This window comes from Puma concolor, chromosome D3 (genome assembly GCF_028749965.1).
Source record: "Puma concolor isolate L17-30 chromosome D3, mPumCon1.1.hap2, whole genome shotgun sequence".
NCBI lineage: Eukaryota > Metazoa > Chordata > Mammalia > Carnivora > Felidae > Puma > Puma concolor.
In genome coordinates, this window is record NC_141678.1 from 21,113,255 (window position 1) to 21,185,343 (window position 72,089).

Consider the following 72,089-nt stretch of genomic DNA (forward strand, 5'->3'; position numbering starts at 1 on the left):
TTTTTGCTTTTGGTCTCCTTTTCCAAAGTCACCTTTCCCAACCCATTTTTGTAGATGCTGCTCTTTCTGGGGTCATTTTAGCTCAAACCCTGTAAGTACCAGTCACAATTTTCTGTGCTGAAGCAGCTCTGATAGTAGACAAGGAAGCTTTAGGACTCTGTTCACCGGACGTACCACTTAGACCTGCAGGCCTTGTTTGAGATGGGACCTTGATACTGGAGTTTAGATTATTAATCCTTCCTCCTTTGACCCTAAACTCAGATTGCAGAAAGGGGTCCAGTCAGGAAACAGAAGGAAATCTCACCGTGAAAAGCTAAGTAAACTTTTTTAAAAACAGCTTTACTGAGGTATTTTTAGAAGTGTACAATTTGATAAGCTTTGACATATATATAACATGTTCTTTTAAACCTGTGGAGCTTAGACCACCTGGGTGGTTCAGTTGGTTAAGCATCCAGCTCTTGATTTCAGCTCAGGTCATGATCTCATGGTTGGTGAAATTGAGCCTTAGGTCAGGCTCTGCCCAGGGAGAGAAGAACCTGCTTAGGATTCTTCTCTCTCTCTCTGCCCTTCTCCCAATCACATGTGGGTGCTCTCTTTCTCCCTCTCCCCCCCCCCAAAATAAATAAGCAAAACTGATGGGCCTACCTCTAGGATTGTGGTCTAGTGAGGCTGAAGCCCAAACTCATGACTGTTGCCAAGTCCACAAGTGGATCCATGATTGGCAGGCCTGTTGCCAGGGGAACAGTCACATGTGCTCCCATAAGGTCACTGGACTGGTCCCTAGCTGAGCAGAACTACCTCTAGACCACAGTAGAGCAAGACTAGAGTGGGGTCATGAGACTACTTCAGAAAGTCCAGCTTGATGAGCCTGTTACCAGGAGTGCCTATGTGTGTGGCTTCTGCCAAGTCCCTTGGGTCAGTCCATGGGTGGACAAAACTGCCTCAGACCACAAGAGTAGGACTGATCCAGGTGCTGGGACTGCTTCAGGGACTGCAGTCAGGTCCAACCTCAGTAGGCCTGTTCCTAGGAGCACCTATAGTCAAGGTTCTTCCTTGGTGGAAGGGGCTGGTGACAAGACTACAGACAAGTGGAGGTGGAGCTAAGTCCCCACGGGGATGGGGCTGCTTCTGGTTTTTAGCTGGACCATAATCAGCAGTCCTGCCACTGCTATGTGGATCTTCCATCTCAAATTGGCCTTCCTTGGTCAGGGCCCACCAGGTTTTGCAACCTCCCACCTGGATCCCACAGCTCCCCAAAGGCAGTTTTGTCTCTGAATGGCTGCCAAACATTTGTTCCTGTGGGGTGACATGGGATAGAGACCAACCATTCTTCCATGTTGCTGATGTCACTCTCTTTTTTTTTTCCAAAATGTAGAATAGAAAATTCTGGAATACTGAGATAATGTCCACCAAGAAAATTTAAAGTAACTACCACATCTTTTCAAAAATCCATACCCAGTTTAAAAGAAGAAAGAAAGAAAGAAAGAAAGAAAGAAAGAAAGAAAGACAGACAAATGAAACCACACAAAACCTACACTCCCAGTAAAACAATAAGACAAAAAATGTCCAAACTTCAAATAACATGTGAGTGAAAATAAATAAACAAGCACACAAATTACCAAATCCCAGCAGGCTCTCTCTCATGCTTCCATCAACAGCCAAAGTTTAAGCAGAAAACAAGGTCAGTCAAGACAGCTTTGTGAATGACAGAAAAGGAAAGCTAGCAGTGGATCTGATATGAATCTAAAACCACTGGTAGAAATAGAAAACCCTACAAGTATAAAGATACCAAGAAAGACTGCAGGGAGGCCAAAGCCCTGGTTCTGGTAAAGGGACATTTTAAAAAGGACTTCTAAGAATGATAATGTTTTGGGGAAAAAGATAATTAAAAAGAAAGCTGAGGAGTTCCGTGGGAACCATCCTGTGAAGGAAAAAACAAGCAAGGGGGAGAACTTTAAAGTTCTGCCTTGTATAAGAAAATTAAAAAGATAAGCAAGAGACAATCCATTTCTTTATCACCATGAAAGCAACAGATAATGTGGCAGAGAATTTTAAAAAGTCAACCTAATTAGCACATCAAAATCTTTTTCTAATGACAAAAGAGGAAAACCACTTACCAACTTATTCAATGAAAATGGATAATGCCAAATTGACAAATATGTAGAAATTATTGAAAAATGAAAAACAAATTGCTAAAAGAAAACCTCTACTTAAAAAAAACTGAAAGAAATACATACTTTCCTTGGAAAATACAAAGTTGGTCCCATTAAAGATAGAACATTTAAACAGAGCAATTTCCTTAGGAAAAAAATAGAGAATGTTATCATGACAATGCTCCACAGAAAGGCATTAGGTCCAGATAGTTTAACAGGAAACTTCTAACAAATCTTCAAAGAATGGAAGATGATTCCAATTTGTTTGCTTCATAATTTTTTCCAAAGCTTGAGAAAGAGAAAATTTCCCTGTTCTCATAGAAAGCAGTTATAACTCTGACAGTTAAACCTGACAAATACACAAAAATGACTATTACAGACCAAATCATTGAATATTGATTTAACAAAATTTCTAAATAGAATATTAACAAACAATTCAATACTAGATTAATAAATTAATCTACTATTACCAAGTGGGATTTATTTCAGAAACAAAATTTGGATCAATATTAAGAAATCTTTTGGGGAGCCTGGGTGGCTCAGTCGGTTAAGCATCGGACTTCAGCTCAGGTCATGACCTCACAGTCTGTGAGTTGGAGCCCCGTGTAAGGCTCTGTGTTGACAGCTCAGAGTTTGGAGCCTGCTTCAGATTCGGTGTCTCCCTCTCTCTCTCTCAGCCCATCCCCCACTCATGCTCTGCTCTCTCTCAAAAATAAAAAAAATTAAATAAATAAATAAATAAATAAATAAATAAATAAATAGAAAAATTAAAACATAAACTAAAATAAAAACAAAAAAAGAAAACTTTTAATATAATATGCCATGTTAATAAGCCAAAAGATAAGATCATATTGTCTCAATAGATTGAGTCTTTCACCAAATTTAATAACTATTCCTAATTTAAAAAAAAAGGTAAGAAAATAAAAACAGACAGATACATTTATAATGTGAAATACCTTCTCTCACAAACACATATAATTTAGTCCCAAAGTTAGCATCTTACTTAATGGAGGCATCTCCACAAAAATCAGGAAAAAAGAGGGTTGCTCATTACCGCCATTATTATTCAACATTGTTCTATAACTATTAGACAACGCAATTTTTAAAAGTGAAATCAATGGTTAGGTCTAAGCCTTGACAGAACCACATGAGTAGATATTGCTAAAGACCTAAATGTCTTAGATCTTCCTGTGCTGGTGGCAGAAATGACAGCAGAAACATCCCCAGTGAGCTAGTGTTAGTCACAGGTTGTGATAGGGGAGTAAATGGGTAGGCAAAGGAGGCTGAGAGGATGCCTTGGCCCCTTCTGTAGGGCCAAGAACACAGTACAATCTCTGAAGAGGCTATAATTCCAGGTCTGCCCCTCAGGCTACAGTCAGGGAACAACAATCATCACATTTATAGTGCTTCAAGTTGACAGCTATTGATGCAAGATTGCATTAAAATTACCCACTTTTAAGGCTTCCACTGAAGAAGTTGGAAACCTTCCATCCAAGTGACCAATACACTGAGACAGAGGGTTGTGAGTCTAGTATCACAGCACACCTGATTCTTGGAGGCCAGAGGAAAAAAAGCAGATCCTGTGTGACCTTAAAGAACCCTTCACCTAAACCTCTGGCAAATTCTCCATTTACAAAAGACTGAGGAGAAAAAGCTCCAGGGCATGCTGGAGATGCCTCAGAGCTCTGTCTTCTGAAACTCCACTGTGGGGATAATGCCAACAAACTGTCATAGCCCCTAGCCAGACTCTCACAAGAGCAGACTTACTCTGTCCCCATATATTCTGGGTCTTTATTGTCTATCAGCCCTTTCTAGACAGATTTGAATGAAGACTTTGCAAAAGAAAAGGATACGACCCAAATCTGAACCAGAAGGAAAGCCAGACCCAGAAGCTCATGGGATGATGGGGGAATTGGCATCACAGGTGGAAGAAAGTCACACATCAGTGAGGACACAGTTTGTCCAAATTCCCTAGAGCCGGCTGAGCGGTTTACCAGCTATCTGGCATATTTTAGGACGTCACACAGCACCCCCAGCTGGCCACAGTGCCCACATTCTCCAGTCACTGTGGTAACACTGTGGTAAGCACAAGGGACAGTGTCTTTGCACTGTATTTTTTCCTGGTGTCACTACCCAAGACAACAGAATGAGAAGAGACCTCAGTATGTCCACCATTGGAATAGTGATACTCTAACACCTAGATTTTTACCTTGATGGAAAACTATCATTTTTTTTCAAACTGTCAGTCTCTGAAACTGTATCCCTATAGCTCCAATTCTGCCTGCTCTTTCCAGACACACTGCATATGGTATGTGAAAAGACAGTCTAATTAAGGGTGCAACAGAAACACAAATATGGGGACATTTCTCTTTGTGCATATTGATAGGTACAGAAAGTTGAGTCAAATAATCTCAAAAAGAGGGGAGGCTGGTTGTTGGTGACCCTGTAGAAAGGCCACTTGAGGTTGCAGAGTTGAACAATCTGAGCATGTGAATCCAGCACCTCCAAGTGGAATAGAAAAGAAAAACCTGGAAAAAAAATATTCCATTAGTTTAAATCTTGTATTCCTTTTTATCAATTTTAAATACATGTGAATGTACATACCTTTAAATTGCCATAAATATATTCACAATGATATTTCCTATATATATTTGCCAAATGTGTAGGTCCAGTCATTTTAACTCATTATTTTTTTTTTTTAATTTTTTTTTTCAACGTTTATTTATTTTTGGGACAGAGAGAGACAGAGCATGAACGGGGGAGGGGCAGAGAGAGAGGGAGACACAGAATCGGAAACAGGCTCCAGGCTCTGAGCCATCAGCCCAGAGCCCGACGCGGGGCTCGAACTCACGGACCGCGAGATCGTGACCTGGCTGAAGTCGGACGCTTAACCGACTGCGCCACCCAGGCGCCCCATTAACTCATTATTTTTTAAAGTACTTTGTGGTGGTAAGATCTTGCTTTTTAAGTTTATTTATTTATTTTTGAGAGAAAAAGCACCAGCTGGGGGGGAGGAGAAAGAAAGAGGGAGACACAGGATCCAAAGCAGGCTCCAGGCTCCAAGCTGTTAGCACAGAGCCTGATGCAGGGCTCAAACTCACAAACCAGGAGATCATGACCTGAGCTGAAGTCAGACACTCAGCTGACTAAGCCACCCAGGTGTCCCTCATATTATTTTTAATACTTTTGAATAGTACACTCTGCTGTCACTTGGAACTCAGCCTTATCTTTTCGTGGGTCCAAGCTCAAATGGTGCTCTGTGAGTTCCCAATGCACTGGGTGAGGTCAAGAGAGCTCAGGTTTTGTGTCTCACTTCCCCACTGGCCTGAATCACTGTGTAAGTGCTGAAGCTGCTGTCCCCATGCTGAGCAGTAATAATCAGCCTCATCATTAGGCTGGAGCCCAGCATGGTCAGGGAAGCCATGCTGCCTGAACTGGAGCAAGAGAATCAGCTTGATATATGATACAATTATGATATGATATGATATGATATGATATGATATGATATGATATGATATATGATATGATATGATATATGATATGTTATGATATGATAATAATATTATCATGATGCATTTGGGGAATCAAAGAAAGAAAATTCTGAACCACAGAACCAAACTGCTTATTTTAGAACTGAAGACTTAGGAAAAACCTAGTAAGGCTACCAAACTTCTGCTGGAATTATTCATGCTTCTGCTGAATAATTCATAGATATCTCCTATGACTCTATCAATGCCCTTCCTCAGGGTAATGACAGCTGTGAAGTCACCAACAGTAAGAAGTCTCCACCTTTAACATTGGGGTTCATCCAGCTGGCAAGCGCTAAAAGCAGACTATCCATGATTAGTCCCACAGCACCCCCAGCTAGTCCAAGCCAAACCCCCTCTCCTCCAAGACCTGATAGTCCTGGAGCTTTCCTTGTTTTAACTGGTTTCCTAGAGTTTGCAATGCACATTTTTTACATGACTCCAGTGTGCCAGGCACTATCCTAGGCCTTAATATTAGAACAACTAACATAGTCCCTTACTGTGTGACTCTTTATATTTGGGTCTCCCAGAGGAGTTGGAACATGTTCTAGTTCCAAAGAGCTAGCAGAAAGGACATTGTAAGAAATGGAAATAGAAGGCCTACAACCCCTGCAGCATTCAAGATCTGGGACATCCAGGAGGTGTCAGGAATCTGCCTGTGGGTGTCAACTGGAGATAGTGGTGAGGTGGAGAAGGGCTAAGCAGATAAAGAAACAAGATAGACTTGTGATGAGGGAAGCCAGAAAAGTGCTTTATATGCCATCTTTGGGACTTAGGGCTTCAATTACTTGAAAGGACACTGAAAAGTTTAAACACTGCAGTGACATTTTCAGGTTTCCATATATGAAACTTTTAAAAACATAGCATAAAATAGAGAAACACAGCAAGAAGAGAGTATGGCTGTGTGATAGTGTCCCTGGCATGGAAATCAAGAAGAGATGAGTTTGGAATGTGGTTAGGAGTAGAATCTACCCAGCTGGTGACTACATGGATCTGGTGGGTGAGAAAAAGCTAATTAAGTTTGAAGTTAACTAAGGTGGTGGGTTTGAATGACTGTGTCAATGACTCTAAACCAGAGGTGATTTTGTCCCCCAGGGCACTTTTGACAATAATCATAGACATTTTTGGCTGTCATGCTTGGGGGTAGGAGGAGGGGTTGCTAATGGCATCCAGTGGGTAGTAGCTGGGAATGCTGTTAACATCCCACAATGCACAGGGAATCCTCCCACAACAAAAAATTATCCAGCCCAAAATATCAATAGTGGTGAGGTTGTGAGGTCATGACTGATATGGGAAACATTTGGGAAACAGTAAAATTGAGAAAGTCAGTGATGAGTCTGGTTTTGTACTTGTTGATTAATGGAACCTGGTAGCATTCAGTGGAAATATGGGGGTAAAACTCAGGGAAAGATCAGGGCTGCAGGGACTCTATTTTCTCCTCCTATGGGAAAGGTGTGAAAATAGCCCACTTTCCAGGGTTCTTAGCATTCATTAATTCAGTAAGTAATTGTTTAAGGAATGTCTAGTATATACCAATGATAGGACAGGTGACAGACAGAAGGCCACTGTAGCTGTAGCAGGGAGATGAGGACACAGGAGGTGGATGGAACCATCCCAAAATGCTAACCCAGACTCACACATATGCAAAAATAGTTTTCAAACCAACTCTTCCATATAGATCTCCCAAGGAAAGCAGAAGAATTTGCTTTTCTTTTGGATGGCCCAAAGATTACTTTATTAATTTTTCAGTCTGGTCAACAGGAACTATAGACCCAAAGGTCTCTGTGATCTCTTCATATCAGATTCTCTCTTCCTCCTTCTTCCCTCTGGCCTTGGGCCTGAGATGAGAGTATATAAGTATGTGAATGCACAGTGGTCGGAACGAGGGAGGCTGAAGCCACATGGTCTGGAGTAGCAAAGGCTTCAAAAGGCAGGGAAGCTACACCTTCAGACTCCACTCTTCCCCCAGGATAAAGTGGGGGCCCAAATGATCAAAACTCCAGGCCTTTAGGTGGAAGGCGATGTGTACCCAACAGAAACTTCTTACTCAGACAGAAAAAATGATCTAAAGGAAACCATTGCTTTCTTTCAACAAAGTTAATTTAATGGGTTAACTTGATGGGTAAATGGAAGTTATGAATATGCATCAATTTATGAGAGCTTACCACATCTTTTACTTCTTGTGGATTTTCTCACCTCACATGAAGGTTTCAGACCCTGGGCTTTTAGGGTCTCTAAAAAGTGACATATTCTTGCCTTATTCTGAAGCCAAGCTTATTTTTTTTTCTAGTGAAACAGAATTGGGCAGGAGCTTCTTCTGTGTTAAAATAAGGGTTAGGTAATTTAGCTCTACTCTTATTCTCCTGAATCAGGATCTATTAGATTTTCCACTCGGCTCTTATTGAGGCTTACATTTCATCAGTCTTACACCTTATCCTGCATTTAAATGGTCAGAAATGGATCTAGGGAGGAGTTAAGATGGGGAATAGTAAGAGGACCCTGGGTTTTCTTGTCCCTCAAACACAGCTAGATCAACATCAAAACATTTTGAACACCTAGGAAATTGATCTGAAGATTAACAGAAAAATCTGCATAATTTGAGAGAGAGAATGTGGCAGGTATGGGGTGCAGAGAGGTGAAACGGGAGAGAGGAGCCCTCGTGCCACGGAGTTGGGGGAGCCCTTTTCACGGAAAGGAGAAAGAGGGAGGGGGAGATTGAGCAGGTCATCCAGTCCATGCAAGAAAAAGACTCCCCCTGAAAGTAGTTAGAAAGAGTGAAAACAAGTGCAGGGATGCACAAGAAAACTTTTCCCCCAAACCACTGGCAGAGAGAAAGGAAAAGGTTTCAATACTTCCAGTTTTTTGGCAAACTGAAGTTTTGGAGTGCAGAGTCTGAAGTTTTGGAGGTCAGCACCTGGCAGTGCTACAGTGACAGAATGGGGAGCATGGTCTGAAGATCCCCCTAGGTCACCCAGGGAGAAGTGGTTCCTCCACTTAGAGTGCATTTGGTAGGGATGATATGGTCTCCCCACAGGCAAAAGAATAGTGAGCACCATAGAGCTGCCCCATTTATCCATATAGGAACAAAAATGCAGCTCAGGACAGCAAACCCTGGCACCAGCTGTCTGTTTTGATTTGCCAAAGTGTGGGGTTTTGAAACACAGCTACGCCTGAGATAAAACTCTGGAGGGAGGCACCACCTGGCAGGTGGACAGCTCAGACACTGACAAAGGGAAGGTGGGGAGCTGATGGAAGCCAGGGACACAGGAAGGGTGATGGATCACAGGTCTGTATGAACTTCCCACTCTAGAGACTAGAGAGTGGGACAAAGCCATTTTCACCCCTAACCCAACAGCACTGATCCACCCCAGTGAGTTAAGCAGTGCTACCAAATGGAAGAGGAGATGTTACACCAAGCCATACCTCGCTGAGCCCTCTAGGTACCTCTCCATTAAGGCAAGTCCCCCTGAGAATCAGAGCAGCAGACTCCTTCCCCCAGAACCAGCACAAACCCCTTCCATGCACTAAGCTTACTGATCATCGAGTGCTGCAAAGTTTCAGCTCTAGGGGAAACTGGATCTAGGTTTATTTGGGACTGTTTGTTTGTTTGTCTGGGGTTTTTTGTTTGTTTTGTTTTGTTTTATTTTTTCTTCTGTTTTTTTTTTTTCTGTTGTGTTTTGTGGTTTTTCTTCTTTGATACAGAAAAAGCAAATTTTTTTAATTTAATTTAATGTTACTTTTATTTATTTTATTTCTTTTGCTCTTTTCTCTTTTTCCTATCAAGCTTCTCTTAACAAACAGACCAAAACACATCTAATATCTAGTTTCCTTTATGTGTTTTTTTAAATTTTTATTTCATTTTATTACTTTTTTCTCCCTTCTTCCAAAATAACAAGATGAAGAAATTCACCTCAAAAGAAAGAAAAGGAAGAAATGATGGCCAGGGTTTTAATCAAGACAGTTAAAGGTAAGATGTCTGAACTAGAATTTAAAACAATTATAAGAATTCTAGGTGGGCTTGGAAAAAGCATAGAACACAGTACAGAATCCCTTACTGCAGAGATGAAAACTAAAATCTAGTCAGGCCAAAATTCTATAACCAAGATGCAAATGGGAATGGATGCCATGACAGTGAGGATGGGCAAAGGATAGGAGTGAATTAGTGATATAAGAGATAAAATAATGGAAAATAATGAAGCTGAAAAGAAGAAGGAAAAAAAGGTAATGGATCCCAAAGATAGACTTAGGGAACTCAGTGACTTATTAAAATGAAAAAAACATTCATATCATAGGTGTCCCAGAAGATGAAGAGAGAGAAAAGAGGGCAGAAGGTTTGTGTGAGAAAATTATAGCTGAAAACATCCCTAATCTATGGAAGGGCACAGACATCAAAATCCAGGAAGCATAGAGAACTCCCATTAAATTCAACAAAAGGCAGCCGTCACCAAGACATATCATAGTCAAATTCACAAAATACAAAGATTAGGAAAGGATCCTGAAAGTAGCAAGGGAAAAGAGTCTTTAACCTACAAGGGAAGACATCAGTTTCACAGCAGATTTGTCCACAGAAACTTGGCAGGCCAGAAGGGAGTGGCAGGATATACTCAATATGCTGAATTGGAAAAATATGCAGCTCAGAATTCTTTATCCAGCAGGCTATCATTCAGAATAGAGGAGAGATAAAGAGTTTCCCAGACAAACAAAAAACTAAAAGAGTTTATGATCACTAAACCAGCCCTGTAAGAAATATTAAAGGGGAACCCTTTGACTGGGAGGGGAAAAAAAGACCAAAAGGAACAGAGAACATCACCAGAAACACCAAATTTATAGGTAATGCTATGGCACTAATCACCCTGAATGTAAATGGACTAAATGCTTGAATCAAAAGGCATAGGGTATCAGAATGGATTGAAAAAACAAGACCATATATATGCTGCCTGCAAGAGACTCATTTTAGACATAAGCACATTGGCAGGTTGAAAGGGAGGAGATGGAGAACCACCTATCATGCTAATGGACAGCAAAAGAAAGCCAGAGGAACCATACTTGTATCAGACAAACTAGATTGTAAACCCAAGACTATAACAAGACAAAGAAGGGCATTATATCATAATTGTAAATATTTATTCCCCATCTTGGGCCACCCAAATATATAAATCAATTAATAACAAACATAAATAAACCCATGACAGTAATACAATAATAGTAGGGGACTTTTTTTAACGTTTATTTATTTTGAGAGACAGAGTATGCACGGAGGAGGGGCAGAGAGACAAGGAGACCCAGAATCCAAAGCAGGCTCTAGGCTCTTAGCTGTCAGCACAGGGCCAAACAGGAGGCTCAAACCCATGAACCATGAGATCATGACCTTAGCCGAAGTTGGACGCTTAATCGACTGAGCCGCCCAAGTACCCCAATATTAGGGGACTTTAACACCCCACTAACAGCAATGGACAGATCATCTAAGCAGAAAATCAACAAGGAAACAATGGCTTTGAATGACACACTGGACCAGATGGACTTAACAGATATATTCAGAACATTAATCTTAAAGCAGCAGAATACACATTATTCTCAAGTGCATATGGAACATTCTCCAGAATAGATCACATGCTGGCTCACAAATCAGCCCTCAACAGATACAAAAATATTGAAATCATACCATGCATAATTTCAGAATACAACACTATGAAACTTGAAGTCAACCACAAGAAAAAAATTGGAAAGCCCTCAAATACATGGAAGTTAAAGAACATCATACTAAAGAATAAATGGGTTAAACAAAAAATTAAAGAAGAAATAAAAAATACAGAGAAGCCTATGAAAATAAAAATATGACAGTCCAAACCCTTTGGAATACAGCAAAGGCAGTCCAAAGAGGAAAGTATATTGCAATTTAGGCCCATCTCAAGAAGCAAGAAAGGTCCGCAAAACACAACTTAACCTTAAACCTAAAGGAGTTAGAAAAGGAACAGCAAATAAACCCAAAAGCCAGCAGAAGAAGAGAAATAATAAAGATTAGAGCAGAAATAAACAATAGACGGAGAAACAACAAAAACAAACAAACAAAAACCAGTAGAACAGATCAACGAAACTAGGAGCTGGTTTTTTGAAAGAATAAACAAAATTTATAAACTCCAAGCCAGACTTATCAAAAAGAGAAAATAACCCAAATAGATAAAATCATGAATGAATGAAAGAGGAGAGATCACAACCAACACCACAGTATAAAAATATTTGTAAGAGAATACTATGAAAATAACATGCAAACAAACTGGGCAATCTGGATGAACTGGACAAATTCCTAGAAACTCACACACTACCAAAACTGAAACCGGCAGAAATAGAAAATTTGAACAGATCCATAATCAGCAAAGAAATTGGAACACTGAGCAAGAATCTCCCAACAGTTAAGAGTCCTGGGCCAGATGGCTTCCCAGGGGATTTCTACCAGACATTTAAAGAGTCAATACCTATTCTTCTCAACGGTTCCAAAAAAAATACAAATAGAATGAAACTTTCTAACTCATTCTACACAGCCAGCATCACCTTGATTCCAAAACCAGACAAAGACCCCACAAAAAAGGAGAATTACAAGGCAATATCCCTAATGAACATGGTTGCAAAAATTCTCAACAAAATACTAGAAAATGGAATTCAACAGTACTTTAAAAGAGTTATTCACCACGATCAAGTGGGATTTACTCCTGGGCTTCAGGGGTGGTTCAATATTTGCAAATAAATCAATGTGATACACCACATTAATAAAAGAAAGGATAAGAACCATATGATCCTCTCAATAGATGCAGAAAAAGCATTTGACAAAATACAGCAACCACTCTTGATAAAAACCCTCAAGAAAGTAGGGATAGAAAGACCCCCCCTAAGTTCAGGAGCATGACAGGGATATCCACTCTCACCACTGTTGTTCAACATAGTACTGGAAGTCCTAGCCTCAGCAATCAGACAACAAAAAGAAATAAACGGCATCCAAATTGGTAAGGAAGAAGTCAAATTTTCACTCTTCCCAGACAAACAATACTCTATGTGGAAAACTCAAATGACTCCACCAAAAAACTGCCAGAGCTGATACATAAATTCCACAAAGTCTCAGGATATAAAATCAACATATAGAAATCAGTTGTATTTCTATACATCAATAATGAAGCAGCAGAAAGAGATATCAAGGAATTAAACTCATTTATAATTGTACCAAAAACCATAAGATACTTAGGAGTAAACTTAACAAAAGCGGTAAAAGATCTGTATACTGAAAACTATAGAAAGCTTATAAAGAAATTGAAGAAGACACAAAATATGGAAAAATCCATGCTCATGGATCTGAAGAAGAAATATTATTAAAATGTCTATGGGCACCTGGGTGGCTCAGTTGGTTGAGCGTCCAACTTCGGCTCAGGTCATGATCTCACAGCTCGTGCGTTCAAGCCCCGTGTCAGGCTCTGTGCTGACAGCTTGGAGCCAGGAACCTGCTTCGGATTATGCGTGTGTGTGTCTCTCTCTCTGCCCTTAACCACTCACATTCTGTCTGTGTCTCTCTCACAAATAAATAAGAATTAAAAAATTTTTTAATAAAATAAAAAAATAAAATAAAATAAAATGTCATATTACCCAAAGGAAGCTACGTATTCAATACAATACATATGAAAATAATACCAGCATTCTTCACAGAACTAGAACAATTCTAAAATTTGATGAAACCAGAAAAGACTCCAAATAACCAAAGTAATGTTAAAAAAGAAAACCAAAGCTGGAGGCATCACAGTTCCAGACTTCAAACTGTATTACAAAGCTGTAGTCATGAAGACAGTATGATACTGGCACAAAAATGACACATAGATCGGGGCGCCTGGGTGGCGCAGTCGGTTGGGCGTCCGACTTCAGCCAGGTCACGATCTCGCGGTCCATGAGTTCGAGCCCCGCATCAGGCTCTGGGCTGATGGCTCGGAGCCTGGAGCCTGTTTCCGATTCTGTGTCTCCCTTTCTCTCTGCTCCTCCCCCGTTCATGCTCTGTCTCTCTCTGTCCCAAAAATAAATAAACGTTGAAAAAAAAAATTAAAAAAAAAAATGACACATAGATCAATGGAACAGAACATAAAACCCAGAAATGGACCCAAAAATGTATGGCCAACTAATATTCAGCAAAGCAGGAAAGAATATCCAATGGAAAAAAATACAGTCTCTTCAGCAAATGATGCTGGGAAAACTGGACAGTGACATGCAGAAGAATGATACTGGACCACATTCTTATACCATACAAAAAATAAATTCAAAATGGATTAAAGACTTAAATGTAAGACAAAAAAAATCATCAAAATCCTACAGGAGAAAACAGGCAGCAACCTTTTAGACCTCAGCCACAGCAATTTCTTACTAGACATATCATTGGAGGCAAGAGAAACAAAAGCAAAAATGAACTATTGGGATCTCATCAAGATAAAAACCTCTTCAGGGTGAAGAAAACAATCAACAAAACTAAAAGGCAGCCAATGGAATAGGAGAAGATATTTGCAAATAACATATCAGATAAAGGGTTGGTATCCACAATCTATAGAGAACTGAGAAAACTCAACACCCAAAAACAAAAAATCCAGTGAAGAAATGGGCAGAAGACATGAATAGACACTTTTCCAAAGAAGACACCCAGAGGGCTAGCAGACACATGAAAAGATGCTCAACATCACTCATTATCAGAGAATACTAATCAAAAGCACAATGAGATATCACCTCACACCTGTTAGAATGGCTAAAATTAACAACTCAGGAAACAACAGATGTTGGCAAGGATGTGGAGAAAGAGGAACATTTTTGCACTGTTAGTGGGAATGCAAACTGTTGTAGCCACTCTGAAGAACAGTATGAAGGTTCCTCAAAAAATTTTAAATAGAACTACCCTATGACTCAGCAATTGCACTACTAAGTATTTCTCCAAAGAATACAAAAATGTTGATTCGAAGGGGCACATGCACCCCAATGTTTACAGCAGCACTATCAACAATAGTCAAATTATGGAAAGAGCCCAAATGTCCATTGACTGATGAATAGGTAAAGAAGATGTGGTATATATATACAATGGAATATTGCTCAGCAATCAAAAAGAATGAAATCTTACCATTTGCAACAACATGGATGCAACTAGAGTATATTAGGCTGAGTGAAATAAGTCAGTCAGAGAAAAACAAATATAGTATGATTTCATTCATATGTGGAATTTAAGAAACAAAACAGATGAATATAGGAGAAGTGAAGGAAAATTAAGATAAAAACAGAGAGAGGCAGACCATAAGAGATTCTTAAATACAGAGAACAAACTGAGGGTTCATGGAGAGGAGGTGGGTGGGAGGAGGGGCTAAATGGGTGATGTCATTAAGTAGGGCACTTGGGATGAGCACTTGGTGTTATATGTAAGTGATGAATCACTATGTTCTACTCCTGAAACCAATACTACACTGTATGTTTACTAGAATTTAATTTTTTTAGTTTATTTATTTTTGACAGAGACAGAGTATGAGCATGAGCTGGGGGAGGGACAGAGAGAGAGAGAGGGAGACACAGAGTCAGAAGCAGGCTCCAGGCTCCAAGCTCCAAGCTGTCAGCACAGAGCCTGATGTGGGGCTCGAACTCACAAACTGTGAGATCATGACCTGGGCTGAAGTCAGATGCTTAACTGACTGAGCCACCCAGATGCCCCTAAAAGAAAGAGGAAACAAACCATGAAAGATTCTTAAAAATAGAGAACTGGGGAACCTGGGTAGCTCGGTCTGTTAAGGCTCTGACTCTTGATTTCAGCTCAGGTCATGATTTCATGGTTTGGTTCGTGGATTTGAGCCCCACATGGAGCTCCACGCTGGTGGTGCAAAGCCTGCTTGGGATTCTGTCTCTCCTTCTCTCTCTGCCTCTCTCAAAATAAATAAATAAACTTTAAAAGGGAGGCCTTGGAGGTTTCACACTTGGTGATTTCAAAACGTACTACAAACCCACCTACAGTAATCAAAACAATGTGGTACTGGCTTAAGAACAAACATACAGGGGCGCCTGGGTGGCGCAGTCGGTTAAGCGTCCGACTTCAGCCAGGTCACGATCTCGCGGTCCGGGAGTTCGAGCCCCGCGTCAGGCTCTGGGCTGATGGCTCAGAGCCTGGAGCCTGTTTCCGATTCTGTGTCTCCCTCTCTCTCTGTCCCTCCCCCGTTCATGCTCTGTCTCTCTCTGTCCCAAAAATAAATAAACGTTGAAAAAAAAAAAAAAAAGAACAAACATACAGAACAATAGAAAAGAAAAAGATCCCAGGGGAAAAAAGAAAAAAAAAAAACCTTGTTTGTGGCACTAAATTATTTTTTATAAGGGTAAAAAGATCACTCAACAGGGGAAAAAAAAAAGTCTTCAATAAATAATGCTCAAAAACTGGATATGCACATGAAATTGGACCCTTGCCTTACATCATGTTCAAAAATTAGATCATATTCTAGATCTAAGAACTAGAACTATAATACATAGGGTAAAATCTTTGTCATTGGATTTGGTGATGATTTCTTGAATATGACACTAATAGCACAAGCAAAAAAAGAAAAAATAAGAAAAACTGAACTTCACTATAATTAAAAATTTTGTGCAAAAGACACTATCATAGGAAATAAAATACAATCCATGGAATGGGAAAAAAAACTGCTTTCAAACTCTCTGATGAAAGATTAACATCCAGAATATCTAAAGAACTCCTACATTTTCAACAACAAAAACAAAAACAAACAATCCAATTCTAAAATTGTCCAATTCTAAAAGCAGAAGACTTGAATAAACATTTCTTCAAAAATATATACAAATAGCCAATAAGCACATGAAAAGAAGTTCAACATCATTATTGTCGCACTAAAAGTAGAAATCAAAACCACAATGAGATACCACTACACACCTACAAGGATGGCTATAATTTTAAAAACTGAAAATAACACATGTTGGTGAGTTTATGGAGAAATTGGAGATCTTGTGCATTGCTGCTGGGAAAGTTAAATGATGTGTAAAAAAAAAGCATGGTGGTTCCTTAAAATGTTAAATATAGAATTATCATAAAACCCGGTGATTCTAGGGGCGCCTGGGTGGCTCAGTTGGTTGGGCAGCCGACTTCGGCTCAGGTCACGATCTCGCGCTCCGTGAGTTCGAGCCCCGTGTCGGCTCTGTGCCGACAGCTCGGAGCCTGGCGCCTGTTTCGGATTCTGTGTCTCCCTCTCTCTGACCCTCCCCCGTTCATACTCTGTCTCTCTCTGTCTCAAAAATAAATAAACGTTAAAAAATTAAAAAAAAAAAAAAACCAGTGATTCTAATTCTAGGTGTGTACTCAAAAAATGGATGTAGGCACTCAAACAGATACTTGTACACCAAGTTCATAGCAGTAGTATTCACAATATCTAAAAGGTACAAATAACACAAATTTTCCTTAACAGATAAATAGGTAAACAAAATGTGATATATCCATGCAATGGGATATTATTCAGCTTTGCAAAGGAATCCAGTGCTGATACATGCTACAGCATGGATGAATCTTGAAGACATAATGCTAAGCAAAATAAATCCAACACATAAAGGCAAATATTATAAGATTCCACTTATTTGAGGTACCTAGAACAGGCTAATCTACAGAAGGTAGAACAGAGGTTACCAGAGGCTGGGAATAGGGAGGAATGAGTTTTATTTATTAGGTGCTGAACTTCTGTTAGGGATGATTACAAGTTCTGAAAATGATAGTGGTGATGGTTGCACAACATTGAGAATGTACTTAACACCACTGACTTATACACTTAAAATATGACAACAATGGGGACCCGTGGATGGCTCAGTCAGTGGAGCATGCAACTCTTGATCTCGGTGTTGTGAGTTCAAGCCCCACATTGGGCATGGAGCTTGCTTTTAAAAAATGGCAACAACAGCAAATTTTATATTATCCATATCTTACCACATTATTTTACCAAAAAATATGGAGGGAAAAAAATAAAATAATTTACTTTTAACTTTAGGCAGTCAGTAGGGTCCTGGGTCCCCAGATAAACAAAATATGGTATATACATCCAATGGAATATTATTCAACCTTGAGAAGGAATTCATTAGAAATACAAGTCACTATCACATGCTTTTAGGTTGATTCACTCATTGTCAAAACCAGCCCCGTCCCACAACAGCCCTGCTTGTAGAGCCACTTCCCTTTCCTACATGGGCCACCATGATCCTAATGTGTCATATAAAGCCCATTTAGATTACCTGTTCAAAGAAATATAGGCTTTGAAACCCATGAAATGCACAATTAACTTCATTTTCAAGGGATATAATTCCTTGGTCAGGAATCGTCTGTTCCATGAAAGACTCTCACCCCATCCTTCTTGGCTCTTTTCTTGACCTTTCACTCTGTCCTTCTTCTTTCCTTGTCCCTTTCATCTCTCCTTAATCCCCACTCAACCTGGTCAAATCTTAAAAACCCATCTTTCTTTTCAGTGAACTCCCCACTCTTGACCTGCAATTCTTATCCCATTTCTTATCTTTCACTGCTCATTCCCACTTTCCATAAGACTTAGGTCAATATTGACTGCTGGAAGACCAGGGTCTCAGAGTTTCAAAGAAGAGGTTTAAAGGTCTCCCATGCCCAGGAGTTTGTTCTGATAGTGTGCCCCACCTGCTCAAGGCTGATTATTAACCCAGAGCTTATATAAAGAAAGGGCCATCCCTGGGATGGGAAAGTACCATGGCCATGGCCAGCACGTTAAGCCCCAGTACCATGACTGGGACCCTGGGTCCTCCTGAGATGTCAGAGCGCATCCAAAATGCTGCTGACATCTCTGTCATTGTCATCTATTTCATGGTGGTGATGGCTGTCGGGCTGTGGGTATGTAGGAATCCAATGGGGTGGGTGTTCTGGGTGGGCACCAAGTTTGGGGTTAAAATGTCTGAGGGAGGGAAGGGTGTGGTATAACAATGTGACAATGCTGAGAAAACACTAACAGCTGTCAGATTTCATTATCCTTTTCTCAGAACCATTGTCTCATGTGTGACGTAAATAATATTTACTCAGTTAATTTATTCTCCTACCAACACCATCATTTGAACAGAGCCAGCAGTGAGAACTTCAGACATATTCTGTTTGGTGTGTCCAGTACCTGGCATAATGAATAAGGATGTTATTTTCATTATCTCACATCTTTTATTTTCCTTTGTTTTTTGCTCACTTTCTTTTTTCAAATTTTTATTTAAACTCTAGTTAGTTAACATCTAGTGTAACATTGATTTCAGGAGTAGAATTTTGCTCACTTTCTAAATGATTCAGCTGGATGCCTAATTCATTTACACTCATTCTTTCTATTTAGTAATGAGTGTAAGGCTGCAAAATTACTTCCAAGCACAGATTTACTGATACCTTGCATTGTTTTTATAAATGAAAATAAACAGAGCAATTAGGACAGATGTTGAGGAATATGATTTCTTAAAGTCCCTCCATTTCTATGAAACTATGATTTTCTTAAAATTTTTTTTTTTTCAACGTTTATTTATTTTTGGGACAGAGAGAGACAGAGCATGAACGGGCGAGGGGCAGAGAGAGAGGGAGACACAGAATCGGAAACAGGCTCCAGGCTCTGAGCCATCAGCCCAGGGCCCGACGCGGGGCTCGAACTCACGGACCGCGAGATCGTGACCTGGCTGAAGTCGGACGCTCAACCGACTGCGCCACCCAGGCGCCCCGAAACTATGATTTTCAAGTCCTTTTAAAATTGATGCTATATCACAGTTTCTAAGAAAATGTTTCTCTTTAAGAGTGTTGAAAAAGTGACCACTATGAACATTCTGACCAGAGCATCTGTAACATCCTGGGTGAATTTGCGGTGTTTGACCCTCACATGTCTTCCTTTCTGCTTAGGCAATGCTGAAGACCAACCGGGGCACTGTTGGAGGCTTCTTCTTGGCTGGTCGAGATATGACCTGGTGGCCGGTGAGTGTGCCAGAGTTTCCCAGAGATAAATTTCCTATGTGTGTGTTTAAGAGTAAATAAAGAAGACACTGGGAATGCTGATAGTTTCTGAAGTGCATTGGTTGCCTACTTGCTGGTGTCTCTTCCTAAATCCCTGACCCCAGAGTTCTATTCTGCCATTCCAGTAAATGATAGTACATCACCTATTATGAGAGCAAGTATAGTGTGGCATTTGAGAAGACTCACTTAATCTCTGTGTCATATTCTTTTTCCCCGGTCCTCATCAAGAATCTTCTGCCTTAAGCTCCTTACCATCCCCAGCACATTCCTTCTTTGCTCCCAAACCCGAACTAGTGCCACCCCTCTTGTTTGGATGAACATCCCCCTCTCTGCTCTCCTCCTTCAACACCCAACTCAAGCCCTGCTTCATCTGAGAAGTCTCACCCTGCATTCCAGCCTGTCTAGTCCTTATAATCCATGCAGTTATGATAGTGGATGTGTGTGTTCTCTGTGATGTTGTGTATGGTGGTATCTCTTTGACTCTTGCCCAGTTGATCTCTTCCTTTCTGGGTTTTTATGTCTGGCCTCCTTGGCAAGAGTCCCATTGCACCAAAGAGTGCATCTTCTTCTCTGAATCAATACTGTGTCAGCAGTCAGTTGGGTATACAGTGGATGCTCAGTACATTCTTCCTTCATGAATCTGCTGACTAAATAGTATGAATGGAAGCAGAGACTGGGAAATGACCTGGCAAGAGTGGTTGAAGCAGACCACCTCCAAGCTTGAAATGGATTTTAATTGGAATGTCCAATCAAGCATTGCCTTCTAAGGACTGTTTCTGTGAAACATTCAAGACTCAACCAATCCTATAGCTGAAAATGAGTTCAATTCCAACCCCTAGCTCCAAATGTCTGAATAGAAAAGATGACTTTACAGAGGGCTGAAAAGATGGGAATGGAAGAGTGGGCATTGCAGTAACCCTACACCCCAATTGTGCTTTGTGAGGACTAGAGCTCATCCCTGCCTACTCAAGAAATTTCTCTTGATCTTTGAGACTTAAGAACAGTTGACAATGTGATATAGAAGGAGGTGGATGAGAAAAGAGTCCTTAAGGCCAGAATTATTCATAGGAACTTCTTCCTACCCAACTTTGCAGTCCTTGATGATGACTGAAGGGGCCAACAGGAGCTCTGGCAGTTCCTAGCCAAGGACAGGCTCAACCCAGAGCACCCAGGTGGATAAATTAAAGTTCCCCTAAGGCAGGGGTCAGCAAGCTTCTCTGTAAAGTGCCAGACTGTAAGTATTTTAGTTTATGAGCCATACAGTCCATTGCAACCACACAACTCTGCTGTTGTAGCACAGAAGCTGCCATAGTGAATATGTAAAACCAACAAGTATAACTGTGTTCCAATGAAACTATTCATGAACACTGAAACTTGAATTTCATATAATTTCACACATCACAAAATATTAGTCTTCCTTATATATTTTTAACCATTCAAAAATATAAAAAAAAATTTTTTTTAGCTTACCAACCACACAAAAACTGGTAACTGGCTGGATTTAGCCCACAGGATTCCTGCCTTAAAGAGGTACGATGGAAAATCTCAACATTTACCTGCTTTAAAGAAATCTGATTTGGGTCTTTTAACTCTGATCCTAGTCTGTTCCCTTGGATTGCAGATGGGTGCCTCTCTCTTCGCCAGTAATATCGGCAGTGGCCACTTTGTGGGGCTGGCTGGGACGGGAGCAGCTTCAGGAATCGCCACTGCAACATTTGAATGGAATGTAAGTGACATAATAGGCTTTTTCCTTTAAATCCAAACTCTGTCAAGGTATGTTCTTCTGGGAGTCTGTATAGGGTATATCTTTATTTGATTTCTAGTTTTCCTTCTAACCAATCCCTAGTTTGAAACGCAGAGTCTTCTCTGAATGTGGCCCCATTCTGCCTGCCTGGGACAATCCAGTCTCATTCTCTACTTCTGAGATTTTGCTCAAGCAGTATTCCCACCAGGAATATCATTTCTATATGATTGAATCCCCACTTTCACTTGACCTCCTTGATCATTTTTAGTTCTCACTTGTTTCTTTCCTTCCTGAGCTATTACACTACGTGTCCAGCTCTGATTTAGATGCACAGAATAAAAACATGTAAAAGCAATGATCCCTTCTTTTGAGAAGCTTATATCCCAGTGGGAGAGACAGATACACATTCACTATGGTGTAGGAAGTACAAGGAGAGAAGCACACATTGAGTGTTGGGAGAGCTCACACAGGAGGGAATCTATCCTAGATGAAGGATGAGACTTGGCACATGTTAAGGGAGATGGCACTCATCCATTCGGATAGATGAATAGAAATTGACCAAGTGGGACTTGGCTAAGGACATGAGAGCTGAGTAAGGAGTAAATGATTTAAAGATAGTAGATAGAATCTAAAAGACTTTGTGTTTGAGTTCTTAATTGTTCTACTGCCATTTCACCAGTAGAAGCTGTGTCCCCTTAATTAGACACTAAGTCCTTTAAGGGCAGGGATCAATTCCTCTCATATCATTCGTATCACCTCATCATCTAGCCCTTGTCTGGGTACATGCATTAATATTTCTTGAGGTGCCTGAGCTTTTTCTGTTCTTGTATCCCTTCTGGTGTTTGCAAATACACATTATGCATTTCGGTCAGAGGAAGATGTTTATGTGGAAACAAGTCAGATCACAGTGAAAGTATAAACAGACCATGCCTGAATAGACTCAGGAAATGACCTTGAGTCATCCAAAAATACCTGTACCCATCCCTTGTTGAAGATTTTCCCCTTAGCTTTGCTTTAGTAGTATCAGGGACTCCAGAATGGACCCAGTCTCCAGACATGCCCTATGGCCCATGTTTTGTTTTGATAGTGCCATAAACTGGACAACATGCCCTATGGCCCCAGTGGGTGTGATTATCAGGTTGCCAAGGGTCTAGCTCTTTTAGCCTGTGACCTTGGGCTTCCTTAATCTCTGTGAGGCTCAGGTTCCCCCTCCATAAAACAGGAATAACTACTTACCTTATCTGCCTCATCTGGTTGTTATGAGGACAACACAAGTGATATATGTGAAGACTTTGTATATATTAACATTAATGCAAGATTATACTATTACCATTATTATATGTGGCATGACTTGGGAGACAGTAGGAATATTCTTCTTTCATCAAACTGCTTTCTTATTGCTTTGTCACTCTATATATAACTTCTCCCATTCAAGAATTATTCCTGTTGGGGGCACCTGAGTGGCTCAGTCAGTTGAGCATCTGACTCTGGTTTCAGCTCAGGTCATGATCCTAGGGCCGTGGGATCAAGCTTCACATAGGGCTCTGAGTTAAGCATGGAGCCTGCTTAGGATTCTCTCTCTCTCTCTCTCTCTCTCTCTCTCTATCTCTATCTCTCTCAAAACAAATAATAATAGATTAAAAATAAAATAAAAACTATTTTTAAAAAGAATTATTCCTATTGGCAAAAATAGTATGAACTTCCTGGGTCCAGCTGGTCTCAGATCTCTTATCTTCTGTATCTAAATTACAGAAACAGAGGGAAAGAATCTGTAGCTGTCTTGGGCTCATAATTGGTTGAGTGGGACAGGATCCATGCAAACTTACTTTGTTTTCTGATTCAGAGGTCATGAAGTGATAAGTCCCACAAGCCAAGCCCCTCGAACTTCACACTGTTTTCTGGGATTTTGTAGGCTTTGCTGCTGTTGCTGGTTCTAGGATGGTTCTTTGTCCCCATATACATCAAGGCAGGGGTGAGTACCTGCAGGTGTTCTCAGTTCTCATCTGTCAGGCATTCATTTATTCACTCATTCTTTCTGCTCAATCATGAAACCTGGGTAATATCACTTGTCCCAGGATTTCTGGGCTTACATTTACATAAATCCACTAAATGCTACCAGATTGCTCTTCAAAGTGGCTGCAGTCAGCTGTCCTCTTTCCTATGACTATTGTGAGGGTTCCCATTTTCCCACATCCTCACCAACACATGTTATTTTTCTTCATTCTAATTTTTGCCATTCTGAGATTTATAGTTTCTTTTTTTAATTAGGAGTGGGATATACCATAGCTCTGTGAGCTCCCCTTCAACCCAGGTATCACCAACCACTGTTCTGCCTTTCCAAGCAGACCTCCCACATTTATTCTTCTACTGCTGGTACTCAGACCATGGAGTGCTATATCATGGAATAATTCCTGGGATTAGGGTGTTCATGGGCAAGCCTTCTGGCTCATACCTTTGCAGGTCACCATATATTCTCCTTTTGCTCATCCTGGGTCCCTTCTAGTACCAGGTTTGAACAATTTCTGTAGAATGATGCTCTCCTTGGTAAAAGGATCAATGCCACAGAACTCATGCATGTGTTTTTGGAAGTGGTTTACCATGTTTGAGATTTCTGAGCCACCAAGAGTTATCCTTTTTGTTTTTGATATTATATAAATATTTATTTAATGTTCTTTTAAATTGGAGGAAATTAAATCATAAGCTTAATCTGCTATAAAAAACTAGCAAGCTGCACCTTTTATAATACACATCACATAGTTGATCTCATATTTCAGTAATAACCTCAGACTTTTTTCCAATTAGAAATTTAATTTAGGGGCGCCTGGGTGGCGTAGTCGGTTAAGCGTCCGACTTCAGCCAGGTCACGATCTCGCGGTCGGTGAGTTTGAGCCCCGCGTCGGGCTCTGGGCTGATGGCTCAGAGCCTGGAGCCTGTTTCCGATTCTGTGCCTCCCTCTCTCTCTGCCCCTCCCCCGTTCATGCTCCGTCTCTCTCTGTCCCAAAAATAAAAAAAAAAAAAAAAAAAAAACGTTGAAAGAAATTTAATTTAACTCTCTTCTTTTCAATAAACATAATCACATAAATATATACCCAAATAAGTGCAAACCTGTGCAGCCACTCTGGAAAACAGTGTGGAGATTCCTCAAAAAATTAAAAATAGAACTACCCTACAACCCAGCAATTGCACTACTAGGTATTTATCCAAGGGATACAGGTATGCTGTTTTGAAGGGGCACATGCACCCCAATGTTTATAGCAGCACTATCAACAATAGCCAAAGTAAGGAAAGAGCCCAAAAGTCCATCGATGGATGAATGGATAAAGAAGATGTGGTATATATATAGTGAAATATTACTTGGCAATCAAAAAGAATAAAATCTTGCCATTTGCAACTACGCGGATGGAACTAGAGGGTATTATGCTAAGCAAAATTAGTCAGTCAGAGAAAGATAAATATCATACAGCTTCACTCATATGAGGACTTTAAGACACAGAACAGGTGAACACAAGGGAAGGGAAGCAAAAATAATATAAAATCAGTGAGGGGGACAAAACATAAGAGACTCTTAAATGTGGAAAGCAAACAGAGGGTTTACTGGAGGGATTGTGGGAGAGGGGATGGGCTAAATGGGTAAGGGACATTAAGGAATCTACTCCAGAAATCATTGTTGCACTATATGCTAACTTGGATGTAAATTAAATATATATATATATATATATATATATATATATATATATACACACACACACACACACACACACACACACACACACACACATATATATACCCAAATAGAGGTGGATGGGAGATGGGCTAGATGGGTAATGGGTAGTAAAGAGGGTAACTGTGATGAGCATTGGGTGTTGTACATAAGTGATGAATCACTGAATTCTACTCCTGAAACCAATATTGCACCATATGTTAACTAACTAAAACTTAAATTAAATATATACACATATGCCAAATATATATTTGCAATTTGTTTTATTATCAATTTATTATGTAACCATTAATTGTGGTTCCTTATTTTTAAGTAATATTGTTTTTACTGGCCTGCAAAATTATTGATGAAAATAATAAAAATTATTTGTTGAACATCTACCATGCATTTGGTGTTGTTGTGGGTATTTTACATATACCTTCATATTAAATCCCTACTTTATAGATGAGAAAAAGGAGGTTTGGAGAAATTGTCAATTTCCAAAGGTCTCACTTGTAGTAAATGTCAGACCTGGGAATGGATCCTAAGATTGTCTGATTCCAATGCCTGTGTTTATTCCAGGCTTTCTGCTCTCCCAAGGGACTGTGTTTTACTCACCTCTGTATTCCTAAGGTACCAGGTACAGTTACAGAAGTGCAGATGCACATAAGTACTTAGTAAGTGTTGAATAATCTGAATGCGCTGGGCTCTGAAGGTGAATCCCTGTCGATGTCTGTCTCTGCAGGTGATGACTATGCCAGAATATCTGAGGAAGAGGTTTGGTGGGAAGCGACTCCAGATCTACCTCTCTGTCCTCTCCCTCTTCATCTGTGTGGCTCTGAGAATCTCAGTGAGTTCAGTGCGCCTGGCATTCTTGCTTCTTGCAATTACCTTGGTGAGACTAGAATACTAGAATCAGAGAAATGAGTGTATAGACTATCGATAGCCCTGATAGGTCTAGCCATATGGATATCTTAAACTAGCTAGGGCCTTTCTACTAAGGAGTTTTAGAAACCCTAAATTCAGTTACAAGTCATGAGAGACTCCAGAGTATAAACCACCTTTTCATTAAGGATATGAAAAAACAATGTACAGGAGGAACAAAATGTTTCATTCAAGGAACACAGTTATTAAGTAGTAGAAAGGAGGAGGATTCTCTAGTCCCCTGCCTTTCTACATACAATAACCTCTTTATTCTCTTTGCTGGAAAGATTTATATTTATATTTTCAGCTCATTGATTACCTGGCACATGAACCAAAAGGAAAGTGCTTTGTATTATTATAATGACTTCTTAAATTTACTCTATTTTATCTAAGACTGTCCCTATAGCACAGATGTCACAAAGAAATGTCAGAAGATTTCTAAAGTTGTTGGAAAGTTAAATTCCTTGGAGATAATCATTGAGGAGAAAAGAAAGAAATTTGAAGAGTCAGCAATACATGTAGAAAACAAAGAGTAACATTTGATCCTCATGTATTGGTGACTAATGAAATAATTTTCTCCAAGTTTATAGTCTAGGCAGTTCATGAAAGAAGAAGCTGAAGTGCATTTTTGTTTTTCTGTTGAGTCATTCTTGTAAATAAACCAGTTGCTCTGATTAGATGGCATGAGATTCTTAATACAACGTGAGCATTTTCCAGCACTCACTGTATATTAATGAGTATCTGTACTAGGGGTAATAAAGATTCTTATGCACTAGGAGTTCACTATATGGTTAAGAATATAAGAATTATAGGGACGCCTGGATGGCTCAATCAGTTAAGTGTCTGACTTTTTATCTCAGCTCATGTATTGATCTCAGGGTTGTAAGTTCAGACCATATTGGGCTCTGCACTGGGTGTGAAGCCTACTTTAAAAAAAAAGAATATAAGAATTATACACATGAAATCATTAGCACTTTATGACGGTATATGAAAATATATTAAGATGTGAACTGGAATAGACTGTGTGGACAAGCATAGGAGACATTCTAGGGACACCCAGGAAATGGAGTGGTCCCTGCTGGGTGGAAATGGAGGCATGGTGGGGGGGGCGGTGCTTAAACAAGTCCTCAAGATAAGAAACTTAGGAGAGGCCACGCAAAGCAGAGAAGCCTATATATTCCACAAGTGGGTGGGATTCAGTGATCTCCCGTTTTTCCTCTGGCTCTGACATGTACAGCTTTGTGATCCTAAAGAATGTGAACAAGGTGCTGGAGCAAAATGGGACCCTGAGGAATGCAGTCTCCTGAAGTGGAAGGTTCCTAGTGGCAGGGAAGGGATGGATTCTTGAGGAGCTGGATGGAGGAGCAGGAAAGGCAAAGAACATGTGTGTAACTTAGCTGGAAAGACACGGTGGCAGCAGTCCATTCTTACCTACGAGGCTATGTTTCAAGTGATATTAATAGTGATTAATCTTAGATATGACCTTTTGTGTATTATTACACTTTGATAGCAGAGTCTGTCCTAGTTATTCATTAAACAGCTCATTATGAGGAGTTAAAACAGGGTAACTTTCAGTCTCCCCTGCATCAGGTTTGAAAGAGATCATCTTATTCACTGGTTCTCAACCTCCACTAATACCTATACTGAGAATCATAGCAGACCTGGTGCATCTTGATCCCTAAATATTTCAGTCTGAATGCCTTACACACACTGATATTCTTTTAGAAAACCACACTGCAAATTTTAAGATCAGGAACTTAATCTTGATACAAACATACATAACCTACAGACTTTATTCAGATATGACAATTGTCTTAATAATATTAACAGCAAAAGAAAATCCTGTAGCATTAAATGCCTTCCTTTCATGAGAAATATTTTATGATCATTGTAAATGTAATTAATTCCATTGAATTGTACATGCAAAAATGGCAAGTTTTATGTTATTTATCTTGCCACCATAAAAAAATCATTGGTAATATGTTTATATATCATTTTATAAATATTAATTTAATGCTTTCATTATACTATATAAGAGAGAAGAAAGTCAAGAAACTCATAATATGATAATATGTGTTTTCATATGTAAATGATTCAGCATGAATATACAAGCCCTAATGCTGTAGTTGAATAACTCCCCACTATGTAAATCTGTATGAACATGACAGCTATAAATGCAGACAAATGCAGGTGTGTTTTATAGCAATTGAAATGCAATGAGTGACATCTCAGTAGGTGATATCTATTCTAAAATGGTAAATAATTTCTTTGCAAATATCCAATTTATAAAAAGTTAAATCTTGCCTCAATTTACATAGTGGTTGAACTCCTTGTAAACCCAGTGATAAAGTTGCAGAAAGTACTTTGGGTTTGTAACTCAGCGTTAGGTTCAAGAATAGGCTTTTCACCCATACAAATACCTACTGGGATGATAAAACATTAGGTTTTATTTCAAATATTAGGGGGGAAAGTTAACCATATACTGTGACACCACTTCCAAATTCATGTTCTGCAAAGAAACCTACCTCTAATTCTTCTAATTCTGAATCCTGATATCTTATCCTTTCCCTCACCTCACTCATGCTTTCCTTTTTCTTCAATTCCATCTTTATAATCACTCTTTGGCACATAGCCTCAATTTCTTTGCATGTCTTTCCTTTCATTGAACTCCCCTAGAAAAACTCCAAACCTGGTTTAATCCAGCTTCCCACTTACTCTGTGCATGCACCCAGGGATTTTACTCCTGTGTTTCTAACTAACATGCTTATGTGATGTTTCTAGGGTTTTGGTTTGGTTTGGAGGTTTTGATATGGAATCTGGGAGGATCAGAGTTGAAGGGGCAGATCCAAGTGAGGCTAGCACAAGTTTGTGTTGAAGATCCAGGAGGCTGGAAAGCACACTTTGGGACACAGGGATCAAGGTAGTGCAGGGTGCACATGGTCTTATATCTTAAGGTCTCTCTGTAGGACCCCTTCCTGGCCTCTAAACCTCAACCAATAATCCTTTTATTGTATTTCTTTATGATTTTTCTCTGGTGCTCTCAATAACTGTCCTAAATGATCCACAACCTTTTTTAACTACTAGTCCTCTGCCTCTTATCAAAACATCTCATCTCCCTTTTTATCTAGAAAATTTAAGCATGAACCACTCATCCCCCACTTAAAAAATCTACATTTGCCTCATTCTTTCCTTCTTTACACCAGTCTGAAGATGAAGAGTCTTCCTTTTTGTAAAAGGCTAACACTTGACCCTATGCCTATTCTTGATCCCATCTCTTCTCAATGTTTCTGGCATTTGCTTCATAATTACCCCCTCTATCATATTTTCCTGTTATTTTCTACTATCCTAAGTGTGCTCAAGTATCTTCCTCCTTAACAGAAACCATTGCTTTACTGTCTCATACTACTCTACTTTTAATCATTGTTTCTCTGCTGACAATCATGAAAGAGTAGTCTATGCAAGCTATAGCATAGACATTTCTTACTTTCTGTTCACTCACCCATTGTTCCTATCTATGATCAGTCCAATAATTAATCCCCTGAGGATTAGATCTGGCTTCCAAGGAGTTCATAATTGTATTGCAGAGATGTCATGTATAGATACAGCAAATATTAGTGGGAAATCATCACTAAAGAGCTAAATGATGTGGTGCATGTTTCTTTCCCATCCTATTCCCTTTTTAGTCAGACATATTTTCTGGAGCCATATTCATCAAGCTGGCCTTGGGATTGGACCTTTACCTGGCAATCTTCATCCTCTTGGCTATAACTGCTATTTACACGATCACTGGTGAGTTTGCTGCCAGTTTAGCTCAGTCATGCTGTCTTCTGCTGATCTCACACCAACCTGCAATTAGCAACTCAGTGTTAGCCTTGTTACCACCAAGGTTATGGCTATCCCTTTATTCCCACTATGAGAGTCAAGCACAGGCCCAGAAGCACAACTAGAGCAAAGCAAACAGAATCCTCAGTATTATAGAGTGACAGAATCAGCTTAAAAAACAAGACTCATCTATATGCTGCCTGCAAGAACTCATTTCAGACCTAAAGACACATGCATATTGAAAGTGAGGAACTAAAGAAATATTTATCATGAAAATAGATATCAAAAGAAAGCCAGAGTAGCAATACTTATATTGGGTAAAATAGACCTTAAAACAAAGACTGTAAAAAGAAGCAAAAAGGACACTATATAATAATAAAGGACACAATCCAACAAGAAGATATAATAATCATAAATATTTGTGCACCCAACATAGAAGTGCCCAAACATATAAAACAGTTAAAAACAGGGGCGCCTGGGTGGCTCAGTCGGTTAAGCGTCCGACTTCAGCTCAGGTCACAATCTCGCGGTCCATGAGTTCGAGCCCCACGTTGGGCTCTGGGCTGATGGCTCAGAGCCTGGAGCCTGCTTCTGATTCTGTGTCTCCCTCTCTCTCTGCCCCTCCCCCATTCATGCTCTGTCTCTCTCTGTCTCAAAAATAAATAAACGTTAAAAAAAAACTTTAAAAAAAAAACAGTTAAAAACAAACATAAAGGAACTAAATTAACCCATTGTAATACAATAATTGTAGGAGACTTTAACACCCCACTTACATTGATGGACAGATCATCTAAACAGAAGAACATAAGGAAACTGTGACTTTGAATGATTCACTGGACCAAATGAATTTAACAGATATTCAGAACTAAAACAACTAAAACAGCAGAATACACATTCAAATGTACATGGAAAATTCTCCAGAATAGATCACATACTAGGTCATAAATCAGGCCTCAACAAATACAGAAAGATTGAAATAATACCATGCATCTTTTCTGACCACAACACTATGAAACCAGAAGTCAACCACAAGAAAAATATTTGGAAAGACCACAAATACATGGGGGTTAAACAACATCCTACTAAACAATGAATGGGTCAACTAGGAAATCAAGAAGAAGAGAAGAAAGAAAGAAAGAAAGAAAGAAAGAAAGAAAGAAAGAAAGAAAGAAAGAAAGAAAGAAAGAAAGAAAATAGGAAGATACAGAGATACAGGAGGGGCTGGGTGGCTCAATCAGTTAAGCATCCAACTTCAGCTCAGGTTATGATTTCACAATTCGTGGGTTCAAGCCACTTGTTGGGCTCTGCATTGACAGCTCAGAGCCTGGAGCCTGCTTCAGATTCTGTGTCTCCCTCTCTCTCTGCCCCTTCCCCACTTGCTCTCTGTCTCTCTGTCTCTCAAATATAAATAAAACATTAATTTAAAAAAAAATACATGTAAACAAGTGGAAATGAATGACAGTCCAAAACCTTTGGGATGCAGGAAAAGCAGCCCCAAGAAGGAAGTAAATAGAAATATAAGCGTACATCAAAGCAAGAAAAATCTCAAACAACCTAACCTTACACTTAAATGACCTAGAAAAGGAAGAACAAACAAAACCCAAAACCAGCAGAAGGAAGGAGATAATAAAGATTACAGGAGAAATAAATGATTTAAAAAAATAGAACACCTCAAAGAAACGAGGATCTGGTTCTCTGAAAAGATTAACAAAATAGATCAACCTCTAGCCAGACTCATCAGAGAGAGAGAGAGAGAATTCAAATAAACAAAAACACAAACAAAAGAGGAAAAATAACAACCAACAACACAGAAACACAAACAATTGTAAGACAACATTATGAAAAACTGTATGCCTACTTATTAGACGACTTAGAAGAAATGGATAAATTCCTAGAAACATATAAACAACAAAAACTGAAGCTGAAAGAAATAGAAAATGTGATCAGACCAATTACCAGTTATAAAATTGAATCAGTAATCAAAAAACTCCCAACAAACAAAAGTCCAGGACCAGATGGCTTCACAGGCAAAATCTACCAAACATTTAAAAAACAGTTAATAACTATTCTTCCCAAACTATTTCTTTTTTTTTCAATATATGAAGTTTATTGTCAAATTGGTTTCCATACAACACCCAGTGCTCATCCCAAAAGGTGCCCTCCTCAATACCCATCACCCACCCTCCCCTCCCTCCCACCCCCCATCAACCCTCAGTTTGTTCTCAGTTTTTAAGAGTCTCTTATGCTTTGGCTCTCTTCCACTCTAACCTCTTTGTTTTTTCCTTCCCCTCCCCCATGGGTTTCTGTTGAGTTTCTCAGGATCCACATAAGAGTGAAACCATATGGTATCTGTCTTTCTCTGTATGGCTTATTTCACTTAGCATCACACTCTCCAGTTCCATCCATGTTGCTACAAAGGGCCATATTTCATTCTTTCTCATTGCCACGTAGTACTCCATTGTGTATATAAACCACAATTTCTTTATCCATTCATCAGTTGATGGACATTTAGGCTCTTTCCATAATTTGGCTATTGTTGAGAGTGCTGCTATAAACATTGGAGTACAAGTGCCCCTATGCATCAGTATTTCTCTATCCCTTGGGTAAATTCCTAGCAGTGCTATTGCTGGGTCATAGGGTAGGTCTATTTTTACTTTTTTGAGGAACCTCCATACTGTTTTCCAGAGAGGCTGCACCAATTTGCATTCCCACCAACAGTGCAAGAGGATTCCCATTTTGCCACATCCTCTCCAGCATCTATAGTCTCCTGATTTGTTCATTTGGCCACTCTGACTGGCGTGAGGTGATATCTGAGTGTGGTTTTCATTTGTATTTCCCTGATGAGGAGCGACGTTGAGCATCTTTTCATGTGCCTGTTGGCCATCCGGATGTCTTCTTTAGAGAAGTGTCTATTCATGTTTTCTGCCCATTTCTTCACTGGGTTATTTGTTTTTCAGGTGTGGAGTTTGGTGAGCTCTTTATAGATTTTGGATACTAGCCCTTTGTCCGATATGTCATTTGCAAATATCTTTTCCCATTCCATTGGTTGCCTTTTAGTTTTGTTGGTTGTTTCCTTTGCTGTGCAGAAGCTTTTTATCTTCATAAGGTCCCAGTCGTTCATTTTTGCTTTTAATTCCCTTGCCTTTGGGGATGTGTCAAGTAAGAAATTGCTACGGCTGAGGTCAGAGAGGTCTTTTCCTGCTTTCTCCTCTAGGGTTTTGATGGTTTCCTGTCTCACATTCAGGTCCTTTATCCATTTTGAGTTTGTTTTTGTGAATGGTGTGAGAAAGTGGTCTAGTTTCAATCTTCTGCATGTTGCTGTCCAGTTCTCCCAGCACCATTTGTTAAAGAGACTGTCTTTTTTCCATTGGATATTCTCTTCCCAAACTATTTCAAAAAAATAAAAGAAGAAGGAAAATTTCCAAGTTTATCCTATCAGACCAGTATCATCCTGACATCAAAACCAGATAAAGACATTACCAAAAAAAATAATAATAAGTAAATAAATAATAAATAAACAGAACTTTAGGCCAATATCTCTAACAACCATAAATGCAAAAATCCTCAACAAAATACAAGTAAACCGAATCCAACAAAATATATTTTAAAAATCATTCACAATGATTAAGTAGGATTTATTCCTGGGTTGCAAATATGGTTCAATATTCGCAAATCAATCAACATCACATCAATAAAAGAAAGGATAAAAACCATGTGATCATTTTAGTAGATGGATGCAGAAAAAGCATTTTACAAAGTACGACATCCATTCTTGGTGAAAAACCGTCAACAAAATAGGTTTAGAGGGAACATACTAAAACATAATAAATGCCATATGTGAAAAACCCACAGCGAACATCACACTCAATGGGGAAAAACTGAGAGCTTTCCCCCCAAGGTCAGGAACAAGACAAGGATGTCCACTCTCACCACTTTTATTCAACATAGTACTGGAAGTCCTAACCACAGCCTTCAGACATTGAAAAGATATAAAAGGCATCCAAATCAATAAAGAAGAAGTAAAACTTTTACTATTTACAGAATGACATGATACTGCACATAAAAAACCCTAAAGACTCCACCAAAAATCTTCTAGAACTTACAAATGAATTCAGTAAAATCACAGGATACAAAATAAATGTATGAAAATCTGTATTTCTATACACCAAAAATGAAGCAGTAGAAAGAGAAATTAAGAAATGAGTCCCACGGGCACTGAGTGGCTCAATCTGTTAAGCATCTGACTATGGCTCAGGTCATGATCTTGCGATTCTTGGGTACGAGCCCAACGTCGGCCTCTGTGCTGACAGCTCAAAGCCTGGAGCCTGCTTTGGATTCTGTGTGTGTGTCTCTCTCTCTCTGCCCCTCCCCCATTCATGTTCTGTCTCTCAAAAATAAGTAAATGTTAAAAATTAAAAAAGAAATGAATCCCATTTACAATTGCACCAAAAATAATATGATATGTAGGAATAAGCCTAGCCAAAGAGATGAAAGACCTGTATTCTGCAAACTATAAAACACTGATGAAAGGAAAGAAAGACAACACAAAGAAATGGAAAGACATTCCATATTCATGGATCAGAAGAATGAATATTGTTAAAATGTCTATACTACCCAAAGCAATCTACATATTTAATATAATCTCTATCAAAATACTAAAAGCATTTTTCACAGAGCAGGAACAAACAATCCTACAATTTGTATGGAACCTGAAAAGACCTCAAATAGCCAAAAGAATTTTGAAAAAGAAAAATCAAAGCTGGAGAAATCACAATTCTGGATTTCAAGTTACATCACAAGGCTGTAGTCATCAAGACAGTATGGTACTGGCACACCAATAATACATAGATCAATAGAACAGAATAGAAAACCCAGAAATAAACCCACAATTATATGATCATTTAATCTTTCACAAAGCAGGAAAGAATATCCAATGAGAAAAAGACAGTCTCTTCAGCCAATGGTGTTGGGAAAACTGGATGGTGAACATATAGAAGAATGAAACTGGACCACTTACATCACACACACACACACACACACACACACACACACACACGCAAATCAAAATGGATGAAAGATTTAAATGTGAGACTGGAAACAATAAAAATACTTAAAGAGAGCACGGGCAGTAATTTCTCTGACATTGGCCATAGCAACTGCTTTCTAGATGTCTCCTGAGGCAGTAGAAATAAAAACAAAAATAAACTATTGGGACTTCATCAAAATAAAAACCTTCTGCACAGCAAAGGAGACAACCAATAAAACTAAAAGGGAACCTACCAACTGGGAAAAAATATCTGTAAATGATATATTCTATAAAGGGTTAGTATCCAACATATATAAAGAATTTATCCAACTCAACACCAAAAAAATAAAAAAATAAAAAATAATCCAGTTAAAAAATGGGCAGAAGACATGAACAGACATTTTTCCAAAGAAGACGTACAGATGGCCAACAAACACATGAAAAGATGTTCACTATCACTCACTATCAGGAAAATTCAAATCAAAATTACAATGAGATTTACCTCACACCTGTCAGAATGGCTAAAATCAACAACACAAGAAGCAAGTTTTGGCAAGAATGTGAAGAAAAAGGAACCCTTGTGCACTGTTTGTGGTAATGCAAACTGGTGCAACCACTGGAAAGCAGTATGGGGTTTACTCAAAAAGTTAAAAATAGAACTACCCTATGATCCAGTAATCACACTGGGTATTTACTCAAAAAAAGACAAAAAACAAAAAACAAAAACTAATTTGGAGGGATACATGCACCCATATGTTTATAACAGCGTTATTTACAATAGCCAAATTATGGAAGCAGCCCAAGTGTCCTTTGATAGATAAATGGATAAAGATTATGTTGATACACACACACACACACACACACACACCCCATGGAATATTATTCAGCCATAAAAAAGAATGAAACCTTGCCATTTGCAGCAACACGGATGGAGCTAAGGAGTATAATGCTAAGTGAAATAAATTAGTCAGAAAAGACAAATACCATATTATTTCACTCATATGTGGAATTTAAGAAACAAAACAAATGAGCAAAGGAAAAGAAAAGAGAGAGAGAAAAACTAAGAAACAGCCTCTTAACTATAGAGAACAAAGTGATAGTTATCAGAAGGGAGGTGTGTTGGGAATGGGTGAAATAGGTGGTGGGGCTTAAGGAGTGCACTCATTGTGATGAGCAATGGGTGATGTACAGAATTATTGAATCCTATATTGTACAACTGAAACTAATATAACACCATATGTTAACTATATTGGAATTAAAATTTTTTAAAGTTAATTACTAAACTGAGAAGGAAGCATTTGACTCTGCATATCCAGAACATTTCCATTTCAAAAAAAAAATCCTCACTATTAGGTGTAAGCACCTTGACTGAAGATAATGATGTGGTAGGTACAGTGGGGAAATGGTGATTTGTCTCAGCTTTTTGTTTAGGGCCCAGATTGTCATTTGGAATCCAGCATAGCATACACATGGAAAGTCAAAATGAAACAGCAGCTCAGACATGGGATTGACAAATCTAAGGCAGCGCCCAAATAAGTACAGGATGCCTGGGCTCTGAAAGGCAGAATCCGGAGAGAAGAACTGGAGCAGTGAGTTGGTTGTTGGGATAAAGTATGTGGCAATGGTCCAAGCAGGCTCTCATGGGCCTAGCATCCAACACTTACTAACTTATGAAAATGAAACTATACAAGTTTAGTTGGAAAAAATAAAGAAAAATAACAGCTGGAACAATCAAGATAGTTCCAGAGCAATTTTCATACATATAGCATATGTTTCAAAATAAATGAAAGATGAAGACATAAGTCTTCTATTTACGATCAGCCTTGTTTTCCCATGATACTCTTAGAAGGAAATAGCTTGTTGGCGGAGAGTCTAGCAAGTCTAGAGTTGAAAAAGAAGTTGCTGTTTGCATAACACTCGAGCAAAACACAAGTCAACAGCTATATCTGGCATTCAACTTATGAAACAATGATATATGCCAATACTAGAGCAAAAATTGCTTTGCCCTATTTTTTGAGAACTAGTATACTGTGCTAAATGGAGTGAATTGAGAGATAGTTAAGGGAAAAACTTTCATGATAATGAAGTATTGCCTTTTCTTTCTTTTAATTTTTTTTTTCAATTCAAGTTAGTTAGTATATATTGTAATAATGGTTTTAGGAATAGAATTTAGTGATTCATCACTTATAACATATAACACCCAGTGCTCATCCCAGCAAGTGCCCTCCTTAATGCCAATCGCCAGTTTAGCCCATCCCCCCACCCAACTCACCTCCAGCAACCTCAGTTTGTTCTCTATATTTAAGAGTCTCTTACCATTTGCCTCCCTCTTTGTTTATATATTATTTTATTTTTCCTTCCCTCCACTATGTTCATCTGTTTTGCTTTTTAATTATGAGCAAAATCATATGGTATTTGTTTTTGACTAACTTATTTCACTTAGCATAATATACTCTGGTTCCAAAAGTTTTGCCTTTTCTGCTATTTGGTATTCAAAAACTCACATAAGGGTGAAATTCCAGTATAATTCATAGAAACTTTGAGTCGAGGCAAGATAAGGGAGACAAGAGGGTTAATGTGACACATAAATACTAAGGAGATAATGATGCCAAGAGGAGCTTGTGGCCCAGTCAAGAACTTTCCATATATTCTTTGCTGAGTTTCTAGGGTTTGGTTTGAGGAAAACCTAAAAGTGAAGGCAAAGAGATGAGAGTACAGGGAAAAAATATCCTGATTCTTTTCTTTCTCTACACAGGGGGCTTGGCCTCAGTTATTTACACAGACACCCTCCAGACCATCATCATGCTGCTAGGTTCCTTTATTCTCATGGGGTATGGTAAGTGATGACAGTGGGAGCAGTGCCCTGGGGCTGGAAATCATGAGATTTGTGTCTGTTCAGTCCATCTGCTCTTTACTACTGCCTCCCTGTTCTACGTGGTCACACTTTTCGACATACGTATAATACATCATTGAAGCATCTGCCTAACTTCTTGCTGTACTATCTCAGCATGAGAAAATGAGGGGGGGGAGAACTTTACTTTCTTTAAAAAATTATTCCTCAGTTTTAATCTTAATATGTTTGTGTTTGAAATAGACAAAATCAGTGTCACTGGGTTGATAATTTTACACAACTATTGGTGCACTGGATTCAATGCACATAAACCATTATGTAGAATCTTCATAAAAATAAGTATTAAATAGTAAGAACAGTTTAAGACAACTGACTCTTAACTTCACTGTGACTGTTTCAGATGGAAATTATTAAAGTATGTTACTCCCTCTATTGTTAGAATGTACAAACACAGTTTGTATATTTCTCTTAAGTCATGCAGCAAGCACTACTGATGAATTTAACTTATAGCTTGCCTATTTTTGTTTTCTTTTATTATGCTACTTATTTAACTTTGGACAGGAAATCCATGCATACAGTAAAAAGGATATAAGATGAAAATAAGTGTCTTTTCATCTCTCCTCTGTCCTGCAGCCACCAAATTCCATCCACTCAAGCTGCACTGAATACAGTTGTGAATATTCATGAACCCTAATCACAGGGCTTGAAGATAATATGAAGCAAAAACTGACAGAACTGCAAAGACAACAAATGCACAAAAAGAGTTGATGATTTTGACACAAAATGAATGCGATTGGTCACATATGGCTATTTAAATTCAAAAACAATAAAAAATAATCAAAATGTAAAATTCAGTTTCTGATTTGCCTAGCCATATTTCAAGTGCTTAATATATAGCTAGTAGTTTTCATATTTGACAGCACAGATATAGAATATATAGAATTCTATCATTACCGAAAGTTCTATCATTACTGAAAGTGCTGCTCCAGAGGCCATTGCTAGTACCAATTCTTTACAAACTTTCTATTTAGTTAACCAGGACTTCTTTGATATTCTTATTTATGGTTCTTTGGTGTCTGGCTTTGGTGATGGACCTCTGGCATCAACCTCTCTAAGCCTTCTCCCATCCTTAGGATGGAATCTCTCATCTTCTAGCATTCTTCATGTATTGTTGTCACAAACAATATTCCCCTTAACAGAACAATTTCCTTGTATTATCTGTATCCTCCTTTGTATTGAGATCCTGCCTTGTACATTCATTTTGTATATAATCCCATCACAATGTTTGGCACATGCAAACATTTTTGATGCTAAATGAAATAAGTAATGAAAAAGTAAAATAATATCAACCTCAACTCTACAGATATATGATACTCAGATGAATTTTGCACTATTTGAAACTATACTAAGTGGGCTGAGAAGCCTGGGCTCATCCTTCTTCTTTCTAAGGTTTCTATCCATTATTGTTCTTTTTTTTAGTTTGTTTGTTTGTTTGTTTGTTTGTTTATTTATTTATTTATTTATTTATTTATTTATTTATTTTGAAAGAGAAAGTGCAGAGAGAGAATCCCAAGCAGGCTCCACACTGCCAATGCAGAGCCTGATGTGGGGCTCAATCCCACAAACCATGAGATCATGACCTTAGCCGAAATCAAGAGTCAGACACTTAACTGACTGAGCCACCCATACATTCTCATTATGGTTCTTTTCTACACCTGTCTTGCCTTTCCAGCACCCCTCCCCCCGCAGGCTGAGCCTCACCATTTCACCTCACCATACATAAACTGCTGCCTCTAATTTCTGCTCCTTATCTTCCCATTTTTTGTTGTAACATAGAAAGAATACAGTCAGTATTGCACCAAAAAACAGACTGTGCATAAAGTCAAAACAGCCAGACTTTGTATCAGGAACAGAGACCATTACTTCTGGTCCATTCAGAGGAGTAGGGGCTTTCTGATGGCTAATTGTTAGGCTCACTCTGTTACCTCATCTTCATGTTTTATCTCTGTTCTAGATGGTTGTGAGATATCAATATCAGTCTGTTGGATAACAATTTTTATTTTTACCATAAGCATAGACACTAAAAATTTTCAAGAGAAGAGAAAATTTTCAATAAGAAGAAAAGTTAAAGGGTGATTTGCTTCCTGTACATTGTGAAAGCATGATAGCATTACCAATGCCAGTGGTATTAGAAAGACATGAGTTCTCTGAGAACACTACGGATTTGACCAGGCTGATTGGAGATGATTGGACACTTCCACCACAAAGGAATAATTATGAACAACAGATGTCTTAGATTTGTGTATAACATTTCATTTTATCCAATACCTTTGCAGCATTTGCTAAAGTGGGAGGCTATGAGAGTTTTACAGAGAAGTACATGAATGCCATCCCATCCATAGTTGAGGGGGACAACCTGACAATCAATCCCAAGTGCTACACTCCTCAGGCTGACTCCTTTCACATCTTCCGAGATGCTGTCACTGGAGATATTCCATGGCCAGGAATGATATTTGGAATGACCATTGTTGCTGTGTGGTACTGGTGCACAGATCAGGTGAAGTATGTGTGTGGTGTGTAAATATGTTCATGTTGTTCTTTTTCTCCTCATAGAAAAGCATCTAGTTTCTATTTTGTACACATATATACATATACACATGCACAAACACACATCATTTAAAGAGTCAAACACTTCTACAAGTCTTGTTATGATAAATAGTTGTCTGGTGTCCTGCTCTCTACTCATTTCTTGACTCTCAAAAGCAAACATTATTGACTCCTTCAGTTAGGTATTTTGGTATGTATGTTTCTTCTCTAAATCCTTGTACTCAATGCATGGCCTGTGTACCATTGGAGTGAATGTCACCTTGAAGCTCATTAGAAATAACTGTTCTCAGATGCTACCCAGACTCACTGAATCAGAATTTGCTTGTAAATTTGTTCCCCAGGTGATTTAAATAAATGTTTCTATTGATCCCTTTTGGTTTTCCAGTTTTAGGATTTTTACACTGGCTTCCAATAATGAAAGATGAGGGTTTAGCTCTTTCTTTTCTTTTTTTTTCTTTTTTTTAATGTTTTTATTATTTATTTTTGAGAGAGAGACACAGACAGAGTGTAAGCAGGGAAAGGGCAGAGAGAGAGGGAGACACAAAATCCAAAGCAGGCTGCAGGCTACGAGCTGTCAGCACAGAGCCCAACGCGGGGCTCAAATTCACAAACTGTGAGGTCATGATCTGAGCTGAAGTCGGACGCTTAACTGACTGAGCCACCCAGGCGCCCCTAGCTCTTTCAATTTTTTATCTTCAATCCTCCATCTTCCAGTAAAACTAATTCACAATTTTGGTGAGATCAGCATTCAGTGCTACCATTTTTGTGGCTACATAAATATAATCCACAGCTAAGCCACATGATATTCTCTGATTGATTTTTCTTTAGCTTTTTCTTTTCTCTAGAATAAATAAGTCTTATTTTTTGTGTTTTAAATTTTCTTGGTAATTATTACTCATTAAACACCAAGCTTTCTGCAGATTGCCTAAATCTCCTTGATGTGTACTTGCAAACACATCAAATATCCTACCAACTCTTTTTCTCATTTTCTCTTAAAACCTTTGGCCTCTCACAAACTGCTGGGTTGTTCTCTGTGCCTAGTGCCCATCCTAATCCAGGACCCCCTTTACTACCATATTTGGGGTTCTCTTTGGCTCATCCTTGGATTATATATCATATTTCAAGTATCCCAAATCATCTTCTTTCTTGGTTTACTTCTTTCAGGGCAATTGAATTCTCCAGTAAGTTCCCAAGAAACACAGGAGATACATCTATTGTGAATTTGTCTTCATGTTTGAAGATGTCTTCACTCCAACTTTTCCCAAATTTATCCTCTGGCCATGTACGCATTTCTAGGCCTTAAATAATTTTCCAGCCATAAATTACCATCTTTTGACTTCCACCATTGCTGTTGAAAAGCCTGAAGTTATTCTTGATCCTTTGGATGTAACGTGTCTTTTCTCTCTGGAAGTTTATCTTGCCTTTGTCCTCAGTGTTCTGAAATTTCATACAATGTGCTATTGTGTGTAGGTCTTTTTTTGTTCATTGTGATGGACTACTGTGAACAAGTTTAATATAGTAATGGACATCTTTAATGAATTGGTGGAATTCTTTGATTTCTTGCATTTTGTTTTCCTTTGGAGAACTTCCACTTTGGGTGTTGGTCTTCCTCAACTGGTTTTCTAGTGTTCTTATCTTTCCTCCACATCTACCATATCTTGGTCTTTTTGCTCTATTTTCTAGGAAATTACCTCAATATTATCCTTCAGTTTTTCTGCCTTTGTATTTATGACCCCCAAGATCTTATTTTTGGTTTTCTGTATGTTCCTTTTTATAGCATGTAAGTTTGTTTTGTTTTCTGTTTTGAAGTTTTCTTCACCCCAGATAGTCTCTGTCAAGTCAAACTTAAAATTTCACATTTTGGGATCAATGGTCCAAAATGGACTATCTTGGATCAATGGTCACTGGTATCAGTGTGAGATAATTTTTCTTTTTCTCTATATAATAAACTGATTTTATCAACATGTCTCCCAAAGAATGTACTCTTTCACTGATTTGTGCAAAAATCTTTATTGTTTATATTTTGCCACTGACCACATGACTTATCTCCTATATTTAGGTGGCCTCATATTCACCCTTAGATCTGATACCCGGACCCTGCTTATTTTCTGACAGGAATCCCCTATTTTACATATAATTTGTATTGTCCCTCCAACTTTCTGCTTCAAGCCTTCTGTCTAAGGATAGTACCTGTTCCCCTAGCACTGAGTGACATTGTTGCTATCCCTAATAGATTTGTCTCTCCAAAGAAAAGTAAGCAGAAAAAGTCATCGCCATTTTCTGACATTCCTTGAGAAGAAAAATGTCAAGAAGCAATGGCATTATGGGTAGAAATCCTGTTTTTCTAGAAAATTCTTAGTCAAGAGATTACACAACTTAAGTGGAAATTATGAGATTATATGCATTGAATTTCCCAGGACCACAATATTTTATTCATAACTGATTCATATCTAGAGATGAATGTCTCAAGGTTCTCTTCTGATGGCTGCCTGACTCTGTTGTTTCTATGGCAATGGGCTTGATTTTCCAAATGGACAGTTGATCCCTAACAGTAGAGAGATACTGATGAGTATGTGGCTTATTTGGTGCCTACAACATTAAATGCACAACTTAAACACACGACTTGTGGCAAAGATCAGTAGTGACAGCTTTGTACCTGGACAAGTACATGGTCATTGTTGCAATGCAGCCTAGGAGCTGCGAACATTTTGATAGTAGTGATGGGTATTGACTTCTATGTACCAAGAGTCTTACAAACATTATACCAAATATTCAGAATATCCTACAAGAGATAACCCTCTTAAAGATGAGAGAGCTGAGTCTCACAAAGTCAAATACTCATGTAAGAGGAGCAGGGATTAGAGTTCTGATTTTACTCTGAAGCTGATTATTTTCCACTACTCATGATCCCATATCTTGTTGTAACATTAATCCTTGAAAAGAGGCACTCCCCTTCTTTGGATCATCCTCTAGTTGCTTCATGACTATGTCATGTTCTTCTGGCAGGTTATTGTGCAGCGCTGCCTATCAGGCAAGAACATGTCTCATGTGAAAGCTGCCTGCATCATGTGTGGGTACCTGAAGCTGCTGCCCATGTTCCTCATGGTAATGCCAGGAATGATCAGCCGCATCCTATACACAGGCAAGCCATTGATTCATAAATCCTCTGTCTTGTATGCTTGAATTTAAATACTGGTTTTAATATTTATTAAAACCTTGATAAGCTAGAAAACCCATTATGTATGGAAGTTAAAACACAAATCCAGGTGAAGAGAACAGATTTTGCAGAATGTCAGAAGCAGGAAAATTTGGCATATTTGACACATATATATCCAACTAATAAGGAATGGCCAAAGAAATTATTAAATACCCCCTTTATGGAAAATTACACGTAAGGACTGAAGACTTTCTCAAATTGTGGTCAAATGCTGAAGTTATTATGTTTAAGGGTAAAAAGCAGACTACAAAATATTATCTCAACAATTGCCATAGTTATGCAAAAAGACATTTCTGTCTGGAAAAAGATTAGAAAGGAATAAAAAAACTAAAAGAAGCTAATGTGTTAAGGTGTCAGTATTCTATGGGATTTTTTAAATCATTTTTTGCTATCTGTTGTCATAATATTGTTTAAGTAAAAAAAGAATCAACAAGGTATTGTACAACTGCCACAGTAAAGGGAGGCCTCATCCCACATGAGCAATCACCCCAATAATGATCACAAATGACACTTCTTAGCTGTAGGTAGAAAACACTGAACTAAATGACTAGACACAAAACTAATTTCCATTTTGTTGTTGTGGCTGTTGTGATTGTTTCATCTGGAGTTCTGTGCCTCTGGGAGAATTTATGTTCTTGCAGATTTTCTGGAGGATGGAATCAGCTCCCCCTAATTGCTCTAATGCAATAGCTGGGCCACATCCCAAAGAGGAGCCCTGCCCCTTAGGTCAGTGCAAGGGGAGGTACAGGTATGAGACACTTAGGAAGTCATATTCTGGGTAAAGAGGGACCAGCTCTATGGTATGGAGTTCAAGGTTGAATCTCCAATTTCCAAGTAAATGTCTCTCCTCTTACTTATCATCTTACAACTTGTCTCTATGTCAAATGGTTGTAGATCTTACCTGTTTGGGCCCCACTCACTGAACCCACTTATCTGAATTCCCCCCTCAGAGAAGGTGGCCTGTGTTGTACCTTCTGAATGTGTGAAACATTGTGGCATTGAAGTCGGTTGTACTAACTATGCCTACCCAGTGATGGTGCTGGAACTGATGCCTGATGGTAAGAAAAGGTCCACACTCAAATGAATGGAGAAAATGTGATGAGAGATAGATAGATAGATAGATAGATAGATAGATAGATAGATAGATAGATAATAATATAGATATAGATAATGGAATATCATTATTAATGTCAGCCTTAAAAAAAATGAAAATCTGCCAAGTGCAACAACAATATAGATGAACCTGGAAGACATTATGCTAAGTGAGATAAACCAGATACAGAAAGACAAAAAAGCACACAATGTCGCTTAATATGTGGAATCTAAACAAGTGGAACTCATACAAGCAGAGAGTACAATGGTGGTTTCCAGGGGCTGGGGGTAGGGGAAATGGGAAGATTTCAAAGGGTACAAACTTTCAGTTACAAGATGAGTAAGTTCTGGAGAACTAATGTACAGTAGGGAGATTATAGTTAATAAGAATGTATGTTTAAAGTTTGCTAAGAGAATAGATCTCAAGTATTCTCACCACAAAACAAGAAAACTGTAACTATGTGAGGTGACGGTTATGTTAACTAGCTTGATTATGGTAATCATTTCACAATGTATACATGTATAAAAACATCACATTATACATCTTAACTATATACAATTGTTATTTGTCAGTCATACCTCAATAAAGCTGGAAAAAATATGTTCACTTTTTTCTGGGACTGCCTCAGAGACCTAGTGTATAAATGGTCCATGAGGAAAGATTATGGCGTAATCCTTAATAATCTTAACTTCCATTAATTCAATTGGCTTCATCAGACATTTCTTGAGCACTTTCCATAGGCTACCAGTCCGGTGCTGAGCCTGGGGAATACAGAGATGAATCAGATATAATTCCTATTAGAAGAATCCTTACTCCTTTGGATTCAAGATTGTCTTCCAAGACAATCAAGAGCATTTAAGTGATGGATTTGTCAATAAAATAGTTGCATAAACACAAACTTACAAACTCAGAAAACTAGATGTTAATGATTTAGCCTGCTTTCTCTAGACCAGTTATACCCAAATAATATGCCTCAATATATTTAATTTACAGCTATTTATTGAGTGCCTACTATGTGCCAGAGCCTGCCCTGGTGCTTAGAAAACATCAGTGAGGGGCACCTGAGTGGCTCAGTCGGTTAGGTGACCGACTTCAGCTCAGGTCATGATCTCGCCATTTCCGAGTTCAAGCCCCATGTTGGGCTCTCTGCTGATGGCTCAGAGCCTGGAGCCGGTTTAGATTCTGTCTCTCTCTCTCTCTCTCTCTCCCCCTTCCCCACTCATGCTCTTTTTCTCTCAAAAATAAATAAACATTTAAAAAATTAAAAAAGAAAAGAAAACATCAGTGAAATAAGCACAAAATCCCCTATACCTTGGAACTCACATTCTAGTTTCATGAGATATAAAATAAATGACACATGTGGCAAAAGTAAATTATTAGGATGCTAGAAGGTGATCTGTGTGGTCAGTAACAGAGCAGAGTATGGGGCTCAGGAACAACCAGGTGATCTTATACCTTCAAAGGTCAGCTAATACTTCTTCAATCTTTCTCCTCCCTGACACACATGAGCATTGTCAAGAAGAAGGGAACATGACCCACAAGTGACATCACCCATCCATCTCATTCCACACTTTGTCTTAGGAGTTTAGGGGCATTATTAATAAGCAGAGGGAAGTGGAGGATGAAGTTACCATAATATCCCAAAACTCTTTGCTTTTCCCAACAAAAACTTCTTTAACAGAACTGCTTACTAGGCTTTTCCCTCTCTAGTTGTCTAAGTCTTCAGGAAGCCAAGAGGTTCTCCCCAAAGAAAGATGGTACAACACTGTTCCTCTCTCCCAAATTTAGGTTCCAGCAAATGATCTCTAAGTTTACATTTAAAACTAAAATTCTGTACTGGATCATTCTCAAATCACCAGGAAATTTGCAGGAAATGCTACATGATGATATGCGTTGACAGGCACATCAGTTGGTAAATGTTCCAGGTGACACTTTTGAATGACTCTGGTTTAGCAAGGCCCTCATAAATCATGGAGTCCAATTCCTAACTAATGTTTGCACTCTCATCTGGCCCCAGGACTGCGAGGTCTGATGCTGTCAGTCATGTTGGCCTCTCTCATGAGCTCCATGACCTCCATCTTCAACAGTGCTAGCACCCTCTTTACCATGGACCTGTACACCAAGATTAGGAAACAGGCATCAGAGAAAGAGCTTCTTATAACAGGACGGTGAGAAAATCCTGGCTTCTGTCTAAAATTTCTCTGGAAAGCACAGAAATACAACCGAACTAGAACCTTCTTCTTGGGTTCAGTGAAACAAATAATAGAATTCTAGAGTGGGAAAGGGATATTAAGAGGATATTTAATCCAACTTCATTTCTTTCCAGATAGGAAACTTTAGGCCATACTTTTTTTTTAAGGTTTATTTATTTTTGAGAAAGAGAGACACAGAGTGCAAGTGGGGGAGGGTCAGAGAGAGAGGGAAACACAGAATCCAAAGCGGGCTCCAGGTTCTGAGCTGTCAGCACTGAGCTTAACACGGAGCTTGAACTCAGGAACAGTGAGATCAGACCTGAGCCAAAGTTAGATGCTCAACTGACTGAGCCACCCAGGCACCCCAGGGTCATACTTTTAAACAAAATAGTTGCTTTTAAGGGTTTCAAATGCCTCTGATTGTCTCTTATTTCTTCCTCCCCTCACACTCTCTTCCAACCATATCTCCATGAAACTCCAGTGGTTTTCATGGGGTATAAAGTTTCATGGGGTTAAAGCAGTCTCTAGAAGTTTCCATGTATATCACATGAAGGAAGTCACAGATTAAGTCATCCACACACTACTACACAGTAGTTTATCAACTGCACTCATTAAGAAATGGAGTATCAAGAGGGGGCACCTGGGTGGCTCAGTCAGTTAAGTATCTGATTTCAGCTCAGGTCATGATCTCATTGTTCCTGAGTTCAAGCCCCATGTTAGGCTCAGTACTGATAGCTCAGAGCCTGGAGCCTGCTTTGGATTCTGTGTCTCCCTCTCTTCCTGCCCCTCCCCTACTCATGCTCTGTCTTTCTCTGTCTCTCAAAACTAAATAAATGCTAAAAAATTAAAAAAAAAAGAAATGGAGTATCAAGAGAATCTGACTACCTATGTAAAAGATACTGCTTTGCTGAAGACAGTAACAATCACTTAGTAAATTAAGCATTTGCAAGGAAAATTCCAAGGGCTCACTTGGTCCAGATCTTCACTCTGGACATTACAGGAGAGGAAGAGCAGTAAAGCATCTGTGTTTCTGTAGTAGAGAAAGTATTGGACCCTGAATTCAGAAGCCCAGGATGCAGAAGTCTACCAATAGGCATATGATCTTGGGTATGAATACCCTTTAAGTCTCTATTTTGAATTAATGAGTTTCTCTCTCTCTCTCTCTCTTATTAAAAGCCTTCTATATCCCAGAATACAAATATGGAAAAGGACATATATGTAAAAAATAATTTCCTGCTTTGTGGGATTTACACCTTTGTTGGCAAGACAGACAATTAATAAATATGTTCTATATCTGATGGCAAAAGTGGCAGGGAGAAAATTAAAGTGAGATTAAATATGGGGGTTACTTAAGACAGGTGTTCAGGGAGTCTTCCCTGAGAAGGTGGCCTTTATGCACAACCATCAGGGAAGTGTGGGAATGAGCCCCATGGCTCCGTGGGGATGGAACAGTAAGTGCTGAATTCTTACAACAGTCATATGTGTGGTGTGAGGACAGCAGGAGTGAGGTTGGCACATACAAGCAAGTGGAAGAGTGATAAGAAACATGATCTGAAAGATAGCTAGAGGTGAAATTATGTAGGGCCATTTAAACCATAACAAGATTTTGGATTTTATTCCACATATGATGGAAAACAACTGAAGATAAGCGAGCAAGAGAGGTACATGACAAGGACAGTGGGTATTATTTATTGAATCCTTATTATACTCTACGCATCATGCTCAGACTTTCCATGGTTTATCACATTTAATTATTACAAGGTTGCAAAAGTTTTGTGAACTTTCAATAAGACACTTGTGCCTCAGTCTCCTGCCCAAATGCCTGTCCCCCATTTCTCCCAGTCCCCACCTCTCTGTTTCAGATAAGCACAGAGAAGTAATGACCTTTTGCAGACAGTCCAGTAAATTATGTGTGTTTCTTCGCACAATAAGTACAGAATATTGAGCTTATTCTCCCTGGACCACAGGACCTGTAAAAAGTTTTTTACTAACTCCTTCTACCTGCCAAAGTACTCAGGTAGTAAAATGCACAAATTAGCATTTCTGGCCAATTCACTCAGCATGCTAGGAGAAAGGATATTTTAATTCCAACCTGTGAAAACTGACTTAGTTTCTCTCAAGCTAGGAAAAAAAAGATCAAAATGGGGATCTGCTTTCTTTATCATACAAATGATTACTTACCATAGAAACAGTGTGGTGTTTTTTTCCTAACTGATACATTACATAAATTGCACTAGAAAATTATTAACCAGTTGCTGACATTTGAACTGTTTTATGAATGGATATTTAACCTCACAGTTGAAGCTATTTACAGAGAAGCAATTGCTTTATTGGCATTTTACTAACCTATGGTCATTAAGCATTCCATGGCTTCATGTGAGGTCAAGGAGTGTGATTTTATTTGGAAAATCAATGAATGGCCACAAGAATCAAGAACTGTAAAGCACAGTGGAAGTGCCAATAATACTTTTGTTTAATATTTAAATCATTTTGCTTTCTCTCCAGGCTATTTATCATTCTATTAATTGCCATCAGCATTTTGTGGGTCCCATTAGTGCAGGTATCTCAAAATGGACAACTATTCCATTATATAGAATCAATTTCTAGCTACCTTGGGCCTCCAATTGCGGCTGTCTTCCTGCTTGCCATCTTCTGTAAAAGAGTCAATGAACAGGTAAGTGAAAAATCGGAAAACTTCTTCCCTGCTGGAGTGAGAATATTTTCTTTAACTGGTAGGAAAATGCATTCTTTCCACCCTGTTTATATAACTCAAAGCCCATCTCAATTTTAATTGTATTCAGCTATAATTCCTGATTCTTATTAAAGTGTGTAAATACATAGGGCACACTTATAGTACAGTCTGTATATTTCTTACAAAATATATACATATATGACACAATACTAAGGAACACAAGTTTTGGAGTAAGACTGACTGAATCCAATCCTGGCTCTATCAATCCTTTGATCTTAAGCAAACCATTTGATTCTGTGTAGAATGAAGATAATCACAGTGCCTACTTTATAGGATTGCTGTGAAGATTAAAAGGGATTTATTTTAATTTTTTTATGTTTATTTATTTTTGAGAGTGAAAGCAAGAGAGAACATGAGTCGGGGAGGAGCAGAGAGAGGGGGAGACACAGAATCCAAAGCAGGCTCGGGGCTCCAAGCTGTCAGCACAGAGCCCAACACGGGGCTGGAACCCACAAACTGTGAGATCATGATCTGAGCGAAGTCGGACACTCAACTGAGCCACCCAAGGGATTTATCACCCCAAAAGGGATTTATTTTAATGTGAAGTGCTTAGAAGAAAACCTACCACTCTATTAACAATTAAAAATGTTAATTTCTAGGGGCGTCTGGGTGGCTCAGTCAGTTAAGCCTCCGACTTCGGCTCAGGTCATGGTCTCACGGTCCGTGAGTTCGAGCCTGGCGTCAGGCTCTGTGCTGACAGCTCAGAGCCTGGAGCCTGTTTCAGATTCTGTGTCTCCCTCTCTCTCTGACCCTCCCCCATTCATGCTCTGTCTCTCTCTGTCTCAAAAATAAATAAACGTTAAAAAATTTTTTTTAAATGTTAATTTATGTTATAATATATGTAACTGATTATTTTGGATCGTGGGCATTTAATCCCTTAATTGTTTCCAACTGTTAACTTTATTATAATTTTGAAATGAAGAATAGGTACAGAGAGGTTATTATCTTATGTGCTTTTCAAATGTTATTTAGTATTAGTAAGTAGTATTTTGGGATTCAGATTCAGGTCTTCCTCCAACTAAAGCTCATGCTTTTAATGTCTATGCAATACCATTTCCCCTTGAACATAATATCTTGATCAGAGGACTAGAGGACATATGTTTCCAAGCCCACCAGCTTCTCAGAGAATACAGATGCTCTTAATTGCCAAAAGCTTAATAGAACTATCATAACTATCTAATATCAACTCTGTAAATTGTGTAACATAAGCCATAGTTCTGTTTATTCTATAAAATAAGCCACAACTTATAAAATCTATATATAAAATAAAATTCAAGGTAAACTTAAGCTTGGGTCAGAGTGTACAGTAGTGCCCTGAAGTAGTGTCTGATGCAATGAAATTTCAGTATCACTAAATAAACACGTGTATTTGTACCTTTTTCTTGCTTTGGTGACTTTATGCTCAGGGTTAGCCATTATTGGTTCTTAATGGAGAAAGTAGGTAGGATGATAATTGTTACCTACTCAAATGAGCTTCTCATCTTTTCTAAGTACTCTGATTTTATTCTTGTTTCTTTTGCAGGGAGCCTTCTGGGGTCTAGTCATTGGACTTGTGATTGGCCTTATTCGCATGATTGCAGAGTTTGCCTATGGAACAGGAAGTTGCTTGGCTGCCAGTGACTGTCCCAAGGTCATCTGTGGAGTGCACTATCTGTACTTTGCCATCATCCTCTTTTTTGTTTCCATACTAGTTGTCCTAGGAATTTCCCTGTTAACAAAACCCATTCCTGATGTACATGTGAGTACTCATTTTAAAATAAGAGTTCTTGGTGTGCCTGGGTGACTCAGTCAGTTAAGCAACAGACTCTTGATTTTGGCTTAGGTCATGATCCCAGCGTCATGAGATCAAGCTCCGTGTCAGGCTCTGCACTGGGCATGGAGCTTGCTTGGGGTTCTCTAAATAAATAAATAAATAAATAAATAAATAAATAAATAAATAAGGGTTCTTTGCCTTCTGGGGTATTAGGAAATGGGCTTCACCCTCAAAAAACTTCACAATGCACTTAGTAGATAAATCTTTATCTTTGTTATAGGATACCAGAAAGAGAGTAATTAGTGTTGCCTAAGAGATTGGAAAAGACTTCACAGCAGAGTTGCAATCTGGCCTGGGACTATTTGGGGATGAGTAGAATTTCATACACAATACAACTACACCAATACAGAGATTAAAAAAAAAAAAAGTACATGGTACCAGGTGGCAGGAAAAAGACAAATAGAATGAGATGCCTTTCAAATTGGCAAAACAGTTTAATATGAATATGTCTAATGTTGGTAAGAATGTTGGGGAATGTCCACACTCCAAAATCATTGGTGAATGTATGAATTTCATAATTTGTAGAAAGGCAATTGGGGAGTATTTATCAATTAAAATTAAAATTCTCATACCTTATGAACCAACATCCCCATTTCTAGGAACTTACTGTGTAGAAATACTTCTACAAGTAGGAAATATATATATAAATTTTCTCTGCAAAGGTTTCTAGTAGAAAAAGATGGAGACAACCCAAATTTCCATTGCTAGTGGAATGGATACACAATAATAGCACACTAAATATTATGCATCTGTTCAAAAACCTGAGGAGCTCAATCATTTCCTTTTTAAATGTCCATGACATGAGTAAGTGGGGAAAAAATGCTTGCAGAATATAGTATTATATAATATCACTTTTTGAAAATAAAACACACACACAAAATGTGTATATATATATATATATATATATATATATATATATATATATATGTCTAACAATGGAAAAAATACCTTAAAGCATATACACCACAAACTTTCAATAAAAGGTATCTCTGGGGGAAACATTATAGAGGACCAGCAAATATTAGTCATTTTTTTAACTTAAATACTGCTTATATACTAACACTGTTTGAATGTATTACTAACATGTATAACTTTTATTTATTTTGCATGTATCACTCGATCTTTGCAGCAATATTTATTTGCATATTCTTTTAGAAAGTAGTAAATATTATTTGTGGATGGGGAAACCTGAAACACAGAATGGTTCAAATTACTTTTCTAAAGACATGCCACCAGAAGTCACAATGAAATATTTGTGTTGAATATTGGGAGTTGAATGAAAAAAAAAAAAAACCACTAGAAAATATGTTATATTTTTCAAGGAAATATAAATATTAAGCTTTTATGGCAATAAAAATAATATAATTTATTATTGATTTTTTAAATGTGTCTAAAGGACCAATAAGACCATTTATCTAATTTATGTTTATGTTTCATAAATATACTGTGAGGTTTGAATTTTCAAAATCAACCGATAAATATCAATAGTCCTGTCAGAGAAGGTCATGAGTAGTGTTGTGGATCTAACCTAGCTGTGCAGTAAAAAGAAATCTCAGGGGATGCATGGAAATATTAATCATATTTGCAGAAAACAATTAAATTCTATAAAGCTTATAACAGTTTTAAAATAATGATACAGTTGACAAAAGCTCGGAGGTTGGCTGGAAAATGGATGTATAAGGGCACAAATTGTTATCATAACTTAATAGTAGTACATAGATATTATCTAAACATGATGGATCCAGAAATGGAGCTAAAGAAGATATTTTAAAAGTTACAAAGGTACCCACTAAACAAACTGAAAGTAATAATAATGCAACTAATAACAGCTGAATGATAAGGACAATGAGTGAAGCAGAGGTATATGTAAGTTAGATAAATATTTGACTTTTATGAAATTATAAATCCAGAAGTAAGAGTTTTAAGAATATTGCTTAAGATGGGGCACCTGGGTGGTTCAATCACCTCACGGTTTGTGGGTTCGAGCCCTGCGTCAGGCTCTATGCTGACAGCTCAGAGCCTGGAGCCTGCTTCAGATTCTGTGTCTTCCTCTCTCTCTGCCCCTACCCCGCTCATGCTCTGTCTCTCTCTGTCTCTCAAAAATGAATTTAAGGAATATTACTTACGAGTGTTTAATAACTACTGGAAGAGTTAAAAACATAAATAATTTTAAATGGTTAGTGTGTTTTTGTGAATTTGTGTGGTAGAAGACTATACATATACTATGTAATGTCATTTGATTTTCTTGCACTATACAATAAATGAATGTACCATCATATTATTTAAACATTTGCTCCATCACTAATGTGCTTGTCTATGGTCTTTGTGTAGCTGTATCGTCTGTGCTGGGCTCTTCGGAATAGTACAGAGGAACGAATTGATTTAGATGCAGAAGAGAAAAGACATGAGGAAGTTGATAATGATGTTGATGAAGGTAATATCTGGATTACATTTGGTCTTCATGTAGAAATTCTGTGTACCTGAACTGGTTTCATGTTTGCTTTATTTTTTTAATGCCACTAAATTCAGTTTCTGAAAAAGCTGTTAGATTTATGGTAAACTGAAACTTTAAAATCTTATCTTCCCCAAAGCTAAGATAATTCATTACAAATGAAGTATCCCCATTCATCCACCTGTCCATCAGTCTGTCTGTCCATTCAACCATCATTTATCCATGGAACTGTGTACCAGCTCTAACATGAAAATCAATCCAGTGTCTCCTATTCCTAGTCACATATTAAATGTTCAACAAATCGGGGGCGCCTGGGTGGCGCAGTCGGTTGAGCGTCCGACTTCAGCCAGGTCACGATCTCGCGGTCCGTGAGTTCGAGCCCCGCGTCGGGCTCTGGGCTGATGGCTCAGAGCCTGGAGCCTGTTTCCGATTCTGTGTCTCCCTTTCTCTCTGCCCCTCCCCCATTCATGCTCTGTCTCTCTCTGTCCCAAAAATAAATAAACGTTGAAAAAAAAAATTAAAAAAAAAAAAAAATAAATAAATAAATAAAAATAAATGTTCAACAAATCAATCTTGATTGATAGTGATTAAGCATCTAGCATCTAGTCCTACCTTTTTCTTCAACTTTTTTTTCTCACTATTCTCTCCAATATACCATCCATTCCAGCCAGGCAGATTTCTTCACCTTCCCGCCATGTATACCAAGCTCTTAGAATATTTCTACTTCCTCTCTGAGAGAGAAAAAGTTGCCTATTCTTTGACACTAGGTTCTAATTCCATTGCCTTCATTGAAACTTCTCTAGCATCCACCCCCATAGCTCTTTGTTTACCTGGCATTTTTTTAACTTATTTTATTTTATTTTTGAGAAACACACAAAGAGAGAGACAGAGAGAGAGAGAGAGAGCACACACTAGTGGGGAGGGGCAGAGACAGAGAGGGAGACAGAGGATCTGAAGCAGGCTCTGTAATGACAGCAGAGAGCCTGATGTGGGGCTCAAACCTATGAACCGTGAGATCATGACCTGAGCCAAAGTTGGATGCTCAACCGACTGAGCCACCCAGGCGCCCCTACCTGGAATTTTTAAAACCATTGACCAAGTTTACCACTTCAGGATATGTTGTCTGGAACTCCACACTAATTGTTTCATTTGATTTGGCTTGGGATCTTCAACTTGAAGGAAGGATAAATGCCTTCTACTGCTTTTGGATTTTTATATCAGTATTCCTGAGTAAGACTGGACTACATAGTTTTCCTTTTTTGTACTTTATCTGGTTTTGGTATTAAGATCATAGTGTTCTTGGGGCATTTAGGTGGCTCAGTCAGTTAAGTGTCTGACTCCGGATTTTGGCTCAGGTCATGATCTCAGGGTTATGGGATGGAGCCCCGCATTGGGCTCTGCACTGGGCTCCACCCTGAGCTCCACACTGGGCATGGAGCCTACTTAAGATTCTCTCTTTCTTCCTCTACTGCTCTCTCTCTCTCTCTCTCTCTCTCTCCCAAAAATAGGTCTTAGTGTTCTCATAGAATGAATTGGAGATATTTCAATAAGAGTGGAATGATATCTGCATCAAAATTTTGGTATTTTGCCAATAACGGCATTAGGCATTAGGGGGGCTGGTGAGTGTGTGTGTGTGTGTGTGTGTGTGTGTGTGTGTGGGAGAGAGAGAGAGAGAGAGAGAGAGAGACTTTTAAACTGATTAAATCTGTGTTTAATCAATGCCTATAGAGCTATTAAAGGTTCCATTTCTTGGTTAATCAGTTTGGGAAAATTATGTTTCCTAGGATTGTGTCTATTTAGTACACACTTTAAATATAATTACATGAAGTTATTTATACTATTTATTGGCTTTTCTATCCCTACTACCTCTGTCGTTATGCCTTCCCTTTTATTCTTTATGTAATTATTTATGATGTCTCTTTTTTCTTGATAAATTTCACTAAAGACTAGCCTATTTTATTTCTCTTAAAGGACCAACTTGGACTTTGTTATTTTTCTCTATTTTTACCCTTCTTTTCTATTTTATTACTTTCTGTCTCATTTGTATACCCTTCCATTTACTTTATTTGGGTTTATTGCTATTTTTTTCTAACTTAAATTGAATATTATTTCATTAATTTTCAGTCTCCCTTCTTTTATAATGTAAATAAGTAAGGCTACACATTTTCCTCAGAGTGATGTTTTTACTACATCTCATTTCTTTTATTTTGTAGAATTTTCTTTACCATTCATTTTTAAGAATAGTCTTACATTCATTATGGTTTTTCATGGAAATTTGAACTTGGAAGTATGTTTTAAATTTTCTAATGCACAAATAGCGTTGTACTTAGAGCTTTTGTATTTTTGCCAATTTACCTTCAGGACAGACTTTGAGAAGTTTGAGTTTGGGGTCAAAGGGCTAATGCCAATGCAATTTTGCTGTACACTGCCAAATTCCTTTCCATGAGAGTTGAACCATGCTTTCCTAGCAACAATGTGTGAGAGTACCTGCTTCCACGCAGACTAACATAGTATATTGTGAAACTTTTTTTTAATGTTTTATTTATTTTTGAGACACACAGGGAGAGAGAGAGAGAGACAGAGCACGAGAAGGCAAGGGGCAGAGAGAGATGGAGACAAAGAATCCAAAGCAGGCTCCAGGCTCTGAGCTGTCAGCACAGAGCCTGACGTGGGGCTCAAGCCCATGAACTGTGAGATCATGACCTGAGCCAAAGTCAGATGCTTAACCAACTGAGCCAGCCAGGCATCCCATTGTGAAACTTTTTAATTGTTGTCACGGACAAATGAGTAGTAGTATTTCAATGTCATTTTTTTTCAAATTTCTCTTTTTTGAGTAAATTTAAGAACTGTTTATTGATGTATGTATATATGTCTGCATGGAGTTGTTGGTAGTCTTTTATTCTCTACTTCAAAAGCCCATTGTACATTAAGGATATTAAACCCTTTGTAGTATAAGATGCAAATATTTTTCCTCAGTTTGTCACTTGTTTTTACTTTGTTTATTGTATTTTTACTTTGTTGTATTGTGTTGTATTGTATTGACATAAGTCATGCAAAAGTTTTCTATTGTTATATAATCAAAGTTATCTATATTTTTCTCAGAGATTCTTCCAACACTTAAAAGTGTTTGTAAGTTTTTTAAGTTTTTTTTAAGCTTTTCTTAAGTTTTTATGTATCAGTTTATTTATTTTTTTTATTATATGAAACTTATTGTCAAATTAGTTTCCATACAACACCCAGTGCTCATCCTAAAAGATGCCCTCTTCAATGCCCATCACCTACCCTCCCCACCCTCCCACCCCCCATCAACCCTCAGTTTGTTCTCAGTTTTTAAGAGTCTCTTATGCTTTGGCTCTCTCTCCCACTCTAATCTCTTTTTTTTCTTTTTTTTTCTTCCTTCCCCTCCCCCATGGGTTTCTGTTAAGTTTCTCAGGATCCACATAAGAGTGAAAAGATATTAAAAAAAACTTAAAAAAAAGTGATTGTAATCATCCTTTACAGTCATCTGTACTACATTGGCAGGGATATTATTTCCCATGTTTTGTGATCATTCACTTATCTTTCTTTGTTTCAGATAATCCTGAGGAACCTCATGGATGTCTCAAGAAGGCTTATGACTTATTCTGCGGTTTGCAGAAGAAAAGCCCCAAGTTGAGCAGAGAGGAGGAAGAAGCCCAGAAAAAGAAGCTGACAGACACATCTGAGAAGCCTTTATGGAGGGCTATAGTGAATGTCAATGCCATTCTTCTCCTGGCAGTGGCTGTCTTTGTCCATGGGTATTTTGCCTGAACTCTATCTAAGCCACTAAATATTTATTAAGCAAAGGATAATTTTATTGATTTTTTCGCTTTTAGAGTTTGTTGTGTTTCAGAAGGGAGATAATTTCAAAAGGGATGAAGCAGTGGGTAATTTTATCATATGAGATGACTAGACTATAGACCTGATTTTTAGTTTTTGTTGTTCTTTTGTGTCAATTAAAAAAAGAGTTGATAATTTAGAAAGCCAGGGAGCTGACTCTATATTTTTGTGTAAACTAGAAGCATTGTGTCTAAATTTTTTTATAGCTCACCAGGTAGATTTCCCTACCTTACATTTGCTTTCTATTCCCGAGATTTCCATGTAGAAGGAATGCCTCTCCCAACTCTGCCTCACATAGTAACCTCCTCATCTATAAAACAGATGACCTTTTCCTCTCAACTTCACTTCACTGACCTCAAGGAAAATAGGAATATTTCCTAAGAGTTGAGGGGAGGTGAGCTAGAAATGTCTGTTGTAAATATTTTTATGAATTTACTGGAAATTATTACCTTATGTCTTAAATAAAACCATCCCAGTAAATGTTAGCATATTAAGCCATTGATTTCTTAAGCTACTTTATAAAAATATAATTCACATACCATAAAATGCACCTACTTACAGTGTACAATTTAGTGTATTTTAGAATATTCACAGAGTTATTCAACAATTACCACAATCTAATTTCATATACTAACATTAATTTGTTTATTGACATTGTTATTTGGGAATATATATTTCTCTGTATTTCTGTGTTATTTTGACATTCTGAATGACAGTTATCTTTTTGTAGGATTATATGTAGTTTTAAAACACACCTTTTTAGAAGTAAATCAGCACATTAAAATGTTTTTAAAAAATTGCATAAGAAACATCTATCATAGGTTTGAGTGGAAGAGAGCCAAAGCATAAGAGACTCTTAAAAACTGAGAACAAACTGAGGGTTGATGGGGGGTGGGAGGGAGTGGAGGGTGGGTGATGGGTATTGAGGACGGCACCTTTTGGGATGAGCACTGGGTGTTGTATGGAAACCAGTTTGACAATAAACTTCATATATTGAAAAAAAAAAGAAAGATCTATCATATTGCTACAAAATTCAAACAATTCTTTGTTCTGTAGAATTAAATATAATACTCTCCACTGACAATCTATCACTCCCATCTACTCCCACTAACTTTACAGAAGAATAACTGTTAATAGTTTATAGCATATGTTAAAGTAATTTTTCTATTTTTACACATATTTTCACACTCTGCAATCTTATTCTATATGTTGTACTGTGACTGGCTTTGCCATATGAAATTTATCTTGGAGATCTTTGCCTGTTAATACATATGGGTACAGCTCCTTTTTAATAGTTGCACATTATTCCATGAAATCATTTGCCACAACTTGACCATTTTTCTACTGAAAACCATGCATGTTGTTTTCAATTATTTGCTATTATCAATGATACTCTACCATATGTACCTGTATATTCATCTTTTGGTACATTAACAGCTTTGTTTTCTTTAATAATTGATTCTTAGGAAAGGAATACTGGAACAAGGGGTATGAACATTTAATAATTTGATAAATATTCAAAAGTTATGTTCCAAAAATGATTCACCAATTTATATTCTCACCATCAGTGTATGAAAATTCCTATTTATTCACACCCTTAATTACAGAGTGTGTTATCAATCTTAATTCATTTTTGTCAATTTGATGAGTGAAAAATAATTTAATTTTTTAAATTTATGTTTCTCCACTTAATGAGATTTTATGTATTTACACATATTTGTTAGCTATTTGTGTTTTTTTCTTCTGTGAATTTCTTGACATATTTTACCAATTTTCTAATTCATTTATAGACATTCTTTAGTCTATATACTTCTTATTTGCATTTGAATTGCAAATATTTTTTCTTGAAGTCTTGCCTTTTAATTTTATGCTGTTCTTGAGTATACAGAAGCTCTAATTTTTATTTAGTAAGATATATTCATCTTTTCCTTATAGCTTCTGGGTTTTGTGGCTTATTCTCAGTGGCTTACTTTGTCCTTTGGGAGTTTTTTGTCACTGTTTTGTTATGCTGTAAAGAATGTTGTCGCACCCTACTCTATTTTGCAATTTATTTTTCTCTCTTTATAATATGTGGTGGACTTAATTAAACCCAACTAATGTAAATCACAAGAATTCATTTTAATTTCTGCCTAATAACATTACATTAAATACATTCTATTTCCTTAACAATGTCCCCTTTGGATGGATATCCTAAATATTCTAAATATCTTTTCCACCACAAATAATGTTGCAATAATTACCCTTATACATAGATCCCCACTGATGATTTTATAAGACAGAATCCTCAAAGTAGTATAATTGAGCAATTGAGATAGTTATTTATATTTTAATAGATATTGGCAAATAACTTTCAAATTTTGAAACAATTCACATTCCTATCAACAACAGGGAATGAGTAGGCTAAGTAGTGCAAAAAGTTGTTGCTTTTTGAAAAATTGCTGATCAGTCCGGCTGGTAAAAAAATCTTATAGAAGCTCTAATTAATCATATTTTCACTTCAGTGAGTTGCCTATTTATAACCTTTTTCTGGTTTTCTATCTGGTGGTTTTTGATGGGAAACATTCTAAAGCAAAACAGGAAACCTAGAAACCACAAGAGATGAAAATACATATTTAACTAAACAAATCGTTGAATTTTTTATATCAGAAGGTAGTCCAAACAGAAGTTAACATATGGAGCCAAAAGGACATTGCAACACAAGAAAAAGAAAGAACTCCCATAAATAAATGAGAAGACAGCTAACAAACCTGATTGTGGCACTGTATCTGGAAGGAAAGATACAGAGTTGGGCTTCTCTGCATGTCATGTAATTCTGATAGTCTAGAAAGTAGTCTACAATGGTCAATAAGTACATGCCCAAGGAAGTTATTTTCACAAATTATTCCAAGAGATTTACTCCTTTGGTGAGTGATGTTTGTTTATCCTTGATTTAAATGGAGCTCTTCTAATGTGAAATCAATAAGAATTATTTAGGTTTATAAAATTTTATCTTATTATATTAAGGAAGTTCTTTTTAATTCCCAATTTGCTAAGAGGTTGTTTTAAAATCACAAACAGGTGTTGAACTTTAACAAAAACGTATTGAGTTAATAATGGGTTTTCTTTCTTTAAATGAATCATTGAATTACTGTCTTGAAATAAAGAACACTGACAACTGCTTCACACTACATGCAAAAAGTAATTTCATTCAAATCACAGCCCTAAATATAAAAACTAAAACCATAAGAAATCTAAAAAAGTATAAAAGAATATTTTTGTGTCCTTGGAACAGATAATGTCTTTTTTTTTTTTTTTTTTAAATTTTTTTTTTCAACGTTTTTTATTTATTTTTCAGACAGAGAGAGACAGAGCATGAATGGGGGAGGGGCAGAGAGAGAGGGAGACACAGAATCGGAAACAGGCTCCAGGCTCTGAGCCATCAGCCCAGAGCCCGACGCGGGGCTCGAACTCACGGACCGCGAGATCGTGACCTGGCTGAAGTCGGACGCTTAACCGACTGCGCCACCCAGGCGCCCCCAGATAATGTCTTTATAGAGAGGATACTGAAATACTGAACATAAGAGAAAAACTGATACATTAGACTACAACAAAATTAAAAACTTTTTTCCAGCTTTATTCAGATAAAAACAATATATAATATTGTGTAAGTTTAAGATGTAAAGTGTTATCATGAGATCGTGACCTGAACTGAAGTCAGCTACTCAACCAACTGAGCCACCCAAGTGCCCCTCAAGATAGTGATTTCATCTTCTTCAGATATATACTCAGAAGTGGGATTTGGGGGTCATATGATAATTCTATTTTTAATTTTTTTAGGAACCTCCATATATTTTCCATGTGGCTGGACCAATTTATATTCCCACTAGCAGTGCACAAGTGTTCCATTTTCCCCGTATCATTGCCAGAATTTATTATCTCATCTCTTTCATAGCCATTCTAACAGTTTTGACCAATATCTCATTGTGGTTTTGACTTGTGTTTCCTTGATGATTAGTGTTGTTGGGTAACTTCATGTACGTGTTGGCCATATGTATGTGTTCTTTGGAAAAATGTCTGTTCAAGTCCTCTGCTATTTTTTTTTTAACTGGATTGTTTGGGTTTTTGCTAGTGAGTTGTATGAGTTCCTTGTATTTTGGAATGTTAACCGCTAATCAGACAAAAGATTTATAAAATTTTCTTTCATTCCACAGGCTGTCTTTTCATTTTGTTTATTGTTTCTCTTGCTGTGCAAAAGTAAACAGTTTTAGTTTAATGTGGTCCCACTGGGTTTTGGCTTTTTTCTTGTGCTTTAGGTATCATATCCAAAATATCATTTTCAAGATCAATGTCAAGGAGGTTTTTCCTGTTTTCTTCTAGGAGTTCTATGGTTTCAGGCCTTATATTTAAGTCCTTAATCCATTTTGAGTTAGTTTTTGTGAGTGCTGTAACAAGAGTCAAATTTCATTCTTTTGCATGTGGATATCCAATTTTCCCAGCACCATTTATTGAAAAGACCATTTTTCCCCAAGTGAATATTCTTGGCTCCCTCAACAAATATTAGTTGACTATTTATGCATCGGTTTGGGGGGCGCCTGGGTGGCTCAGTTGGTTAAGCATCGGTTTATTTCTGGGCTCTCAATCCTGTTTAATTTATCTCCGTTCTGTGTTTATACTAGTACCATACTGTTCTGATTACTATAGCTTTATGGTAGCTTGAAATCAGGAAGTGTGAAGTTTCTAGCTTTGTTCTTCTTGCTCAAAGTTTCTTTGGCTATTCAGGGTCTTTTGTGTTTCCATATGAATTTTAGCATTATTTACTCTATTTGTATGAAAAATGCCATTGGGGAGGGGGCCAAGATGGTGGAACATCATGGAAGTTTTTCTTGCATCTCTCATCCCTGAAATGCAGCCAGATCAACATCAAACCATCTTGTCATCTTGCACACCTAGAAAGCTGATTTGAGGATAGCAGCAAAGACAGTCATAAGAGGTAAGTATAGAGCTATCCAGGCCTTCCTAAAGAAGGAAGAAAGGTCTCAGATACACAACCTAACCTTAAACCTTAAAGAGATGGAAAAAGGACAGCAAATAAAACCCAAAAACAGTTGAAAACAGGAAATAATAAAGATTAGAGCAGAAATCAATGCTATCAAAACAAACAAACAAACAACAACAACAACAAAAACAGTAGAATAGATCAATGAAACCAGGAACTGGTTCTTTGAAAGAATTAACAAAATTGATAAACCAATAGCCAGTTTGATAAAAAAAAGAAAAAGGAAATAAATAAAATCAAGAATGAAATCAAGAACCCAAATAAATAAAATCAAGAATGAAAGAGGAGAGATCACAACCAACACAGCAGAAATACAAATAATAATAAGAGAACAGTATGAGCAATTATATGCGATTGGGCAATATGGAAGAAATGGACAAATTCCTAGAAACATATAAACTATAAAAACTGAAATAAGAAGAAATAGAAAATTTGAACAGACCCATAATCAGTAAAGAAACAGAATTAGTAATCAAAAGTCTCCCAAAAAACAAGAGTCCAGGGCCAGATGACATTCCAGGGGAATTCTACAATACATTTAAATAAGAGTTAACACCTATTCTTTTGAAGCTGTTCCAGAAAATAGAAATGGAAGGAAAACATCCAAGCACATTCTATGAAGCCAGCATTACCTTGATTCCAAAACCAGACAAAGACCTCACTAAAAAAGAGAAATACAAACCAATTCCCCTGATGAACATGGATGAAAAAATCCTCAACAAGACACTAGCCAACCGGATCCAACAATACATTAAAAGAATTACTGGGGCGCCTGGGTGGCCAGTCGGTTGAGCGTCCAACTTCGGCTCAGGTCATGATTGTGGTCCGTGAGTTTGAGCCCTGCATTGGGCTCTGTGCTGACAACTCAGAGCCTGGAGCCTGTTTCAGATTCTGTGTCTCCCTCTCTCTCTGACCCTCCCCCGTTCATGCTCTCTCTCTGTCTCAAAAAATAAAATAAACATTAAAAAAATTTAAAAATAATAATTATTCACCACAACCAAGTGGGATTCATACCTGGAATGTAGGGCTTGTTCAATATCTACAAAATAATCAATGTGATACATCACATCAATAAAAGAAAGGACAAGAACCATATGATCCTCTCAATAGATGCAGAGAAAGCATTTGACAAAATACAGCATCCTTTCATGATAAAAACCCTCAAGAAAGTAGGGATATAAAGATATACCTTAAGATCATAAAAGCCATATATGAAAGACCCACTGCTAATATCATCCTCAACTGGGGAAAAACTGAGAGCTTTCCCCCTAAGGTCAGGGACAAGACAGGGATGTCCACTCTCACCACTGTTATTCAACATAGTATTGGAAGTCTTAGCCTCAGCAATCAGACAATGCAAAGTAATAAAAGGCATCCAAATTGGCAAAGAGGTAGTCAAACTTACACTCTTCGCAGATGACATGATACTCTGTGTGGAAAACCCAAAAGGTTCTACCAAAAGACTGCTAGAACTGATCCATGAATTCAGCAAAGTCACGGGATGTAAAATCAATGCAAAAAAATTTGTTGCATTCCTATACACCAATAATGAAGCGACAGAAAGAGAAATCAAGGCATCGACCCCATATACACAAAAAAACATAAAATACTTAGGGATAAATCTAACCAGAGAGGTAAAAAGTCCATACACTGAAAACTATAGAAAGCTTGTGAGAGAAATCGAAGACACAAAAAAAAAATGGTAAAAGATTCCATGCTCCTGGATTGGAAGAACAAATATTGTTAAAATGTCAATACTACCCAAAGCAATCTACATATTCAATGCAATCCCTATCAAAATAACACCAGCATTCTTCACAGAGCTAGAACAAACAATCCTAAAATTTGTATGCAACCAGAAAATACCCCAAATAGCCAGAGCAACCTTGAAAAAGAAAACCAAAGCAGGAGGCATCACAATCCTGGACTTCAAGCTATATTACAAAGCTGTAACCATCAAGACAATATGGCACAAAAAACAGACACTCAGATCAATGGAACAGAATAGAAAACCCAGAAATTGACCGACAAATGTATCTTTGACAAAGCAGGAAAGAATATCCAGTGGAATAAAGACAGTCTCTTCAGCAATGGTGCTGGGAAAACTGGACAGCAACATGCAGAAAAATGAACCTGGACCACTTTCTTACACCATGCACAAAAATAAACTCAAAATGGATGAAAGACATAAATGTAAGAGAGGAAGCCATCAAAATCCTCGAGGAGAAAGCAGGCAAAAACCTCTTTGACTTCAGCCGCAGCAACTTCTTACTCAATATGTCTCAGGAGGCAAGGGAAACAAAAGCAAAAATGAACTACTGAGACCTCATCAAGATAAAAAAAAAACTGCACAGTGAAGGAAACAATCAGCAAAAATAAAAGACAACCAACTGAATGGGAGAAGATATTTGCAAATGACATATCAGATAAAGGGTTAGTATCCAAAATCTACAGAGAACTTACAAACTCAACACCCAAAAAACAAATAATCCAGTGAAGAAATGGGCAAAAGACATGAATAGACACTTCTTCAAAAAATACACCCAGATGATGAACAGACACATGAAAAAATGATCAATCACTCATCATCAGGGAAATACAAATTAAAACCACAATGAGATACCACTTCACACCAGTCAGAATGGCTACAATTAACAACTCAGGGAACAACAGATGTTGGTGAGGATGCAAAGAAAGAGGATCTCTTTTGCACTGCTAGTGGAAATGCCAAGTGGTGCAGCCACTCCGGAAAACAGTATGGAGGTTCCTCAAAAAATTAAAAATAGAACTCCCTATGACCCAGCAATTGCACTACTAGGTATTTATCCAAGGGATACAGGCGTGCTGTTTCAAAGGGGCACATGCACCTCAATGTTTATAGTAGTGCTATCAACAATAGCCAAAGTATGGAAAGAGCCTAAATCTCCATTGATAGATGAATGGATAAAGAAGATGTGGTATGTGTGTGTGTGTGTGTGTGTGTGTGTGTGTGTGTGTGTACACACACGCACAATGGAGTATTACTTGGCAATCAAAAAGAATGAAGTCTTGCCATTTGCAACTACATGGATGGAACTAGAGGGTACTATGCTACGTGAAATTAGTCAGTGAAAGATAAATATATGACTTCACTCATATGAGGAATTTAAGATGCAAAACAGATGAATATAAGGGAAGGGAAGCAAAAATAATATAAAAACAGAGAGGGAGACAAAACATAAGAGACTCAAATATAGAGAACAAACAGAGGGTTGCTGGAGGGTTTGGGGAGGAGAGGATGGGCTAAATGGGCAAGGGGCATTAAGAAAGACACTTGGGATGAGCACTGGGTATTATACATAGGAGATAAACCACTGGAATCTACTCCTGAAATCATTGTTATACTATATGCTAACTAACTTTGATGTGAATTTAAAAATAAATAAAATATATTTAAAAAAGAAAGAAAAATGCCATTGGAACTGTGATAGAGATTGCGGTGAAACATAGGTTGCTTTGGTAGTATAATATTTTGGGTAAAATTTTGAGTAAAATATTAATTTTTCTGATCTATGGGCATAAGATATCTTTCTACTTATTTGCATCTTTTTCAATTTATTTCATCAGTGTCTTACAGTTTTGGTGGATAGATCTTTCACTTTTTGGTTAAATTTATCCCTATTATATTGTTTTGATGCTGTCATAAATGATATTATTTTCTTTATTTCTTTTTCAGATGTATTGTTTATTGTACACAGTTTATTGTTACTGTGTACAAATACAACTGATTTTGTATCTTGATTTTCTATCCTTAAACTTTTACTAGATTTTTTATTAGGCCTAAGAGTATTTTGGAGGAGTCTTTCAAATTTTCTATATACAAAATCATGTCATCAGCAAACAAAAATATATTTATCTCTTCCTTTCCAATCTGCATGACTTTTATTTCTATTTCTCACCTAAATACTCTCGCTAGAACTTTCAGTACTATGTTCAATAGGAGTGGTGAGGGGAGGAACCCTTATTTTGTCCCTGATCTTAGAGAAAAAGCTTCAAACTTTCACCATTCAGTATAATGTTAGCTATGGGCTTGTCATAGATGGTGCTTTACACTCTGAGAGATTTTTTTCATGAAATAATGTTGAATTTTGTTAAATGCATTTTCTACATATATTGAGATGATCATATGATTTTTGTCTTCATTCTATTAATGTAATGTATCACATTTATAGGCTTATGTGTGTTGAACCATCCTTGCATCCAGGAATAAATCCCACTAAAAGGATATGATCTTTTTAGTGTACTATTGAGTTCAATTTGCTAGTATTTTGCTGAGAATTTTTGAAACTATATTCATCAGTGATGTTGGCCTGTAGTTTGCTTTTCTTGTAGTATCTTTATTTGGCTTTGGCATCAGGATAATGCTGGTCTTATGTAGGAGTGTTCCCTCCTCTTCGACTTCTTGCAAGAGTTTGAGAAGAATTGGCATTAATTCTTTTTTAAATATTTGGTAGAATTCACACAGGAAGCCATCTGGTTCTGAACTTTTCTTTGTTGGAAGGTTTTTGGTTACTGATTAAAGCTCCTTGTTATTGCTCAATCTCCTTACTTGTTACCTATAACAAGTAAATTACTCTTTATGATTCAGACTTAGTAGGTTGTATATTTCTAGGAGTTTATTAATTTCTTCTAGGCTGTCAAATTCGTTGGCATATAATTGTTCATAGTAGCGGCTTATGATCCTTTGTATTTCTGTGGTATAAATTTTAATATCTCCTATTTCTGTTATTATTTTATTTGAGTTATCTCTTTTTTTCTTTGTAAGTCTAGCTAAAGGTTTGTCAGTTTTGCTTTCTCTTCAAAAAATCAACACTTAATTTTATTGATCTTTTCTATTGTTTTTCTATTCTCTATTTCATCTATTTCTCCTCTGACCTCCATCCTTCTACTAACTTTGTTCATGTTTTTCTGGTTCTTTGGGGTGTAAAATTAGATTGATTATTTGAGATATTACTTTTTTCTTATTGTAGGCATTTATAAACTTTCCTCTTTGCCCTGCTTTTGCTGCATCCCATAAGTTTTGGTATATTGTGTTTCCATTTTCATTTAAGATTTTTTTTTTAATTTCCCTTTGATTATATCTTTGATCCATTGGTAGTTCAGGAATGTGTTGTTTCATTTCCTCCTATTTGTGAATTTTCCAATTTTCCTCCTGTTACTGATTTCTAGTTTCATTCCATTTTGGTAGGAAAAGATAGTGATTCAATAATTTCAATCTTTTTAAAATAGCTACAACTCATTTTCGTGACTTAACATGTGATTTATCCCAGAGAATGTTTCATGTGCACTTGAGAAGAATGTATATTCTGCTGCTGTTGGATGGCATTCTATATATGTCTCTTAAGTCCATTTGGTCTAAACTGTTATTCAAGTCCCATGTTTCCTTATTGATTTTTAGTCTAGATGATCTATCCATTGTTGGAAGTGGGGTATTGAAGTCCTCTACTATTATTGTATTTTTGTTGATTATTCCCTCAGATCTGTTAGTATTTGCTTAATATATTTATGTGTTCCAATGTTGGGTGTGTGTATATTTACAGTTATTATATTCTCTCTTATTTTTAAATTTTTATTTAAATTCTAGTTAGTTAACATACAGTATAATATTAGTGTCAGGTGTACAATAAAGTGATTTGACACTTTAATACAACATTTGTTGCTCATCACAAAAAGTGCACTCCTTATTCCCCATCACCTATTTAACCCATCCCCTCACCTACTTCCCCTCTGGTAACCATCAGTTTGTTTCTCTATAGTTAAGAGTCTGTTTATTCATTTGCCTCTCTGTCTTTTTGCCCTTTACTTGTTTGTTTCTTGAATTCCACATAAGAGTGAAATAATATGGTATTTTTTTTCTCTGACCGACTTTATTATCATTCTATTGTTGTTTCTGGATATTTTCTCTGATCCTTCCTTGTCTTTGTCACTTTTGCTCTTTCCTTTCTACTCAGAGTCCCCTTTAATATTTCTTGCAGGGCTGATTTAGCGGTCATGAACTCCTTTAGTTTTTGTTTGTTGGGGAAACTCTTTATCTTTCCTTCCATTCTGAATGATAGTCTTGCTGGATAGAGTATTATTGCCTGCGGATTTTCCCCATTCAGCACTTTGAATATACCATGCCCCTCCCTCTGGCCTGCCAAGTTTCTGTTGAAAATCTCCTGCTAGACTTATGGGTCTTCTTTTGTAAGTGAAGGATTTCTTTTGTCTTCCCAATTTTAAGATTTTTTTCTTTATCACTACTTTTTGCAAATTTAATCACAATGTCTTGGTGTTGTCTTGCTTTTGTTGATTTTGATAGGAGTTCTCTGCGCCTCCTGGATCTGGATGTCTGTTTTCTTCCCCAGATAAGGAAGTTTTCAGCTATCATTTCTTCAAATAACTTTTCTGTCCCCTTTTCTCTCTTCTGTGATCTCTATAATATGAATGTTATCATAGTCAATGGAGTCACTGAGTTCCTTAAGTCTATTCTCATCTTGCATAATTCTTTTTCTCTTTTGTTCAGCTTTATTATTTTCTATTATTTTGTCTTCTAAATAAATAATTCATTCCTCTGCTTCTTCCAGTCTAATGTTCATTGCATTAATCCTGCTTCCAATCTCATTTATTGCATTCTTCATCTCTGATTGATTCTTATTTTTAACACTTTTATCTCTGTGGTGAGGGCCTCCCTGATGTCTTCTATTGTCTCAAGCCCAGTGAGTATCCTTATGATTTTTGCTTTAAATTCTCCATCATGTATGTTACTTATATCTGCTTTGCTTAGATCTCTGGCTATGGTCATATATTGTTTTTTCATCTTGTCTAAGTTTCTGCCTTCTGTGTGTTAGAAAAGCCAGTTATGTTTCCTGGTCCTGAAGGTAATGGCTTTATGAAGGAGAGATCATGTAGTGTTCAGGGCCTGGTGCTTCAGTAAATATCTGTACTGTGTGCTGTGTGCACTCTGCTGTTGTGTTTTGGTTACTTTATCCTTTGGGTTACTTTTCTAAGAGACTCTCCTTGCCTGCTGTGGGCATTTTTGTCTCTGGACTGAATGTAGTGAGTTTTAACTAGATGTGCTCTGGTCTGCTTGTGAAATGAGACCTGCTACTACCTCCACTAGAACTGAAGCCCTGCAGAACTCTCTGGTTGGAAGACATGGTGTTGGCAAGGGTTTGTGCTGGTTTTCTGGGGGTGGGGCCACCACGCTGAGACTGAGGAAAGTTTGACTGAGATTGAGGCAAGCTTGACTGAGAAGGGCAGTCAGGCCAGAGCATGGGCAGTGGAGGGTGAGGGGGGCTTGGTTTAAGCAAGTTAGGCAACCTGTGTTGGGGCTGTGCTGCTTCCCACAGGTGGCTCTGTGTTTATTCCGAGGGCCAGGGGAGGGAAATGGTGCTGGCCAGCTCCTTTGTTCCCAGAGAGGTGTCCCTCCATGAATGCTGCCTCTCATGGAAGCACTCCAAGAAGAGAAAATAATCTAACTCCTGTGTGCCCTAGGCATTCTTCAAATCCCTGTTTCCACATCATTTGCCCCTGGTTTTTGCCTGCCCTCTCTCTGTCCTAGACAAACTTATTGACCTTTAAAACCCCAGGGTTTAAGCCCCACTGGTTGCAAGAACTTACAAAACTCAGCCCCTCTTATTTTCAAATCCAATGGCTTTGGAGAAATATTCTCCTTGTGCAGCCCCCTGAGTGCTCTACTCTCTCTCACCCTTCTCCATGAACCATGGCTCCCTCACCTCTGCAGCACCCATGACCTATTTCTCCCTAAACCATGTCTCAGTACTTCCTATTTTCTTCAATGTGGCCTCTTCTCTCCCTTCAGTTGTGGAGTTTGTTCTGTCAGTCTTCAGATTGATTAATGGGGTATTTAGGATGATTTGATAGTTATCTAGTTGTGTTTGTGGGACAAGACAATCCTAGGGTCCTCCTACTCCACCGCCATCTTCCCTTTAGATCTACAATTGTTGTATTCTTCTGATAAATTGACTTGTTTATCTTTATATAATGAATTTCTTTGTCTCTTATTACAGTTGCTGACTTAAAGTCTATTTGATATGAGTATAGCTACCCCTGCTTTCTTTTGGTTTCCACTTGATAGAATGGTTTTTCCCTTCACTTTGAACCTATGTGTGTCCTTCAAGTTGAAGTGTGTCTCTTATAAGCAGAATATATTTAGGTCTTGGTCTTTATCCAGTTAGACACTCTATGTCTTTTGATTGGAGAATTTAATCCATTTATATTAAAAGCAAAAAGCATAAACACACTGGCAGCTGTGAAAGCCCTAGTTACTCACCTATTCTACTGTGACTGCTAGGTTTTATCATGGTCACACGCAAGTGAAAGCTGGTGTCAAGTCAAACTGGGGGTGGGCAGGTGCACAGATGGAGGAGTTAGCTGCCATTAGGTAAGCAGTAGGTAAGCCCACTGCTGCAGGCCAGTGATAGAAGACAGGACCTGATTCAGGCCTGCGATCACCTGAGAGAGTCCTGCCTATTAGCAAGCCATTCTGTGGCTCCAGGATCTTCCCACAGATGTGTACACAGCAGTGGAGGCAGGTGATGGGTGTCAGGCCAATGGCATGCAGATACACAACTGGGGAAGGGAGGAGCTAGCCCCAAGTGCACACATGGTAGTAAGGATCATCTGAAAGGGTCTAGACTGACAGCTTGTACTTGTGTGGAGTCACAGAGGACTATGCTGGCTGCCCAGTGTGAGTCCTGGACTCCAGTGGGGGTGAGGTGGGTGGGTGGAGGGAGCCAGGAGAGACCCAGGTGGCTGGCATCAGCAAACATGAATACCAGCAGGGCAAAAACTGGTGAAATCTGCAGGAAGTCCATGGCAGCTGTGCTGGCCATGCAATGGAAAAGCTGCTGAGGTTCTATGCAGACAAGGTCACTGGGTACCACGGTTGCTACAACAGCATGCCTGATACTGGCAGCTTTTGCTTTTCTTCCTTGTTCTTAGCTATCTCTACACCTCTCAGTTTTGTGGGTCTTTAGATAGGATGAGACCAAAATGGGTCCTTCACTCAGTGCCCCAAAGGCTGGAAAAGATTTCGGTTTGGCTACTGTGATTTTCAGAATTTCCATTTAGTTTCTTTTTATAATTCCTATTCCTTAATTGATCTTATTTTGTTCACACATTGTTTTCCTGATTTCCTTTAGGTATTTTTTGTTGTTGTTCATGTCTTCCTTTAGTTCTTTGAGTATATTTAAGGCAGTTGTTTTAAAGCTTATAGATGATATAATTCTGACATCTGGACTTCCTCACGGAAGGCATTTA

At 37.9% G+C, this 72,089-nt stretch overlaps 1 protein-coding gene across 1 annotated transcript; it reads left to right on the forward strand.

The window, feature by feature from the left end:
• Positions 1–18,431: 18,431 nt before the first annotated feature.
• On the forward strand, positions 18,432–57,829 carry LOC112870310 (solute carrier family 5 member 4). The gene is made up of 15 exons (XM_025933456.2): positions 18,432–18,566; positions 19,593–19,664; positions 21,325–21,429; positions 23,360–23,419; positions 25,893–25,997; positions 29,755–29,860; positions 37,675–37,755; positions 40,107–40,327; positions 43,384–43,519; positions 44,545–44,652; positions 46,705–46,855; positions 49,385–49,553; positions 51,154–51,369; positions 53,776–53,878; positions 57,471–57,829. Exons 1-15 carry the CDS (start codon positions 18,432–18,434, stop codon positions 57,683–57,685), a joined length of 1,983 nt encoding a protein of 660 aa, XP_025789241.1. The 3' UTR covers positions 57,686–57,829.
• Positions 57,830–72,089: the final 14,260 nt, after the last annotated feature.

Excerpts from the sequence above, each read along its gene's own strand:
- LOC112870310 (XM_025933456.2), top strand. The coding sequence starts at position 18,432 with ATGGCCAGCACGTTAAGCCCCAGTACCATGACTGGGACCCTGGGTCCT. Across the intron at positions 37,756-40,106 it reads CTTTATTCTCATGGGGTATG|CATTTGCTAAAGTGGGAGGC; the intron begins GTAAGTGATGAC and ends ATACCTTTGCAG. Across the intron at positions 40,328-43,383 it reads GGTACTGGTGCACAGATCAG|GTTATTGTGCAGCGCTGCCT; the intron begins GTGAAGTATGTG and ends TTCTTCTGGCAG.